The sequence below is a fragment of the Lemur catta genome, chromosome 15 (genome assembly GCF_020740605.2).
Source record: "Lemur catta isolate mLemCat1 chromosome 15, mLemCat1.pri, whole genome shotgun sequence".
NCBI classification, from domain to species: Eukaryota; Metazoa; Chordata; class Mammalia; order Primates; family Lemuridae; genus Lemur; species Lemur catta.
In genome coordinates this window covers 39064169-39132811 of record NC_059142.1, presented here as the reverse complement: position 1 = coordinate 39132811, position 68643 = coordinate 39064169, and the positions used below count along the sequence as shown (strand labels likewise).

Sequence of the window (68643 nt, the reverse complement as noted above, 5' to 3'; positions counted from 1 at the left end):
ATAGTTTTCTTGTCCTGGTAATTTTTCAGAACTGTCACGAGAATTTTAAAATCCCATATCATTAATTTAACTTCTAACTTTTTGCAATTGTCCAAGTGCTTTTACAAACCTTATTTCATTTATTTCCCACACATTCCAGTGAGATAGATATTGCTAATTACCCAGTTTACAGATGAGGAGAAACAGAGTGAAGGGTCAAGTGACTTGCCTGAGATCATAAAGCTACTAAGTGGCAGAACCCAAACCCAAGCCTTTTAATTATAAAAGAAGTATCTTTGGGGGAAAAACTCCCAACCACAGCACAAAGCCTGTGAAGTGCTACACAAATATGTTATTACTACTTTGGGGCAAGGCTGAATAAGTCCAAGGAAGCATCATGCCTGACGACGCTGAGTCGGCTGGCAGGTGAAGGCGTCTGTCCTTTCCCATGGTGGCCCCTGACTCACCTGTTGGACAGGTAGGGGGAAGGGGAGAGTAATGAGTCTTACCTGCTCAGAGCTAGGGTGGGGCAAGACACACCCCATCCCTTCCATTGGTTCTTTCCTTAGTCTTACTGACAGCCCCTTGTCCAATCAGGAGGAAGTAACTTTCCATTTGCCAATGGGTGCAGCGTTAGGATGGGACCTCAAGTTGGAGTCCATCCCCAGAGCCGAATGGCAGTCCCTGGGGCCAATGGCGAGCGGATAAACATAGGCGGCCGTGAAAGGGGACTGGGCGCGAGGCTCCGCCCCTCGATGGGACCGTCAGGCGAGGCAGCCTGTGAGCTCGCATCAGCGGGTGGGAGTCTCCTTCAGGGGCGGAGCTTCAGAGGGGCGAGGGGCGTGGCTTGGCTGTCAGGTCTCTTCGCCTTTTGTTCGGTTACTGAGTTGCTGCCTAGGCCAGAGTCCGGAGCAGCCGCCGCCCGAGCGCGCCGAGCTCAGTTCGCTGCCCGCGCCGGCTCCCACCCGGCCCGACCCCGATCCGGCCCGGCCAGGCTCCACACGTAGGTGCGGACTACCAGGGGCAGGTATCGCGGGGGAGAGGGAGCGGGCGGCGAGCGTCCGCGAGGCCGGTCCCAGCGGTCTCCCGGCAGGTGAGGGCGGGTGCCAGGAAGCACCACCCTGCACCAGCGGCAGGGGGCGCGCTGGGGTCCTGGGCGCGGCGACTAAGGGGGCGCGGGGTTCGGGAGAGCCCGCCTTGGGGCTCCGGGAGCGGGAGATCCGAGCAGGGCTGAGGGCGATCAGGGCAGGTACCTCCCGGGTCGCGCCTCCCCCGGACCCGCGGAGCCCGCCAGACGCCGCGTCCCAGATTCTCTCCCTGAGCTGGCGGGGGAGACTTTGACCTGCTCTGCCTGCGTCCCAGGGCTCACTCTGCAGTCGGGGATTTACCGTTTGGGAAACTTGCTGCCGCTGGTCTCTTTGGGGCCACCCTCGCCCCATCCCACGCGTCATCCTCGCCTTCCCTCCCTCCCTACTCCCCCAGGCCTGGGTGGGGCCCTATTGTCTGCACCCAGCTTGCCCAACTGTGGGGGCTGAGCACACATTTTCCCAGCGACGCTGGCCTCACCTGCTCGGCAGGTGAGCGCACGGAGTCCTGTGGCCGGCTCCCGGAGGCTCGTTGATATTACCTGCGGCGCCTCCCTCGCCTCCCGTGGGTGCCGGGCCAGGGCTCCTTCAGGGGATGTGGGATGGGGTGACAGTGGGGTTGGTGCAGGGCCCGGCTCAGTGCCCAGCTGGTGTCTGGCATCCGTGGCTCGGACTGGGGTCTGGGAGGAGGTGTCTGTGCATGGGTGGAGAATTCAGGGTCACCTGGCCCAGTTTCCAGTAGCTGTGGCTTCCAGAGTGTTGGTGTGGGAACAGGACTACCCTTCTTCCCTAACCTCTTATTGTTGGAAAAATCACCCAAAACAAACTTTGCAGAAGGAAGTACTCACGCCAGTTTTCTCTTGGGGTTTTCCTGTCTCCTAGCCCAGAGCTTCCTCTAGGCTTAGGGGGTCCCGCTTCGTGCAAAGCCCCCTCCCCCAGCCGGCCCCAGGCTCAACCTGGGCCAGAGTCTGCGCTCTGACCCTGTCTCCCTGCCCCCACCTGCATCCCGTTTGCTGGGCCCCTGGGACCTGAGGTGGGGGCCGGGGTTGGGGGGGAGGGCCGAGAGGGGAAGCTGCTTCTTCCGTCTCTTCCTGCCTCCAGGGACCACCACACCCCCTCGGAGGAGGCCTGCCTGCTAGTGGCTCTCTCTCCCAAGCTCTGCCCCCTCCCCAGGAATGGGGGTGGGGCGGGGCTGGGCCAAACTGTGGAAGGTGGAGGGAGTGGTTGTTCTCTTCTCTACCCCACCCCCTCCTTACTTAGCCAGCTGGTAATTGAGGCTGTGGGGCTTGCTTGCCATCTGATTTCTGAATTAGGAAGGTGCGTGCTTTCTGGAGCCTTCCCAGATCTTTCGCCACCCCCTTTCCTGAGAGAATTTGACGGCGAAAGTGGGACAGGAGGATGGCTTTCTGGGGGAAGGTTTTGTCAACAATAGACTCCCTCGGGCAGAGGTGCATCAGGCCCCCCACCTCCTCTGCCCCCAATTTCCTAAGAGCCCTACCCGACCCCTCGCCGGAATTGGGGCTCTTAACCAGGCTTTCTATACCAGCCTGTACAAACCAGAGTGTGGTCTTTTCGCAGGACTTGGAGCGCAGCCCCCTTGGGGGACTGAGAGCTGGGTTCTCTCTCAAGTCCTGGGTGTGGAAGGAAGGTGGGAGGGGCATCTGCGCTGCTTGGGGGGGGCGGGGGCAGGGAGCCTGCCACCTCCTTTGGTTGCTGATGGGAGAGTGGGGGAGCGCCAGACCCACCCCCTTGGAGTGTCCTGAGTAGGGGGTCAGGTTCAGCCCTGGGCTAGGGGGAGGCTGAGGTGGGAACCCAGGCCCTGGGAGGCCGGGGGAGGGGCCTGCACCTCTGGGGAACTACAGGGGCATGGAGTTTGGGCAAAAATAACCTGTTTTCCCCCTTCTTGGAGCCAATGTGGAGGAGGGGAAGGCATTGTAATTACACTGGCTACATGATTAGTTTAGCTAATCTGGTTTGTGGCTGTGATGAAAAGATAATACTGAGGAAGTATTGCTAGGAGGTGCCTGGTGAAACTGGCCACTGGCTGGACTTGAGGGGGAGGGGAAGAAGGTAGGATCCCATTAGTCATTTCTTGCTAAGATCAAGCCCCAGCTTGGGTGGCATGAGCCCTCTTCTCCCCACTCCACCCCTCCCTTGCACCCCAGCTCCACCCCATTCCCTCTGGAGCCTCCATTCAGGCTGTGCAGCCAGGCTCTGAGAATGCAGTGTGTGGGAATGAAGGGCAGGCCAGGGCTGGCAGCTTTTTCCCTTCCTGGAGGCCCATGGGGTGGGTACCGAAGAGCGAGGTCTCTCCCTACCAGGAGCCACCTTAGAATGAGATGGGGAATTGACTGGTCTACACAGGGCTGTTTATCTGGAGAGATGGTATAGGGGGCTGAGCTGGGTTGGAGTCCCAGCTCTGTCTCTCATTGCCTGGGTAGCCTTAACTTAAGATCAAGGAAAGACTTTAGACACCAAACACTTTCATGAACTGTTCTCACTTATTCCTCATGGCTGTCCATGAAGCGGGTATCATTATCTCCATTCTACAGATGAGGAAATTGAAACTCAGGGAAGTTAAGTCACTTGCCCAGGGTTGCACAGCTAGACGCTGAGCAGAGCCAGGACTGGCATTTGGGTCCTCTGGGGCTGCAAGCCCAGAGCCCATCCTGCTGCCCTGCCCCACTGAAGTTCTGGGAAGGACTCTTCTGCCGCCCATTTTTGAGAGCCTCTGCTTGATGGGGGAGAAGAGAATTCGGAAATGCCCATAAAAGTAGGTGTGGGTGGTGAAGGTGGGGGTGACTCATGTCCTCGCAGCCACCCTCTGAGGCCTCCCCAGTGGCTTGGTTTTTAGTTCCTGGTGGAGGAGGCTCTCTCCTGAGGCTAGGGGCTATGGCTGTTGTTTGGGGGAGGTTGGGAGGGAAAGAGGAGGGGAAGGGTCAAAGCCCTGCTGCCTCCTGGCTTGAGCTGGGTAGAACTATGGCTGTTCTGGGCTTGTCCCTATATAGGAAGTGGGAGTTGCCTGCTTTGCTGGGGGCTGGAGCTGTGCCAGGATAGAGGGGGGCTGCTCCCTGGGGAGTGGAGAGAAAGGAGAGTCAGATTTAGGCCTAGACTAATGTCCTGCTGGGTGCCACCAGTCAGTGCTGCCAGGCTGCTCTTGGCGGGGAACTGGCTGTCCCATGCTTTGGAGCCCCGGAGACCAGGGGTAGGTTGCTTGCTGGGAGGGCCTTTCTAGTGACGGGGTGGGGGTCATGGGTGCTGTCTGTCAGCCTGAGCCTTTGCCCTTGAGGGAAGAGCTGGTGTCAGATTGTCCTCTCAGACCTGCCTGGCTCTGGCACCTCTGCCAGCTGGGCAGCTGACACCAGAATGGGCCTGGAAAGGGGGTCTGGGAAATGGCTTCTCCATACGTGATGGTGCAGCCTGAGCCCTGAGCCTGTCACCAAGCTTCCACAGCCCTTGAGGGCAGGAGGAGACCCCAGGCATGGGGACTATTGATCCTGGAGAAAGCTAAGCGGACTCGAGGTCGAGACAGTAGGAAAGAGAATGAGCTCAGTCCCAGCTGACTGCTACAAAGAGGGGGATGGGCTTGCAGTTTTCTGTCACCCTGAAGGACGCAGGATCAATTGGGACTGATGCTCTTATAGAAGGAATGGAGGCTAGACAGGGGGAAGGACTTCCTGTCTGCTAGAGATGAGATCTTGAGTTGAAGAAGAGTAAGAGGGAGGGGTGGGGGTCCAGGATGGGGAGCAGGCAGGACTCACTAATTTTTGGAGTGAGTCTGAGACCTGCTGGGGTCCCTAGGGAAACTTCATCTTGGGTCTTTCGAGAGAAGAGTGACATAGCAGTGAGAGGGAGAGACATCTATGAGCAGGCTGGCCTAGCGACCCCTGTGAAGAGGAAAAGTCGTGTGGTTGGGCAGGTATCGGAGCTTGAGTTACTGTGAGTGACACCATGAGGCCTCTCTCAGGACGTGGTTGGATCTGGTGGCATTCTAGGGACGTGGACTGTCCCATTTTCCAGCCAATTCCTTGGCCAGGCCTGAAGAAAAAGCTCTCTGACCACTCCCCTTTGCTCAGCCTCCTGGCATCTTGGCCTTTGTGGGCCCTCAGGGCAGGAAGTTCAGCTTTCTGTGTCTCCCCACTATGAGGACGGTGGCTGGGAAATCAATAAACTGCTTATCTGTGGGTGACTCTCCCTCTCCCTTGATTGAAAAAGTAATATCTGATCATTGTAAAAAAATTGGGAAGTTTAGGCCAGGTGCAGGGCTCATGCGTGTAATCCTAACACTCTGGGAGGCCGAGGTGGGAGGATCGCTTGAGCTCAGGAGTTTTAGACCAGCCTGAGCAAGAGCAAAACTCCGTCTCTACTAAAAATAGAAAAATTTGAAAAATTAGCCAGGCATGGTGGTGCACACCTGTAGTCCCAGCTACTGGGGAGGCTGAGGCAGGAGGATCGCTTGAGCCCAGGAGTTTGAGGTTGCTGTGAGCTACGATGACATCACTGCACTCTACCCAGGGTGACAGAGCAAGAGTCTGTTTCAAAATAAATAAATAAAATAAAAATAGGCCAGGCGTGGTGGCTCACACCTGTAATCCTAGCACTCTGGGAGACCGAGGCGGGTGGATCATATGAGCTCAGGAGTTTGAGACCAGCCTGAGCAAGAGCGAGACCCCCCTCTCTACTAAAAACAAAATAGAAAGAAATTAGCTGGACAACTAAAAATATATAGAAAAAATTAGCCGGGCATGGTGGCGCATGCCTGTGGTCCCAGCTACTCGGGAGGCTGAGGCAGGAGGATTGCTTGAGCCCAGGAGTTTGAGGTTGCTGTGAGCTAGGCTGACGCCATGGCACTCTAGCCCAGGCAACAGAGCTCTGTCTCAAAAAATAAATAAAATAAAAATAATTTAAACATTTTTAAAAATAAAAAAATAAAAAGTTGGGAAGTTTAGAAAAGTTTGAGAGAAGAAAAAAATTGCTCATCATCCCAACTCTGTTAGGCAATTTCCTCTAAGATTTCTTTCCCTTCTCTTTTATTAGCATCCTTTTGTTCTTTAGCCACGGTCTTGATGAGCTCATGCTCTGTATACAGTAGCAAATTTTAAGCAAATCTTTATTTAAATCGTGATGTTCTCCAGCCTGTGCTGTACAGGGATCTAGTGAAAATAAACAGGCGGGTTTTTCCTGCTCTTCCGAGAGAGGGTCGGGCAAGGATTCGGACACAGCCAGCCCTCTGCTCTTGCTTCCTGATGCGGGGTGAAGCGTTTTTCCATTCCCAAGAGTCCTGGTTGGGGGTCATCTGCTGCTTTGGGATCCGGCCTGCCCAGGGTCACCGGCAGCGAATGGCATTGGAGCCCTCTCCAGGGAGCACAGGGGTTCCCGGGGTGGAGCTACTTGTGCAGGGCATTTCCCTGTCCTACAAACCCCCTTCGTTTTCCCACCCAGGTTTGTTTGCTTTGGGAAGGAGCCCAGGAGGAGGAAAGCAAACACTCTCTGGGGCCACAGGCCTGAGCCTCCCCCAGGCCCAGCCTGTCCTCAGGCCACAGCTCAGCCTGTGCCCCAGACTGGAAGTGAGGGTTTCCTCCGGAAGCTTAAGACCAGCTTCTCTGTCCTGTGTCCTGCTTTGATCTCTGCCCTCTTGGAGTGGCCAGTCTGCCGACGCAGACCACGGTGCCTGCCAGAGAACCTCCAGTCTGCGAGAGGGTCCCTCCGGGGCTGCCAGCCAGAGGAGAGAGACCTGCTGGGAAGCCCCAGCCTGAGGCGTGGACAGGCTCTCAAGGGAATCGGTCATGTCTGTCTCTGTACTTTTCTAGAGCCTGCTTGTGTCTGTGCCTGGGACTGCTGGCCAGATTGCAGCGGGAGCCCCGCTGAGCCCAGCCTCCCCGGGGCTGCTGTGTGGGGAGTGCGCCAACCGCAAGGGGGACAGCTCAGTGTCTCTGCTCCCACCCAGGACCCAAACTTCATTCCTCCCCACCAGCCCTGCCCCTCACCCTCCCCAGGGGCTCTGGCCTGGGGTTGGGAGGCAGCTCCTCACCTAGCCCTCATCTGAGGGGTCAGAGAAAGAAGCCCGGGTCTTGCTCTGGGTCCCCCAAAGCAGGCTGCCAGCCACCTTGCCAGCCACCTGTCTGTGCCAGCCTTCTCCTCTGCCATCTTTTTGTTCTACAATACGAGGGTGCTTGCCTGAGCCTTGCCTGTGGCCAGAGTCCCAGTGAAAACAGTAGCTTGATTGTCTCCATTTTACAGATGAAGAAAATGAGGCTTAAGGAAATCCAGTAACTTGCCCAAGTGGTGGGGCTGGGTGGAACCCCTCTCCCCACTCAGAATCCCACGCACTTCCACCCGTCCTCTGTCACTGTCTGAGCCTCGGGATCTGTGTCTGCACAGGATGCTGGTCTCTGGCCTGGGGAACCTCTGGGGGACCCAGCCCCACCCTGTGCTTCTGTCCTAAGACAGCACGGCTTGTGGGCAGCCTGCCCTCCCTGTGTCTCCAGGTGTCTTATTGACACTTGGCGCCCTGTAGTCCAGCCCAGCTGTGGCGGTTAGTGACTGTTCCCAGCAGGTGCTGGCTGGTGCAGGAGCCAGATGTAGCTCTGCTGGGGTTATTTTTAATGTCAGGGCTGGGCTGCACTCTGCTAGGACAGTCTTGGATTTCGGGTGCCGGGTGCGGAGGAGGAGGCAGGAAGGAGGGGCAGGGTTCACCCCAAGCAGCCTCCCTGCCTGCTTGCAGACTCAGCTGGTGTTGCCTGCGGGGGAAGGGTCCTCCGCACCCCTCGTCTTCTGTCTTCCTGTCCTTGAGCTGTCCCTCACTCCACCCTGTGATCTCAGAGCTGGCTTCTTCCTCCTGTGCTGCCAACAATAGAGCGCACTGCTAAACAAAGGCCCCCCATTCAACTCAGTAACCTGCCCTGTCCCTGTCCCTGTCCCTGTCTGTCCCTGGCTGGGGCGTGTGGGCAGGGCCTGTGTCTGTTTCTCCCGCTTCCGCCCGGATTCTGTCCAGGGGCATTGCGGAAGGTCTGACTCCAGGTCCGGGGTGGAGAGGAACGAGACCAAACTGGGTGCGGCTCCCTCCACCCTGGAAACTGTAAAATCAGCACTTTTGTTTCTTGTGGGAGAATTTCCCTGGTTCTCCTGGGGAGGAGGTAAGGAGAAAGGTGGGGCTGGTTGACAGTCCTGCCTGAGGTCTGACTTCCAGCCTTCCTATTGCAGGAATAGCTCTCCCCATGGTCCTTTCCTCAACAAGAGTCCTGGTATCTGTCCTTTCTCTGAGCCACTTTCCAGCTCTGACCTGGCCCGCCCTCAGCCTTCTGTCTGCCATGGGAATCCTGGTTCCTTATTCCTAGAATCTTAGACATCAACACCTGGGCCACCCTTTCTGTAAATGAACAGGGAAAGTCATTGCCCAAGGACACCCAGCAAGTCTGTGGCAGAGCTGGGACTAGAACCTGGGACTCTTGATTTGCAACTGGGTGCTTTCCCCCCATCTGCGAGCACCCTTGGCCGCATCAGCCCCCTCCTCCCCTTGGCAAGAGGGCTCAGCTCCACACGGTCTTGTCTAGTGGCCTGGGTGCTGGTCCCCCTGGGGGGATGACCTGGATTGGAGCAGGTGCTACCATTTTCTCAGTGTGGAGCCAGCTTCCTTACCTCGAAATTGGGACTAGAAAAATGCCTGCCAGGGTTGCTTTCAGGGAAGAGTGAGATTTGATAATAAAGGCTACTGTCCCCTACCCCCAGTGGTATCCTTTGACCTCTGTATGGCCTCTCTCTGTCCCTGGGCAGCTGTCTAGCACTCAGCATCTCTTGGCTGGAGGCCTGGGCTGGTGGGGGTGGTGAGGGGCCTGCTGAGGAAGCACCTTGCCTGGGGGCCGGCCTTGACCTTGGTGGTCCCTTTCAACATGGGGCTGGCAAGAAGGTGGTCCCTGTGGTTTGGGGTTAGGCCCGCAGCCCTCTGGCTCAGCTGAGAAGGCCTGGGGTTAGTCTCTGTCTCTGGGGAGAAGCCCCAAGGTTAGGCGCCGTCTCGGTTAGGCCCGCAGCCCTCTGGCTCAGCTGAGAAGGCCTGGGGTTAGTCTCTGTCTCTGGGGAGAAGCCCCAAGGTTAGGCGCCGTCTCTGTCTCTTCTCCGGTTGGGATGGGGTGTGTTTATGGACCAGGGCTGGAGACGTCCAGTTAGGCCCGAGCAGAGCTGACTGAGGCTGGGCATCCAGATGTCGGCTCGACTTTCTGCCTAGCAGAGTGACATTCAGAGGGTTGGTGCCACCATATTTCCTGATGTGCGGTGGCACCGTCCTTCTCAAGTGCTTGCATGTCCACTTTTCTCCCTTCTCCCTGGGGGTGGCGTCTGTGTCTCCTCCATTTTCTCTGGGGACCCGCCCTTGGGGCTGGAGGAAGGATGGGGAAGGCAGGAGGAAGCCAGGCAGGATTTTCCTGAGTCTGCCTTCCCCAAGCCCCCCTTTCCTGCCTGTGGCCCGTCCCCTGTGCTGTGGGGGAGGGGCCTGTGGGAGGGGGTGGGGCTCCTCCTGAAATAGCCACCCTGGCCCAGGCCTGGGAAGCAGCTGGGAGCATCTGGCGGCACAGAGCCTGCTGTCTGGCATTCAGGGCCTGCTTCTGTGTATCAGCACGAAACTCTGAGTCACTCAGGATGGCGGGAAGAGAAGGAGGCAGCTGGGAGCGGGTCTGGCCCCTGCCTCTGCCTGTTCCAGGTGTGCTCACGGGCCACCCTGCGTCGCCATAAAAGGCAAGACCTGAAGGGTCATTCGTCATCCTCCTTGAGGGCAGCACTGGGGCTGTCACAGGGAAGACACATCCCTGATGCTCTCTGTTCCTGGGGTGGGGCCAAGTTGCACCAGCCACCCCACCCTCGCCCTCCCCCAGCCCTCCATCACAGTGGGACAACCGGTTTGAGATGCTGGGTGCTGCCCGGCATCATGGGTGGAGCAGCCTGGGGTCTGCCTGCTCTCTGAGGCCACGCTGGGATGTGCAGTGGCCACCTTCTTCATTGTCACTCACTCACGCCTGTGCCTGATCCTGGCTCTGCAACTTCTAGCCTCAGTTTCCACATCTGTGAATGGGGAAACAGAGCATGTGCTATGAAACCCGTCTGTGAACATGGTGGCATTTGTGCGGGCTCTGGCCCATAGCGCCCCTCACTGGATCTCAGTGTCCCTTGCCTGTCCCACAGTCGCTGACCTTGGGAGGTTGGTTCCCAAGACCGTGGAGCCAAACGCAGACCACGTGGGAAGTTCACCTCCCTGGTACAAAGTGGGGCCCAGCTATTCATTAACCTTCAAGTGCCCCTAAGTCTGCAGAGAGAGAGGAGTTCCTGAGAGGCAGTGACCACCCAGAGGCCCGCCCCGCTGCAGATGCCTGGCCTGGGTTTGGGGAGACCAGAGGAGAGAAGGCAGGACTGAGAGGAACAGCCATGGCCCCCAACACTGGGCAGCTGCCATGTGCCAGGCACTGTGCTGGGCCTTTGCAACATGGTTCTCACAACCACCTGTGAGGGAGGTGGTGTAACCCATTTGACGGAAGTGGACACTGAGGCTCAGCAGAGAGGGGAACTGCCCTGGTAGTAAGGAGCTGAGATTTGAACTGGTCTGTGGTTCTCCGAATGCTGCAAGGGGCTTCTGGGGTGCTGGGAGAGACTTAGGGCCACTTGTGATCCTGCCCAACCTGCAGGACAGTGAGATCCTGGAGTCTCCCAGGGAGCCTGGGGCACTCCAGAGAAACCTGTCTGACTGCTTCCCTGCCCCACCCAGTCTCCTGTCCAATGGCTGGGTGTGGCCTCGCCTCTGCAGCCTTTCCCAGGGAGCCCCCGTGGGGCAAGGCTGGGTCCACAGACCCCAGAGGCTGCTGGGGGCTCCTGGGAGTGTTGGGTCGGGACAGCAATTGAGCCTAGGGCTGCTGGGGCATCTAGCTCTTTCCTGCCCCAGCCCCAGGGGTTCATCCCCCACTGGAGGCCAGAGATGCAAGGCCAGCACTCAGACAGCTGGCACCCCTGGGGCTCCTCTGCTCCCAGGGCATCTCATATAGGCAGCCCCTCCCCTTCCCCGGGCCTCGGGCCCTTCTGTACTCCCCTCGCCCCCATCCTGTAGCCCACTGGGGCCCTTGGGGCTGTGGTGGGGTGAGGGGAGACCCCTGGCGGGGCCTGGGGAAGGGCTGAAGCTGGGGGCTGGGCCAGGTGTTGGGGGGCCCCTCCGGGGGCCAGCTGACTTCCTGCTTCCTGACTTCCTTCTTTGTGCCGCCAGCAGCCACGATGGAGGTGATGAACCTGATCGAGCAGCCCATCAAGGTGACCGAGTGGCAGCAGACGTACACCTACGACTCAGGCATCCACTCGGGCGCCAACACCTGCGTGCCCTCAGTCAGTGGCAAGGGCGTCGTGGAGGACGACGAGAGCTGCGGGCGCCAGTACACGATCAAGAAGACCACCACCTACACACAGGGCGTGCCCCCGAGCCAAGGTCAGGACCCCCGGGGACTGTTCCATGGGGCAGAAAACCTGGCTGGGCCCTGCAGACAGGTCCCAGTAGAAGGAGGCAGATTGTAGGGGCCCCGTTCTGAGCAGAGAGGCCCAGTTCCCACTCTTAGGGAGCAGCGCGGTGGAAGCGGGGAGGTACGGCTCGTGCTCGCAGGGGCCCACCCAGTCTGCGGGAGGAGGCACGGGGCTTCAGGGTACCCCGTGTGGGAGGGACCAGACTTCTCTTCCATGAACCCTCAGCATGGAGGGAAGGTGTAGACTCCACCCTTAGCGTGCCCCAGTCTGAAGGAAGAGGCTCAGTCATTGATGGGAAGGTGTCACTGCTGCCCTTAGGGAGCCCCTGGACTTTGGGACACATCCCTTTGGCTCCAGAACCCTCAAGGTCGATGGGAGAGTCAGGGCTGCAGCCCTCAGGAGTCCCCAGGCATCCCCTGTGCTCCTCGTGGCGGGGGTGGAAGGAGGGGGCCCAGGTGTGCTGGGGGAGAGGGGTAGCCCTAGGACTGTTGTCCACAGGTGCCTCCAGGGCCGTGAACGTTACAGCAGGTGAGCTGTGCTCGCTGGGAAGAGGTGCAGGGGGACTGTGGCTGTGGGGGCTCCACCGAGCTCGGCCCCTGCACGCTGGTCTCCCCCCTGACAGCAGGCAGGGGCCTCCCGGGTTGGCAGGGTGAGGAGTTTGTCGGTAGCTAAGAGGACAGCATCCAGGTGGGAAAGCCATGTAGATGTCTTCTCCTTCCTGACTCATCAGAAGGCAGGGCCTCTGCCTCCCTCTCCCCGGAGGCATCCAGATGGTTGCCAGGGCAGGGTCACCTGGGCACTGTTTGTGGGGCTCCCAGGCCCCTCCCCCCCAGGGCCCCAGGGAATGGAAGCTGGAGGGGACCCTACGGTCCCAGCTGAGGACCCAGCTCCTGCTCTCTGAAAGCCAGGCCTGTCGTTGCCGTTGATCTGCTGCATGGTGCTGGGCGGCTCTCTGGGCCTCCACTTGCCTGCCTGTGTAGTGGGACAGTTGCTGCCTTTGGTGATGGTGAGAGTATAGTTAGAATTCTGAGATTGCGGAGTTGAAAAGATGGTTGGGGGAGGAGAACAGAGTAGGGGCATGGGCCCCTGAGTCAGGCTGCTGTGCCCAGTTCTCCCATCTGTAAAGTGGAGGTAATAATTATACTTACCTTGTAGGGTTGTTGTCAGAGTAAATAAGAAAATAAAAGAAGGCCAGGCGCGGTGGCTCACGCTTGTAATCCTAGCACTCTGGGAGGCCCAGGCAGGTGGATCGTTTGAGCTCAGGAGTTCGAGACCAGCCTGAGCAAGAGCAAGACCCAGTCTCTACAAAAAATAGAAACATTAGCCAGGCGTGGTGGCATGTGCCTGTAGTCCCAACTACTTAGGAGGCTGAGACAAGAGGATTGCTTGAGCCCAGGAGATTGAGGCTGCTGTGAGCTATGATGATGCCACTGCACTCTAGCCCAGGTGACAGAGCAAGACCCTGTCTCCAAAAAAAAAAGAAAAAAGAAAAGCACTTAACTCACTGCCAGGCACTGTATAAGTGCTGAAAAAATGTTAGCTATTCTTATTAAAAATAAGTATGACTAACATGTTTATAGTGATAGGTACCAGGCAGATGAATCTTTTCAGAGTAATTTATGACTGTTTTCTCATTTAATCGTCATAAGAATTCCCTGTGGTGGCTAGAACCATTTTACAGATGAGGTGACAGGCAATGGTGACCTCCCCCAGGTCCCCGGTGAGAGGCGGAACAGTGAGTGGCGAGCTGGGGCCTCGTCAGGGTGCGGACAGCCCAGGGAGCCAGGCGGGGCTGTCCGTGCATCCTGCCCTACTCCCTGGGGCTGGCCCCTGCCTGCCTCCTGCACTCAGTCCCTGCCCTGCTGGCCCCCAGGTGACCTGGAGTACCAGATGTCCACGACAGCCAGAGCCAAGCGGGTGCGGGAGGCCATGTGTCCTGGCGTGTCTGGCGAGGACAGCTCTCTGCTGCTGGCCACCCAGGTGGAGGGGCAGACCACCAACCTGCAGCGCCTGGCCGAGCCGTCCCAGCTGCTGAAGTCGGCCATCGTACATCTCATCAACTACCAGGACGATGCCGAGCTGGCCACCCGGGCCCTGCCCGAGCTCACCAAGCTGCTCAACGATGAGGACCCGGTCCGTGAGAGGCCAGGCTGGGGTGGGGGAGGGGAGAGGTCAGGTGTCCGCAGGGGAAGGACATTGTAGAGGTGGAGAGAGATCATGACCCAGACCCCCCATGCGTGTGAGGAGTCTGACTTGGGTCCACCTGAGCTCTGGGGAAGGGGCGTCCTGGCCCCTGCTCACTGCTCACGTCCACCCTCCAGGTGGTGGTGACCAAGGCAGCCATGATTGTGAACCAGCTGTCGAAGAAGGAGGCCTCGCGCCGGGCCCTGATGGGCTCGCCCCAGCTGGTGGCGGCCGTCGTGCGCACCATGCAGAACACCAGCGACCTGGACACGGCCCGCTGCACCACCAGCATCCTGCACAACCTCTCCCACCACCGCGAGGGGCTGCTCGCCATCTTCAAGTCGGGCGGCATCCCTGCTCTGGTTCGCATGCTCAGGTACCGCCCCTGCTCACTGCGGGAGCCCAGGACCCCGGGACACCCCCTCGCTTGGGCTTCCCCCTTCCTCGCCTGGGCTTCCCATAAGCATCTTTTGCACCTACTGTGTGCCAGGTGCAGAGCTACACCCTGTCCTCACACTCAGTGGCTCACAGCCTAACGGAGGAGACGGGCACATAAACAGCAGGTTAATTATTGGGATACCATATAGGCTATGGCGGAAGAGTGTCAAGATTGCTCAGAGGTAGAATTGCTCTAAGGGCTAAGAGAAGGGGGTTGATGGGTGAGTGGAGTTTGGCCAACGGAGAAGGGAAGAACATTCAGGCAGAAGGAATAGCATGTGCAAAGTCTCTTGCAAACTTTCTCTTTCCTGGCCAATGTTGTTTGGCCTCATTCCTTGTACCCGTACTAGGCTAGGTGCTCCCTAAGGGTGGAGATAGTGATGTCACTCCCCTCTGAATGCCACTCAGGGCCTGTCTAGCACGTGGCCTTCCACATGGTCACTCAGTAGGGATAGGTGTCGAGGGGACCTGCTATGTGCTCAGCACCAGGCTGGGGGCTCAGAAGCAGGAGTCACAGCCCCAGTGGGGAGAGGAGAGTGCTGTGGGCTCTGTGCACAAGAGTGGCGCTGGGCTCAAGGGACGGTCAGATTTTAGCAAAGGGGTGTTTTCATGGGGTGTCAGTGTGGGGAAGGCTTCCTGGGGGAGGTGGACACCCATGCCAGGCCCCCATGTATGCCAGGCCCCTGGGACCTGACTGGTGCTAACCCCCTGCCCACCCTCCCAGCTCCCCCGTGGAGTCGGTCCTGTTCTACGCCATCACCACGCTGCACAACCTGCTGCTCTACCAGGAGGGCGCTAAGATGGCAGTGCGCCTGGCGGACGGGCTGCAGAAGATGGTGCCCTTGCTCAACAAGAACAACCCCAAGTTCTTGGCCATCACCACTGACTGCCTGCAGCTCCTGGCCTATGGCAACCAGGAGAGCAAGGTGGGCCCCTCCCTGCCCTCCCATGGCCTGAAGCCCATCCTTCCATCTTGCCCTAGGCCCTGTCCTCTGCCCCCTCACTCTGTGTGTTTATTTATTTAGAGACAGGTCTTGCTCTAAACCCCAGAATTTTTATCTGCGGGGTTAAAGATTTTCAACACTTCTAGGCTTTTACCCAGATGGCCAGACTGCTTTCCAAAAGGACTGGACTAATTTCCAGTGCCATCGGTGGTAATGGGTATGAGTAGAGTTTTACCACATCCTTGCCAGCATTGCGTATTTTCTTTTTTCAGACTTTTGATTTACATAACGGCCACAAATGCTATTTGGGTTTTAGCTGAAACTCGGTAATGACAGTTCTGTCACTTGCCCCCCCTACCTTCCTTGTTCCTTGTCACATTCCCTGTTTATCTCACTCCCCCCTGCCCCCACAGCTGATCATCCTGGCCAATGGAGGACCCCAGGCGCTTGTGCAGATCATGCGTAACTACAGTTACGAGAAGCTGCTCTGGACCACCAGCCGGGTGCTCAAGGTGCTGTCTGTGTGTCCCAGCAATAAGCCTGCCATTGTGGAGGCTGGTGAGTGTTATGGCCTCAAGGGTGGCTGGGCGGGGGCTCTGCCTAGCACCATCCTCCCCTGTGGCTGACGGGACCCCTGTCCCTGACCCCAGGTGGGATGCAGGCCCTGGGCAAGCACCTGACAAGCAACAGCCCCCGCCTCGTGCAGAACTGCCTGTGGACCCTGCGCAACCTCTCAGACGTGGCCACCAAGCAGGTGAGGGAGGTGCCCAGGCCTGGGGTCGACCTCTGCAGCTGCCTCCTCCAGCCTCCTGTCTGGGTGTCGGACCTGAGGTGCTGTGGGAGGACTGTGGCCTCTCAATCCCCCGCCCTCGTGGCTGAAGACTCTCATCCCATCAGCCAAAGGCTCTAATCCCTATTGTGGGTTTGGGAAGGGAAGAGAAGCGGGTGGGGGCTGATGTTTTAAGCTGGGGTTCAGGTGGTGGCAAAGGAATAGTTTTGACCTGGACTCGGGGCAGGGAGCAATAGTGCACCAAGACATAGCTTTGAGTCCGGGCAGCTAAAATTATCATTAAAGAAAAAGTGCATCTCCAGGACAAGCCCCTGGTCCCTCCCTCCAGCGAACCTGCCCTTCCCCAGCACCTCTCCCATTAATGCGCTGTTCACTGAGCACCTGCCTTGCGCTGGGCTCTGCTTGGGCTTGTGGATGTCAGCTCATTTAACCCGTTCGGCATCCTGGAGGTAGAGTGTGGGACCCTGTTGGTTAGATGACGAAACCAAGGCTCAGGGAGTTAAGTAGTGGCCCGTGGTCACAGCTAGTAAATGACAGAGCTGGGATTTGAACCCAGGACTGTCTGTCCCCAAAGCTGGGGTCTTTCTGCCCCCCGTACAAGGCCCACATGGCTCTCCCTGGGAGAAGTGAGACTTCTGAGTTACACATTTATCCTGAAAGTGCATTTGGCTTAGGGCCCCCTCAGGGGCGGCAGGGAAGGCCTAGAAAGGTGAGAAGCATATAAAAGGGGCTCAGCTGGGCCACTGAAACATGTGGCCCCACGGCAGTTGCCTCCTGGCCTAGAGGCTTTACTTGGCCACCAAACCCTCGGTCTGAGTAGGGCTCTGCCTGGGTCTGAGGGCCCGAGGGAGAGGCAGGTGGGGTGGAGGGAAGAGCATGGGCTTAGGGGCTGGCCTGGGTTCCGATCCAGCCACTCGCTGTGTGTCTGTGGGCCAGCTCCTCAGCCTCTCTGAGCCTCACTGCCTCCCTTGCTGCGAGGGACAGTAACACTCTCTCCCAGGGCATCAACGTGTTGTGGGAGTAGAGGTTCCGAGGCACGAACAGGCAGGGCTGACCCCTGCTATCCCGCTGCCCTCGGACATATTTGGGAAGGCTCCCTGGAGCTGGCTGCTCCCTCACTCCCCACTGCCTTCCTCGCCCCAGGAGGGCCTGGAGAGCGTGCTGAAGATTCTGGTTAATCAGCTGAGCGTGGACGACGTCAACGTCCTCACCTGCGCCACGGGCACTCTCTCCAACCTGACGTGCAACAACAGTAAGAACAAGACGCTGGTGACTCAGAACAGTGGCGTGGAGGCCCTCATTCACGCCATCCAGCGTGCCGGCGACAAGGATGACATCACAGAGCCCGCCGTCTGTGCCCTGCGCCACCTCACCAGCCGCCACCCCCGAGGCCGAGATGGCCCAGAACTCTGTGCGTCTCAACTACGGCATCCCAGCTATCGTGAAGCTGCTCAACCAGCCCAACCAGTGGCCACTGGTCAAGGTACTGGGGTTGGGCCAGCAGGAGCTCCCTGCTGCAGGGTCAGGCGCCGTGTCAGTACGGGCGAAGCTGCTGCAACAAAGATGCCCTAAATACAGTGGCTCAAACAAGATAGAGGTTTCTTTCTCTCCCATGTAACAGTTCAGACCTTGACATTGGCTCTGCTCCAGAGATCCAGATTCTTTCCATCTTGTGGCTCCGCCATCCCCTACAGTGGAGCTTCTGAAAGCTTAGTATGCGCATGGGCACCCTGGGCAGTCTCATTAAAATGCAGGTCCCTATTCAGTAGGCCCAAGGGCAGGGTCTGAGATTCCGAGACCAGCGCTCAGGGGATGCCCCTGGTGCATGGGGCACGTTTCTCACGCCGGAGGGTCTAGATGAGTGTTGTCCTGACATGATGGTTGGACTGAACACATGCCCTAGATGGGTTCTGGCCCATGAGAAGTGGGGAGGGCCAGTGGCCACCAGGAAGTGGGACCCATAGCTTCCGCTCACGACCTAGAACTCGGTCATTTGGCCCCATGAAGATGCCAGGAGGTTAGAAAGTGTGATCACCATCCAGAAGGCTGCGTGTGCCCCTAAAACTCAGCAAGGCTACTAAAGAGAGGATTCTGGGGGACACTTAGTTTCTGCCATGGGGAGTCAGGGGTATGAAGGGGGGGCCTTCTCCTCTGGAGGCCACTTGGGTAGGGGAGATGTGCGTCATTTTCCTGTCGGTCAGAGGGTGTGAGGGTGGGCCAGGTGGTGGCAGGCCCAAGGGACAGACGTATCCGAGAGGGTCTGTGTGTCTCTATGTGTAGAAACAAGGAAAAGAGCCAAAGGCAGGGTGACGTCTGCCCCTGGAGCGTGGGAAGCTGCCACTGACTGGGTTTTGTCAACTGGCACAGGAGCCAGCTGGCAGGGGCCTCCACTAGCTAAATTTTAGACAATGTAACAGAAAAGAATGACTCTAAGTGATTATGTACATTGGATTTTTAAAAAAGTTATAGTAAGAAAAAAAAAAGGCAGTGTGTGACCCCTCCTCGGTGCTTGGTCTTGGCTGTAAGCCAAGGTGGGGGGAGCATGTGCACCCTGAGCCAGCAGCTAGGTGACAAGTGACAAGTAACCCAGGCAAGTCATCCAGCCTGTGCTCACGTCCTCACCTCACATGATTTCATCAGCGCTGGCCCAGGCTTCTTGTTTTGAGGATCAAATGAGATGACAAATTGCTTTGCAAGGCCCCGAGGGACTCTGGGAGGCCAGAGTGGCTCCTGTGAGTCGAGGACCCCAGGGAGACCTCTTCTCAGAGCCCTGCTGGGGAGTGACTGCAATGTGAGCGTCACCTGAGCGGGAGGCTTTGGGGTCAACCATAGGAAAGACTTCCTGATAACCAGGGTTGGGAGCTGTCGGAGAAGCAAACAGGGTCACAGTGTCTGTGGGTGGTTTAAGAGAGAGAGGACGGAGTGAAGGTCAGGACATGGTGGAATGTTCTGGAATGGGGTGTTATTTTAGCAGGTGCTATTAGAGGTAGCCATGAAGACCCACGGATCCTATGGAATAAGGGACAGGGGCTAGGGGTCTTCTCATTCTCTGCAGGTCTTCCAGCATGTCTGTATCTGGCCAAGGGGACAGAAAAGGTGACAGGGGAGGGAAGAAATGCCTGAAGCTGGGAAATTGAGATCCTCCAGCTGCCCAAGAAACGTCCCTGATCACTGTCCCTTTTCTTGCCAGGCAACCATTGGCCTGATCAGGAACCTGGCGCTGTGCCCAGCCAACCATGCCCCACTGCAGGAGGCCGCGGTCATTCCCCGCCTCGTGCAGCTGCTGGTCAAGGCGCACCAGGACGCCCAGCGCCACGTGGCTGCAGGCACACAGCAGCCCTACACGGTAAGTGAGCCGGTGGTGCCTGTGACAGCCCTCCCAGGGGGGCCAGGGTGTCCTCCGTGCACACGTGTGAGCATGTGTGTGTGTGTAAATGGGGAGGTGAGTTGCAACTGATGCCAACTCCAAGAGCCACTGATGTTTGTCAGGGTGTCATAGTGCGGGAGGGTTGTGGCCGTGTGTGTCTGAGGGCCACCTGTCCCCGTGCCCCTGCCTCCTCGTGCAGGACGGCGTGAGGATGGAGGAGATCGTGGAGGGCTGCACTGGAGCCCTGCACATCCTCGCCCGGGACCCCATGAACCGCATGGAGATCTTCCGGCTCAACACCATCCCCCTGTTCGTACAGGTGAGTCTGGGGCAGGTGGGCAGGTGAGGCTCTCCCCACCCCCACACTGCTTAAAGGGGAAGGTTGAGAGTGACAGGTTTGAGAGGTCTGGGCCAGACATGGAGAGGTCTTTGGAGCAAGTGGCCACACGAGGAGTGACTCCTTAGCAGACCCCTGATGGAAATGGCTTTCCAAGCTCAAAAGCAAGAGACGAGATCACAGATGGAAAAAAAAAACCATCTTGAGATTCAACCACATAAACATTAAAACCATCTGTGTGTCAGAAACAACCTAAAAAAGCATTAAGAATGTAATCAGCAGACTGGGAAAATACGTGCAGGCGCCATAACAGACGAGAGTTTAATATCCTTCGTGTAGAAGAGCTCATTAATACTCTATCCCAGTAGTTAGATACGGGCGGAGGCAACAAGTAAGTCCCAGGTGGGTCATATGCAAGTGACACTCAGCCCCAGGAGTTTAAAGAAATGACAGCCCCAGCGGGAGCCGTTTTCCACCATTGAATTGGCAAAGGGGAGAGGTGGGTGGGGCTGTGGGTGCGCTGCCCGGCCTGCCTCACCCCCCACCCCGTGTTCCCTCTCCCCAGCTCTTGTACTCGTCAGTGGAGAACATTCAGCGTGTGGCCGCCGGGGTGCTGTGCGAGCTGGCCCAGGACAAGGAGGCGGCTGACGCCATTGATGCTGAGGGGGCCTCTGCGCCCCTCATGGAGCTGCTGCACTCCCGCAACGAGGGCACAGGTGAGGGGCTGTGCGGTGGGCAAGCGGGGAGAGGGTGGTGGAGGCAGACATCTGACTTAGCCTTTCCTTTCCTCTCTGCTCAGCCACCTATGCCGCTGCTGTCCTGTTCCGCATCTCCGAGGACAAGAACCCAGATTACCGGAAGCGTGTGTCCGTGGAGCTCACCAACTCCCTCTTCAAGCATGACCCGGCTGCCTGGGAGGCTGTGAGTGGCCTGGGTTGGACTGCAATGTATGGTTGTGCAAGTTGCACACTGCACGAGGGCAACATGCTGTCAACTTCATAGATTTTTACTTTTATTTTTATTTATTTATTTTTGAGACAGAGTCTCACTCTGTTGCCCAGGCTAGAGTGCCACGGCATCAGCCTAGCTCACAGCAACCTCAAACTCCTGGGCTCAAGCGATCCTCCTGCCTCAGCCTCCCGAGTAGCTGCGACTACAGGCATGCGCCACCATGCCAGGCTAATTTTTCTATTTTTTGTAGAGATGGGGTCTCACACTTGTTCAGGGTGGTCTTGAACTCCTGAGCTCAAGCAGTCTTTCCGCCTCAGCCTCCCAGAGTGCTAGGATTATAGGCGTGAGCTACCGCTCCTGGCCCGTAGATTTTTATTTTATCATTGGATCATTGATGACAATTCCTAGCAGATGAAAGTAGTAGGTTGAACCATATGTCTGTTTTTGACCTACAAAAATGGCAATTTTATTTTGTCCTAATGAATATAAAGTGCTTACAGAAGGAGTGCCCTTTCCTAACTTGCAGGAGGGTGCTGTGTGTCAGCGGCCTGGCCTGGCCGGGGCAGGGCCCTGCACCGTTCTTGAGTCCTCTTCCCTCCACTCCCCTCCCGTGCTGCTCTGGTTCTGTGGGAACCCAGCGCGATTGGTGAGACCCTCCACCCTGGGGAGGTATCGAGGACATGAGCTCATCAGGGCACTGGGTAACCCCATTTCATCACCCTCGGTTCCTCCAAGGGCTCTTTGCTTTCCCCTGGCCCCCTCTTCTAGAAGCATCTCTCCTTGCCCCCAGCTGAGATCCAGCTCAGAGGCTGCATTTTCAGAGGCCCCCCCCCCCAGCAATGTTTCTCTCTCCCTGTGCAGGCCCAGAGCATGATCCCCATCAACGAGCCTTATGCAGATGGTGAGTGTTCAGAGCGCTTTGGGGCCCGGGGAGCTGTGTGGGTGTGTGTGAGGGGACACACTGTGTCTCCAGGACTAAAGGACCCATGGCAACCACTGTGTGGCCTCCACCAGCCCAGCCTAGATCCCCTGATGCGGGAGTCTGCAGAAGGGGTCAGGCCCACTGGGGGGGGTAGGGGCAGGGCTAGAGGAGGGGGCTGAGGGCTGCCCAGAGTGCCCTGCAGGGTGGCCTGCAGACCCCGGACCCAGCCCCCTTCTCGTCCCCAGACATGGATGCCACCTACCGCCCCATGTACTCGAGCGACGTGCCCCTCGATCCCCTGGAGATGCACATGGACATGGACGGGGACTACCCCATCGACACCTACAGCGACGGCCTCAGGCCCCCCTACCCCACTGCCGACCACATGCTGGCCTAGATGCCTCGACCCCTGGTACAGCACCCTCGCTGCGGGCTGCTGGGGCACCGGCTTTTGCGTCTCTCTAGAACCTCCTCCTGCTGGAGGCCATCCCATTTCTCCATTGAAACCCTGGCTCCTTTTCAGGGGTGGGGGTGCGGCGCTGCTGAGCTTCCCCAGGCAAGGCACGCCCTGTCCGGCCTTATTCCCGTCTTTGCTTGGGGCAAGGGGTCCTGCTCCTACCGGCCCTTTCCTTCCAGGGGTGGCGGGCAGGTGACACGGGAGTGGCATGAGCTTCTGGGAACACAGGCCTGCCGAGCCCCTGACCTCTCCGTGTCTCTGCTCACCCCCACCAGGTGCGGTTCCTCATCTGAGAGGCTCTCCGTGCAGGCGATGGGGCAAGACAGAAAAGTGCCTGAGCTGGGGGCCGGGCTGCGACTTCCTGCTGAACCCCGCGCCCCCAGAGGTCCTCCGTAGGGTCTTTCTTGGGATGGTGTTCTGCTCCTTCTTTTCTGTCCTGGGCCTGACACCCCCTCCCCACCCCTGTGGCCCTGGCCACTTAAAGCTTCAGACACAAGCTGCCCACTCTGTTCCCCACCCCAGAACCCCCCCCCCCCCCCAGCCTATCTCCAGCTGCCTGGGCCCTGCAGGGTTTTGGTTCTTTCTCTGAGTCTGATTTTCTCACCAAACTCCACTGACCAACTGCCCTGAATTCCTGGGGTCTCTGGGACTCAAGGTTCAAGGCCTGAACCCCGCAATTCCAAAGCTTCTCTTGAAAAGTTCAGGAACCGTCCAGGGGAGACGGGGCGGAGGTGTGGAGAGTGAGTCCCCGCTCCAGGGGACAGCCCGCTTCTCTCTCCAGGATGCTCAGTTGGCTTTGCTCCTCAGTACCAGGGAGCTTTGGGGACAGCTCCCACACACCCTGTCCCACCCACACAACTGCCCTGGCTGGCCCCCAAGAAGTGCTCTTGGCTGACCCCTCTGGTGTGCGGTGAGGGGCTTTCTCTTACCCTTCCTGTTTCAGACTCCCCCCACCACCTCCTGCACACGCGTGGGGGAATGGGGGGGTCCCAGCAGAGAGTTTTATTATTATCGCTTTATGTTTTTGGTTATTGGTTTTTTTGTATAGACCAAAGCAAAGAGAATAAAAGTTACACAGAGATCCAATGGAGGCTGTTCAGGGGTGTGGGATGGGAGAGGCGGGGGGCTTTCCTAGCAGCCTGGCGTCCTCCTCTGCTGGGTCCTGTATGTCATTGGGTGGCCGTGTCATGGGAGAGACAGGGAAGGGGGAGCTGGGGACAAAGGAGCATTTAAGGAGCTAGAGTCGATTTAATCCAGTACTCGTTTAGGGTGCAGAGGTGACTGGAGTGAGTCCCCCCTTCAGGACACCAGGATGCTCAGGGACACTCGGCCTTACTCTGTCCTCAAATAGGCAACCTCCTTGCTGGTCCCTCAGTTTCCAGCCCTGCTCTGCTCCCGACTGGCCTTAGTGTACATTTGGCAGGTGTCTCTTGTGCGTAACAGCCGTGGTTTATGGCTTGGAGTCCAGGCCCCGTGTTGGTCTGCAGTGGGCCCACCCCTGCCCCTGTCCACCTCCCCTCTGCTGCCCCCCCCCGCCCCCATACTCTGCCCTCAGCAATGCCAGTGACAGCCAGCAACCTCCTCGCTGCCACCTGCCTCCTGATCTTTGTTCATGCTGCCCCCCTGCCTGGAATGACTTCGCTGTTTATCCACTGGGATCTGTCATTTCACCCATCACATTGGTCTGTCCAGCTTATGTGACAGTTCTCCACCTTCAACCCCAAACGCTTTCTGGGCTGGGCTGGTTACGATGCACGTGGCAAACCTGTCCACATGTGGCACCTGTGTACCTGCTCTCGCAGGGTCCGATGCCTGCTCTCCGCGCCTGCCTGGAGCCCAGGGCAGTTGGGGGGGAGGCTGCGGCCTCGGTCATGGAGGGTCAGTGGGATGCGGGGCTGGGGCTGGGGCCGGAGGCAGGTAGCCCAGGTAGGAAGTGGCTGTAAGGCCCAGGCAAGAGGTGACGCCATGCTGAGCAGAGCTGAGCTCAAGGAGGGCTTTTATCCATGCACTTTACATGCGCCTCGTGTTCGGGGCTCTGGCAAGAAACACTCAAGTTGGGTAAATTGAGGAGAATTTTATAGGGGACAATTTACAAAGGTGTGGGCAGGTATAAGAAACAGCAAGGGAGAGGCCTGCTGGGCTAATTACAGTGCCCTGGGCTAATTACAGTGACATCCTGGCGGCTAGCCTGAGGCAGGAAGGGAGCGGATCCTTGGGGGGGAGGTGGGGATGAGGGGAGGCCAGCGGCCATGGCTCACACCTGTAATCCTAGGACTTTGGGAGGTGGAGGTGGGAGGATTGCCCGAGGTCATGAGTTTGAGCAATAGCCTGAGTAACATATGGAGACCCCATCTCTACAAAAAATACAAAAATTAGCTGAGCATGGTGTACACCTGTAGTCCCAGCTAGCTACGTGGGAGGCTGAGGCAGGAGGATCACTTGAGCCCAGGAATTGGAGGTTGCAGTGAACTATGATGATGCCACTGCACTCTAGCCACAGTGACAGAGACCCTGTCTCAAAATAAATAAATACATAGGTAGGAAATAATTAAATGGAATCCTAAATCCTAATCTTTGATCTAAAAACAGAAAATACGGGGACATTCTGCTATACCCAGGACATGTGGGAAAGATTTGAGAAATTCAGTTGATTCCCAAGTTCATAATAAATTACTAGTACAACAAAGCTATGGAGGACAACTCAAAAACACAGTCCCAGTGTATTAGGGTTTATAGAGAAATGGAACCAATAGGATATATGTATATATAAAAGGGGATTTACAATGAGGAATGGGTTCATTTATTACGAATAGTTGATTATGGGCTGGCGAGCTGGCTCATGCGTGTAATCCTGGAGCCCTGGGAGGACGAGGTGGGAGGATCCGCTTGAGCTCAGGCTGCAGGTGTAATTCAGCCCAGGTCCCAAGGCCTGAGACCCACGGGAGCCAATGGTATAAATCCCAGTTTAGGGGCAGGAGGAGATGAGATGAAATGTCCCAGCTCAAGCTGGGAGGCAGGAAAAAAAGGGGTAAATTTCTTCTTCCTCTGCCTTATGTTCCTCTCAGGCCCTCAGCTTCACTGGGGATGCCCGCCCACCTTGGGCAGAGCTACCTGCTTCTCTGAGTCCACGATGCAAACGCTAATCTCACCCCCAAACACCCTCCCAGACACACACAGAAATTGTGTTGAATCTGGGTGCCCCGTGGTCAGTCAATCTGGCGCATAAAATTAACCCTCACACCTACTCTGTAGTGACAGAAGTATGATGACCCCACCCCCCCCCCCAACCCCCAGGAAAGCGACAGCCACTCTACATTGGCTGGATTCCTCGGTCATGCGTTTATTTGTTCACCAAATGTTTCCTAGGGCGGCTGCTCTCTGCCAGACTGTTGAAGGCTCTGGGAGTAGACAGATGCCCAACATTCTTGTCCTCCAGCGGGAGATGGCCAATCCGCCAGCACCAGCAGGGGAGGGTGGGAGCGTCGTCCCCACCCAGGGAGGGGGCGGTGACCTTCCAGGAGCAGCAGGAGGAGGAGGAGTTGTTTGCTGGGCCCCGGGGAGGCACTGGCATTCCTGGCTGCTGAGGCAGCAAAGACACGGAGATCTGACCGGTGGGGAGAGTGTGAGAAATGACAAGGAGTTGATGTGACCGGCCTAGCAGAGGAGTGGGCGAGACAGCCAGAAACAGGGCTGGAAAATGAGGCGAGAGGCGGTAGGGGACGACCTTGTGCGTGTGGCTGCAGCCTGTGGATTTGATCCTGGAGGGGATGGGGTGGGGACCCCCCCAAAGTTCTAATGGAAAGGCAGCAGCGCCCCCTCCTGGAGCGTGAGGGTCTGTCCTGGGTCGCTCTTGGAGAACCAGGACTAGGAAATTACTGACCCAGCTCTTTGCGCCTAACCCTGTGCTAAGCGCTTTCCCCATAACAACTCCGAGGTTGGAGATATTTCGCCTCTCATTTTACTGTGGACGCCGTAAAAGTTCAAGTGACCGGCCTAGTGACTCTATTGTTTTTAATAATAATCTTAAATAATATTAACAATGGCTATTGTCATTTGTTGAACCCTCATGGTGTGCTATGTGATTTACTGTATAATCTTAGTTAATCACAGCCTTGCCAGGTGTGTAAAATAAGGGAACATTATACAAGATGGGGTCCCTGAGACTCAGAGATGTTAGGAAATGTGCCAGAGACAGCACAGACTTTTGTAGAATGCAGGCTGTCTAGAAGTTCGAGGACCACATGACTAAGCTCCCTGTCACCAGAGGTTTTCAGGGAAGGGCTGGAGGGCTGCCTGGCGGGAAGGTCGTGGGAGAGATTCTGCAGCCACTGGTGAAAGGGCCCTTGGACGGTCCTGGATAAAATCACCCTAATCTCCCAGAAGTCATCAGGTCTTCAGACCTCCGGGGACAAGGTGTGGCAATGAGGCACCTGCAATAAGGGGACCTCAGGGGCTACTCCTCAGCCTGGAATGGCTGCAATGCCTGGAATTCTCGCTCAGTGGTCCATGGTGCTAACTAACTAACACCCCTCAGGGGCCAGCTCAGCCCTCTCTCCTCCCCACCCCCAGCCCGTAGGCAGCACTTTGTGGACCCCCTTGCTGGGAGGGCTGTCTGTGCCTGTCTGCTCCACCAATACCAGCCACCACTGTTGATGGAGCACTTGAAATGCAACTTGGCACATGTGATCTCATTAATCTCAGATGAACTCTACCATACAGTTGCTTTCATCCCCATTTCACACTTGGCGAAACCACATCAGCACGGAGTTCCCTGCTGGAGTTAGTGCTAGTGAGCACACGGCAGGCTGGGGGTCCAGCCCAGCCCAGTCCCCGATCTTCCCATGATGCCCAGCTCCAGCTGGCCATAGGGAGCTGAGGGTTGCAGGACAGGCAGGGGAGAGCACCTGCTCCCCAGCACACCTCCTCGGGGTCCCCCTGCCTCGCTGTTCCTGGCTCTGCCCTGGCACCCCGATGGCCAGGGATGGAAGGGACCTCTAGGCTCTGCCTGCTCGGCCTGCCCTGCCTCTGGCTGGCCTCACCCAGAGAGAAGGGGATGAGAATCGCCTGGAGAGAAGGGGATGAGAACCCATTTCCCCTTTGACTCCCCCAGAGGCATCTGGTTCTGTGCCTTTGAGCAGTGACCCTTGCAGCCACTTGCTGAGCACCTGCCATGTAGCAGCTAAGTGCTTTACTTTCCTTATCCCACTTAACGTCCAGAAAATCTCGACTAAGCAGGACCTACGATTCATTATCCCCGTTTTACAGATGAGGGAAACTGAGGTTCAGAGAGATCTTACAAAGATCTCTGCAAAGTCTCTCTATGATATCTTTCAGTGGGAGCTGGGCACTTAGGGCAGGAGTGGACAACACCTCTTACTTTGGAGACCATCTGCAGCCGTGCACACGCCCAGCCAGGCCCTGAGGGCACCCCAGGTACCACCTTGCTCCCACGTGCACCGTGACAGCCCATCATCAGGACTCAGGAGCCCCTGTTAGGTGCATGGTGCCCCAGTGGGGTGGCCACAAGTGTGTGTGCATAGAGCTGCCTGTGCCCTTGGTGTGGTAGCTTTTGGTCAAGCTGAGACCTCTACATGCAAGAAAAGTTAAATAGCCACCCAAGAGGTGACCCAAGGCCCTCCTGTAGCCCAGTGATTGTGACGTGCTTGGAGAAGGCAAGGGATGTTCTGGGCTTCCTGGAGAAGGGTTTGGAGAGAGCTGGGCCTTGAGGAAGAGCCTGGGGTCAGAGTGCTCTGGGGCCTGTCCACTGGCTTGCTTTCCTCATTTACTAAGTTATTCATCAAGCATTTATTGAGTGCTCAAGCACGCTAGCCTGCGCCAGGCTCTGGAATACAGAGACGAAGACAACCAAGCCCTGCCTTGCGTGGGGCCCACAGGTGGGGAAATCAGTGTTTACAACCCGAGTCAGAGGAAACTCAAGACAGAAGCACAGAGGAAAGGAAAGGAAAGGAAAGGAAAGTTTACTTGTGAGGAGTACAGCGGGTGTGTTTTCAGAAGGACCAGCTGGGCAGATAGAGAACACAGTAAGGGTTTAAACCCTGGACAGCAGGCATTCTGTGGGAGGAAGGGTAACTATTCCACGTGCCTTATTCACGAAGGCCATGACTTAGTTCAGGAATAGGCTTGGAGACATTGGGAGCCAGACACAGAGGCCTGTCTTGCTTTTGCACCAGCACGTTGAGGGCAGGGCCCTGGATCTGGCCAGGTTGGATCTGGGAAGGCTCCCCAGAGGAGGTGGCACCTAAGCTAAGGCTTGAAGAAGGAAGAGTGGGCATAGCGTCTGCAAAAGCACAAGGCATTTCTCCTTCACCTCCGGCCAGAGGCAGTGGGGGGAATGCCTGCTGGTGGGGTGGGCCTGTCCCCAGGGACTGATGGGGCTGTCGGGCTTGGGACCTTCCAAGCTGTCAGGGTATGGGGGGTGTGTGTGCTAGGGAGGGCTGAGGCTGTGCCTGGCCTCACACAGTCAGTGTGGATACTCAGAGTGGACACTCCCTCCCACGTGGACCCAGTGGCTCCCCTGCGCCTCCTTCCCCAGGCCTGAGCTGCAGGACTCAGGCGGGGTGGGCATCATCGGGGCTGTTTGGGGTTCTGGCTTTCAGAGGGTGGATGCTTCTGTTGCTAAAAGAGAGAAAAGGAGGTGGACAAATGAACCCACAGGCAAGAACAGTCCTAGAGCTACCTGGAGGGCAGGTGTCTCTGGGACCACGCCCCCTTCTGTGGAGTCTGTGAGGGCAGGGCAGCCGAGGTGTTGTTTACTTATTTACTTATTTATAAACTTACTGTGGGCCCTGAAGTGAGGCTAGAGATCTTCATTTGTCAACATGGGCACATTGACACACATACGACTAACAAAACTAAAGACGACAAAGTACGCTGATATTTGCACCACAAAGTCAATAGTGGTTGCTCTAAGTAACCACAGAATTACAGGTGATTTAAAAGCTTTTATTTGGCCAGGTATGGTGGCTCACGCCTGTAATCCTAGCACTCTGGGAGGCCGAGGTGGGAGGTATTGCTTGAGCTCAGGAGTTCAAGACCAGCCTGAGCAAGAGTGAGACTCCATCTCTACTAAAAATAGAAAAATTGGCTGGGTGCTGTGGGCTATGCCTGTAGTCCCAGCTGCTCGGGAGGCTGAGGCAGGAGAATCACTTGAGCCCAGGAGTTTGAGGTTGCTGTGAGCTAGGCTGATGCCACAGCACTCTAGCTCGGGCAACAGAGTGAGACTCTGTCACAAAAAAAATAAAAAAATCTTTTCCTTATCTGTATTTAAGACAGATTACCTTTTCATATATAACTATTTAAAAACATTTGAAGGAACTTTTTATTAGGAAAAATTTCAAACATAGATAAAAGTAGAGAGAACAAAACAATGGATTCCACGTGCCCATCCCTCACCATCACAGTTATTAACATTCCACCACCTCGTTTCTTCTACCATGTTCAGTTTTGGGTCTGTTTAAGCAAACATCAGGCTTTGTATCATTTTACCCATAAACGCTTCCTTATGTTTCTCTAGCCCAGGGGTCTTTAACCATTTTTGTGCCACAGGCTCCTTTGGCAGTCTGGTGAAGACCACAGACACTTTCTTTCTTTCTTTCTTTCTTTTTTGAGACAGAATCTCACCTGTTGCCCAGGCTAGAGTGAGTGCCGTGGCGTCTGCCTAGCTCACAGCAACCTCAAACTCCTGGGCTCAAGCGATCCTCCTGCCTCAGCCTCCCGAGTAGCTGGGACTACAGGCATGCGCCACCATGCCCGGCTAATTTTTTCTATATATATATTTTTAGTTGTCCATATAATTTCTTTCTATTTTTAGTAGAGACGGGGGTCTTGCTCTTGCTCAGGCTGGTCTCGGCCTCCCAAAGTGCTGGGATTACAGGCGTGAGCCACCGCGCCCGGCCGGCACAGACCCTTTCTTCAAATGTTTTTAAAGGCCTAAGACAAAATACTTAAGATTGTAAAGGAAAACTATTTAGTTAAATATAGTTATCAAAGTATTTTGAAATTTGTGACATAGGGATATTTGAGTGTCTTTGTTAATATCATCAATTATAAGATCTAGCGACAGGACTTGTAACTATCATTTTGTGGAAGGAAGTCCCATGAGCATAGCCAGCCCCAGAGCAGGAGGTACAGGGTCCCTACCCCCCTCCGCAGTCCCCTCCCTGATCTGGGAAGCAGTGGACAGCACATGGGCTCTTGGTGAAGACAAACTTTTGTGATCTTACCTCCCTGATACTTCCTGGCTGTGTGGCCTTGGATAAGTTGCTTGACCTCTCTGGGCCTCAGTTTCTCATCTGTAAAATAATGATATTTTTTCTTTCCAGTGATGATAAAATGAAACACATCCAAATCATGGCACCCATGAATTGTCCCGGGAAGTGTTCAGAGCCTGGACCAGACACAAGGATCAGAGCGAGTTGTTGACTCTGAGAACAGAAGTCAGGGAGTGAAGAGCTCCTTGGTGTTTTCCCTGAGCCTGGAGGCAGCTCAGAGAGGATGAAAGGCCGGAGAATGTCCTCCTAGGCTTGCCACCCACCCTGGCATTGCCCGCCCAGCAGGCTAGACATGGCTGACTGCCTTGCCCTTCCTCACAGGGGTGCTGTGGTCGCCCCACTCCCAGCTGCTTCCCACAGAGCCTCCCAGGTCAGGGCCCAGCTGACCTGCTGGACACAGCTCCTCACCAGGCGAAGCCCAGGCCTCCAGCTCCGGTTCCTGGGGGAGGCAAGCGGGGGCTGGGCTGAGGGGCTCTAGGGAAGAAGTGGGGGATGTGGCTGAGCTCAGGGTCACCCCTGGGGATCTGTGGCTCTCAGCCTTGCCAGGCTTCACCCTCTCCCAACAGGCGCCCCTGGCGGTTTCCTGGTGGGGCTCACCTGTGTCAGGTCACTGATGCTGCGGGATGGGGAGCACTGGTCTGGGAGTCCAGAGTCCTAGGCTCTCACCCTGACTGGGCAAGTCAGTCCCCTCTGGAGCCACCCCCAGGGTGACTGCCCGCCCTGACACCACACCCAGAGAATCCATCAATGTGTTCATTCAACAAATATTTATTGGATGCCTAATTAGAGTCCTAAGAATACAAAAGTGAGCCAAACAGACTCTGCTCTCATTGTTATTAAATAGATCATCTCATAAAGGACATAATCGCACACTGTGACTAGCGAAAGGTGGGAGAGGGTGCCAGGAGAGGGTAGAACACAGAGAGTCCCTGTGTGGGGAGCAGGGAGGCTTCTCAGAGGAGGAGTCAGACCCAAAACCTCAAAGTAGGAGCAAGGGAACCTGCGGGCTGTGCGGGAGTTGGGGGGAGCAGGGCCCACGCCTCCTCCTGCCCTTGCTCTCTGTCCTCTCCTTGCTTCTGTCCTTCTGTCCTGGCCAGCAGGAGCCTTGGAAACTTGAGGACAACAGGAGAGGGGCCCGGGGCCCCAGCGCAGCAGCCCCACCTCCTCGCCCCAGGCCAGAAGGCCAGTGACCCAGGAGTCTGGCCGGGTTGGGTGGGTAGTACAGGAAAGCGGGACCCCGAGGTGGGTGGGGCCTGGGCCCTCAGTCCCCCATTCTCTGTCAGTGATGTGAGGAGGGGTTGTGCCTGGGTGCTGGGGTGGGGGCGGGGACTCTGGTGGCTGCTGCCTGGTTCTGGTGGGGGAGAGGGGCCAGGGGAGGGAGGAGGGCTCCCAAGGCCTGCAGGGGACAGCAGGAATGGGTGAGAAGTCTGCCCCTCCATCCTGCTTCCCTGCCCGATGCAGAAGGCAACCCTGGTGCCTGGCCCTGCCCACATCCCTGCTCCTGCCCTCAGGGCTCCTCCCATGGAGGAGGCAGGGAAGGGGCCTGGTGTGGGCTGCTGGAGGCTGGGCCTCTGAGCGATGTGCCCCAGGTTCATGGGGGGTGCCCTAATTAGGTGGGGGTGTGCCTGGATTTACAGCCTGGCAGGTCTGCCCCCTCCTGTCTTCTCTCTGGTCCAGCAGGGTCAGAGGGTGTGCATTGGGAGGGAGGGCAGGACGCCTAGGGTCTCTGCTCTGCTTGGCTTCTCCGCACAGCAGCAGGGAAGGGGGGCACCAGGCAGGGTACCCCCGAGAGGCCTGGATCAGAGATCCCCCGGGGTCTCCTGGGCAGCCCTGGGCCGTGGAGAGGAGTGACAGGGGTCTGAGTCCTGGTGTCTTCGTCTGCAAAATGGAGTCACCCTCTCCTACTCTGCTCCCTGCTGAGTGCGTCTGCAGGTGAGGAAGCTGGGTGGGGTGGTACGTGGGCTGGCACTGCCCTCTGGTGGCTGCCTCCAGAGTTGCGGGGCGCTGATGCACTGACCTAGAGGGGCGGCCCTGCAACTTCATCGCCCATTCCACTGCTGCCTCTTCTCTTCAGACTTCCCAGGGGCCTCAGGGCTGCTTCCTCTTGGGCCAGAAACAATTCAATTCAGCGATCATCTATTCAGCAGGAATTTAATGGGCTCCTACTGGATGCCGCGTTCTGTGCTTGGTGTTGGGGCTGCAGAGATGTCTAAGACACAGAGACTCCGACTACCCAGGAAGCCGGAGGCTGCTGGGGGAGCCACTGGGCAGAGACCACGGAGCTGCAGCCTACGGCCCTGCAGCCACCTCCTCATGTTCTTTGACCTCGCTGTGATAGCAAATCTTGGGCTTCCGTCTTCTTCAAAGAAACCGTAGAAAACAGGCACACTCTGAACACCAAGGAGAATGGATTTGGTTAGGAGGGTTCCTGCATTCCCAGAATTGTTCCTGGCAGATGAATTCTCTTCTCTGCCTCAGTTTTCTCCTCCCTGCGGGAACATCTCCATCAGTACGTACACGTGGTCCTATCTCCCATCTTTAAAATGCTTTCTCAGCTGGGTGCTGTGGCTCACGCCTGTAATCCTAGTATTTTGGGGAGACCAAGGCGGGAGGATTGCTTGAGGCCAGGAGTTCAAGACCAGCTTAGGCAACAGGAGAAGAGAGAAGAGGAGACAGAAGGTTTGATAAATATTTAAGAGATAAACTCAGCAGGGCTTGGTGCCTGGCTATTGAGGAGAAGGGAATGAAGGCACCAAGAATGGTCCCCAGGCTTGAAGAGAATCAGTACGACAGCTATGTCTTTGTGGCCTGCGGTTTTCCCCAGTCCAAAGGCACAAACAACCACTCGGCTTCTGTGCGGCCCCACAGTCCACTCAGGACCTGCAGCGACCGTCGGAGATACCGGTGCGCTTCGAGGGACGCGGTCCCCCAGCGGAAGGGGCGCGGAGTTGGTCTTGAGACGGACACCTGGTCACTGCAGGCCAGGGGATAAACGGTGCTCTGGGGCCGTGGCGGGGTGAAGTCGGAGGAGTTGTCACAGGTAGACATTTAAGCGAGGTCTTCGCAGAACAGGGGTTTGCAAGAGGCTGGCGAGAGGTGGGCAAAGCGAATTAGGGTTGGAAGTAAAGAACGAGGAGACGCAGTGTAGAATGGGAGTAAAGAATGGGAGTACTAGACCAGAGTCTGTCATGAACCCACTGTGGAAACTAACTCAGTTTCCCCTTATGGAAAAAGAGCAGATCAGACCAGATTGGCTCTGAGAGCTCTTCCAGCCGGAACATCCCACATTTACCCACCTTCCATAAGAGAGAACCCCCGCAGTAAAGAATGGGAGACGTCGAGTGGCCGAGCACGGGCGCGCGAGGCGAGGATCAGGGTATGACACGCCAGGCTGGGCAGCACGTTGGACGTCGTACTGTGGTTTGGATTTATCTCCCCGTCACCCAGGAAAGACACAATACTGCCCTAACTCACGGGTCACCCCGGACCGTACTGACAACGTTGGGTGCGCTGGTGCGACACCAGGGAAGGCAGCCGGAAACGCCCGCGGCGGGAGCGGGGGAGGGGTGCTCCTAGCTGGGGACCCGCTAGTCCCTGCACCGAGTCCGCCGGAGCGCAGGCTTTGGGCAGAACCATTCTCCGGAGATGGAGAGGGGAGGAGAAATCCTTCACTCCGACCCCAAAGCCGAACCACTAGAACCTGCACTCGGCTCTTCTTGCTCTTCTTTTCTTTTTGTGCCCTGTCGCATCACCACTAGCTCCCCTCCCTCGCGGCCCTGAGTCCCGGGCCACTCGCTGCCCCTCGGCCACCCCCGTCTCCACGCGTGGTGCGGCCCGGCGGGCGCCCGCTCGGCGCAGGTTATAAAGGTCCGGCTGCAGCAGCTGACTGCGGAGCCGAGATGCGCCCGAAGGAGCCTGGGCAGAGCTGCGGTGGGGACCCGCCGGGGCCCGGATGCGGACCCGGGGACCCCGCAGCGGTCACCCCTGCTCCCCCGCCCGCAGCCAGTCTGGCTCCAGAGCCCTCGGCCGAGTCCGAACCCGCTCCCGCGCAGGCACCGCGGGTTGGACAGGGAGCAGGATCCGGAGCAGCCTCCGGATCCCAATCCGCCTCGGAAGCCCCCACCAGAGCTCGCCCGGCCTCCGAGGCTGGAGCCAAGCGGAATGCCCGGTCCGTGCCCGACAACTCGGACGCGCCATGGACTCGCTTCGTATTCCAAGGGCCCTTTGGCCCCAGAGCCACTGGCCTGGGGACTGGAAAGGCAGCGGGCATTTGGAAGACGCCAGCCGCCTACATTGGCCGGCGGCCCGGGGTGTCCGGTCCTGAGCGCGCCGCCTTTATTCGGGAGCTGGAGGAAGGTAAACCGAGTCCCAGGGATCCGGGGGCGCGTGGGAGGAGGAAGCTCCAGGGTGGAGGGGGCCCCGTCGGGTCCGGGCGCCCCGCCCGCTCTGGCCCCCAGTGCCACCCCTCCACCACCTCTGCGATGTCACTGTGGTGCCTGTCTGATGGCCCGTTCCCCATCTCCTCCCCCCTCTGCAGTTCCCTGGTTTCTGTAGGTGCGTCAGGTCCAGGGCCCGCGCGCTCCCCGCCCCCTCCGCGCGCCTGTTGCTGCGACAGATCTGCGCGCTCTCGGCGCCCCCCTCCGCGCTCTGCCGCAGTGCCAGGAGAGGGGCGGGGGGGCTGCGGGAGGGCGCTGCCCGCCGCGCTCTGGGCCTGCGCCGGCCCGGCTCGCCGGCGACGGAGCGGTGGGGGTGGGCGGACGGGGAGGTTTTCCTCCCCTTTGGCTGCGGGAGTCAAGGTCCCGCTCCCTCCGCCTCTTCTCTCCCATCCTCTTCTGGGTCGGGGGAGATCTCTGGGTTGGGTCCGGTGCCCCCTAATCCGGTGCTGGAGAAGTCTTCCTGCTGTCCTCTCCACACGCAACAGGTGCAGGGTGGGTGACTGCTTCTGTTTTTATGACCCACGAGGCTCCACTGAGCTGGCTAAGCTGCCCCCTGGGTGAGGGGTGATGAGTCAGTCTGCGGCTGTGCTTACTCCTAGCTGCCTCCGCTCTCCTAGGTGCCAGGGACCCAGGCGTCCTGACAGCCCAGTTCCTGAGTCCGGAGGACTGTGATTCCCTTACTTCACCCAGGCCCCTTCAGGAAAAAAAAAAAAAAAAAAAAGCCCAGTCCCGTTGGCCCTGGGAGCAGGGCAGGGAGTGCTCAGTGCGGGGGGGGGGGGGGGGGGGGGGCGGGGCGGGGGGGTGGTACAGAGGATGTTGGGGGTGGGGAGGGAGCCCTGGCTTCTCTCCTGATGACCCTTGTTGAGGGAGAACTGGGGACAGGGCAGGAAACAGTGGGTTGCCAGGTAGAATATGCTCCCTTTTTCCTGACTTGACTGGGCCTTTTCTCCCCACCTGCCTCCTCCTGCAGCGCTGTGCCCTAACCTACCTTCGCCAGTCAAGAAGATCACTCCAGAAGATATCAAAGTGATGTTATATTTGCTGGAGGAGGTGGGTACTGCCTTCTCAACCTCGGCCAGGCCCTCGTTTTAATTCTGTCCTGTATGGGTAGGTGTCTTGTCTGTTTCCTGCCTGGCTACCTCTCTGGGGGCCAAGCTGGGGTTCTCTCTTATGGAAGGTGGGTAAATGTGGGATGTTCGGGCTGGAAGAGCTCTCAGAGCCAATCTGGTCTGATCTGCTCTTTTTCCATAAGGGGAAACTGAGTTAGTTTCCACAGTGGGTTCGTGACAGACTCTGGTCTAGTACTCTGGACAACTAGGGGTTGGGGAGGGTTTCTCCCAGGGGCCTAGCCTCCCTCTGACCCCTGCGTCCCCCCTAGCTTCTCCCACCTGTCTGGGAGGTCCGGGAACTGGGAAAGTATTACCCATGGGTGGTGGTCCCTCTGCAGAGAGAGCGGGACCTGAACACAGCAGCTCGCATCGGCCAGTCCCTGGTGAAACAGAACAGCATTTTGATGGAGGAGAACAGCAAGCTGGAAGCCATGCTGAAATCGGCCCGGGAGGAGGTAACTGCCAGAGGAGGGGAGGGGAGGGGCGGATCTGCATCGTCCCCCTGGCCACTGCCTGCCATGCTCCTCTCTCTTCCTGCCAGATTATACGCCTCAGACACCAGGTGAACCTGCGCGATGACCTCCTTCTGCTCTACTCAGACTCTGATGAGGAGGATGAGAATGAGGATGACGAAGAGGAGGAGGAGGAAGAAGAAAAAGAGAAGGAACAGGAGAAGCAGGAAAAAAGGCAGGAAAAAGAGCAGGAGGAGGAACAGCAGCGTGATCATGCCTATGATGCCCCTAAGCCGTGAGTGTCCTGCCTTTGCACCTGGCTGGTCCCTTTTCTGAAACAATCCTCAATGTCCCCCTTTGTAAAGAGAGACAGGTGTCGGGGCTGCTGGAGGGTTGCTGGGACTAATTGACCCACCACCCTTAGCCCTGTGGGGAAGCCCACTCCGCACACCCTGACTCCATTATTGCCTCCCCCAGGACTCCCCGGGAGGCACGCCGGCACCGCTGCCCGCAGGTGGACGCCCTGAAGCAGAGGCTGAGGCTGCTGGAGCGGGAGAACCACGAGCTGAGAGAGGAGGTGAGGAAGGGGGAGGAGGGGCACCTGGGAGCAGGGGGTGTTGACTCTCCTGCCCCTTCCTCTCTCCATCCTTCCAGGCCTCTGAACTCGACACCATGGAGGATGAGGAGCAGATGCTCATTCTGGAATGTGTGGAGCAGTTTTGTACGTAATGTTGTAGCTCGGGGTAGAGGGCTGTCCCGAGGAGTGCAGGGAAGAACTCAGGATTTGGAGTCTGGAGGTCTGAGTTCAAGGCCCAGCTCTGGTACTTCCTAGCTGTGTAAGCTTGGACAAGTTCCTTGATCTCTCTGATCCTTCATCTTTAGGACAGAGATGAATGAGCTCAGCCCCACTGATCTCTCCTGGGTTTATTTGGATCAAAAGAGGCAACAGCTGGGGAAGTGTTTTGTGCAAACTGTAAAGAGCTATACAGAAGCCACGGGTCTTCTCTAAGCCTGTCTCGTTATTTGGGGCAGACAGGAGGGAGCCATAAGCTCCCAGAGACCAGGCACCCTGGGCTGGGGCCGTTTAGAGTCATGTCTTGGGCAGTGGCTGTGCCTGGCACCATCCTAGGCACTGTGGGTGGCGAGAGTGATGAGTGAGGCATAGTGATGGTCTCCGAGGAGTTCAAGTCTAGCTGGTGAGTTGCAGACTCAAAGTGGCAACACCTGAACTCATGCTGTTCCCCTCTCCCCACTCCTGACCTTCCTTCCCTCTGGGTTCTGCAGCTCCCTCAATGGCCCTCACGGTTCCCAGGCCACTGGATTAGGAACCAGTCCCCAAGTTCTGTTGCTCCTATCTCCTAGGAATGGCTCAAATCTCTTTCCTCCTCCAGACTCTGGCTGTCTCTAGGCCGGACACTTCTTAACTGGCCTCCCTGCCTCTACTCGTGCCCTTCTAGGCCCTTCTGCACACAGCCCAAATGAGTTTCTAAAAGCAAATCTGGGTGGGTGTGGCAGTATGCACCTGTAGTCTCAGCTACTTGGGAGGCTGAGTTGAGAGGATCACGAGCTCAGGAGTTCTGGGCTGGAGTGTGCTATGTGAATCAGGTGTCCACACTAAGTTTGGCATCAATATGGTGGCCTCCCAGGAGCAAGAGACCACCAGGTTGCCTAAGGAGGGGTGAACTGGCCCAGGTTGGAAATGGAGCAGGTCAAAACTCCCGTGCTGATCAGTAGTGGGATCGTGCCTGTGAATAGCCACTGCACTCCAGCCTGGGCAACATAGCGAGACCCCATCTCCAAAAAAAAATAGTATAAAATAAAATCTGACCATGTTTCTCCTCTGCCTAAAACCTCCAAATAACTTTCTTTTGGTCAAAGGATAAACCCCAACCCTGTACCCAGCCTGTGTGATCTGGGCCTGCCCACTGCCCCAGCCCTTCCCGGTGGTTTAGGTCACCTCTGGGTCTTCCTGCACTCAGCTGGGGCCTGTGTCTTCCCTTCTTTGCCTGGTTTCCCTCACTTGCCCTGTGGTCTTAGTGGGTGGCTCCTTCTTCCAGAACTCCTTCCTAGACCATGCAAGGCTGGGTTGGGTGCCACAGCTGTGGCCCCTTGTCCGCGTATGCCCTTGACACTTGCTCCCTTGTAGCCCATGTTATTCAGTCTTGTACTCTGTCTCCCCATTAGACTGGAGCACAGCGTGGGTGGGACCAGGTCTTGTTGACCACGCACCCCAATGCCCTGCTCAGTGTAGTCAATAAACATTTCTTGAAAAGAATCCCCGAGTGGGGAATGCTAAGTCCTGTGGGGACTGCTGGCATTCACAGCAGCCAAGGATGGGGCAGGCAGAGGCCTCTGGGGATGGCCAGATGGGTCCCCAGAGGCCAGGGGAGCCAGGGCTGACCTCTCCCTCCCGCCCCCAGCGGAGGCCAGCCAGCAGATGGCCGAGCTTTCGGAGGTGCTGGTGCTCAGGCTGGAAAACTATGAACAGCAGCAGAAGGAGGTCTCTCAGCTGCAGGCCCAGGTCATGAAGCTGCAGCAGCGCTGCCAGTCGGTGAGGACGGCGTGGGCAGGACCCTCCCGCCCCCTGGGACCTGAGCCTCCTTCTCCTGCCCCCACCTCACAGCTCCGCCAGGCCCAAGGCCCTTCTCTGTGTCACAGAGTTGGGAGAGATCTCAGAGAACCCCCTATCCTGCCCCCTTGTTGTCCCAAGGAGAGGACCTAGGCCTAGAAAGGGTCCCAGGCTCTTCTAGAACCCAGGCCTTGTGACTCCATGCCTTATTTGCTTCATTCCATGTGACTTCTTACTTCAAGGGCTGCCAAAGCCTCACTGTTGTGCCTGGGGAGACTCACGGGAGGCAGGGGGTGCCTGGGATTGCGGGGGCCTCTGATGGGGGTTCATTGGTTTTGGGTCCTTCCAGTATGGGATGGAGACTGAGAAGTTGCAGCAGCAGCTGGCTTCAGAGAAAGAAATCCAGATGCAACTCCAAGAAGAGGTGAGGCTCCCCCTGGGCTCCTGCCCCACCCTTGTGAGCCCCTAGCTCAGAGCGGGGACCTCAGGCCCTCGGCAGCAGCCTGACTCTCCAGAGAGGACAAGTAGCTTGCAGGCAGGGACTGGGTCTGTCCCTTTCTGCCCCCTCCAAGTCTGGCACGGCCCAGCAGGTGGCGGTTCAGTTGAAGTGAGTGGAGTGGAGTCCAGGGACCTGCCCACATGCCCCTGCATGACACTCTTTGGGTCTAGCGCTGGGGCCTCCTGCACCTTGGCCTGGAGAGGGGGTAGGCAGGAGAGCGGGGCTGGGTGCGCCTGGGTCCCAACAGAGCCTGCGGGTGGGTTCCCAGCTGCAGGACCTGCGGGAGAAGTACACGGATGGTGGGGGCATGCTGATGGAGACCCAGGAGAAGGCGAAGACCCTCCGCCAGAAACCCCCGGTGTCCACTGGGTCTGTCACCCACTACGCGTACGGCGTGCCTCTGGTGAGGACCCTCCCCTGGCCGCCACCTCTCAACGTCTGTGTGCTCGTGTCTCAGCCCTGCTGGCTGATGGGTATCCTCAGTCCCCTTCTGTGCCTGGGACTATGGGTGGGGGTTCTGTGGGGTCCTCTGGTAATGTCCCCCGTCTCCACTGTAGCAGGCGCTTCCTAGTTTCCAGGAGACCCTGGCCGAGGAGCTGCGGATGTCGCTGCGGAGGATTATGTCACACCCTGTGTATTTCATGGAGAGGTGCGTGGCTGGGGCCCTGCCTGCACCTGCGCAGTAGGCGGCAGCCTTGCTATGGGGGAGGGGCATTGCCTCACGCTCTGACCTCCGTGTTTCCATGGTGCCCCCTCCTCTGCTTCCCTACACCCACCTTGGTGGCTGCCCTGGCCCCTTCCACCTGTCACTTTTCTCTGTTTACACAATCTCGGGCCTATCGCTTCTCCTTGAGATTCTTCTGCGTGACCGTGACCGTGACCGGGCGCTAGGGACTCTGTAGTTCCGGCTTCCATCGTCTCGGGACACTGAAGGTCCTTTTCTCTGTTGAAGGAATTATGGGAGGCCCAGAGGGGAGACGTCAAACCTGAGGTAAGCTGGCCAGGGGCTCCCTCATCACCTGTCCTTACCTTCCAGCAGCCATGCAGCCACCTGCGGCTGGTTCTGCCACCCACCCTGCAACCCCGGAGAAGGCCCACTGTCTGCGCTGGCTGGACGGAAAGTTGTTTTGGGAAGGAGTGGTCCCTTTTTCCTTCAGTTCTTGCCCGCTAAGTGGCTGTCTGATTTAAGGCTGCTCCCAGTGGGGACCAAAGCTTTTCCTTCACCTTAGCAGAGGCTGAGAGGCAAATGGGCACTGGCCCAGGACCTGGGAACATCTGGGACCGAGTCCCAGCTTGGTCCCTTAATTGGGTGTGTGTCCTTGGGCAAGTCATTTGACCTGTCTGAGCCTTACTAAAAATGGATTTGTTCCTATGGCAACTAGATGTTGGGTGGGCTGTAAAAGTTAAACAATGAAGGAGGGAGGCAGAGGGACCATTGTCCCTGCTGGACTCTTCTGTGCAGCAGGGTTTGGGGACAGAGGGGTAGGCAGGGCCTATGCAGTGTTGGTGACCATTCTTCCTCCCTCCCACCAGGGGCCTCCCACCCAGCTCACCCTCTCCCCTGGCTGGGACAGAACTGGGAGGAACTGTCAGAGTCTGGGTGCAGACTTGGGGCAGGGCGGGCCTGGTGGTTGGATTTTCCTCCTTAGCCCCATGGGCAGGAGCCGTCCTAGGGGCAGAAGCAGAGGGTGGCTGGGTGCTCCGGCTGGTGTCAGCTCACAGAGGGATGGAAAGGCTTTTCTGTTTTCCTGCCCAGATACGATCTTCGCTACAGTGAGGAGCGAGAGCAGGAGCAGGGGTTCAAGGCCAAGGAGGGGTTGATGCCGGCAAAGGATATCAAGCCGGTGGAAGATTTCGTGCCTGCGGAGGAGCTGGTGCCCGAGGAGGAGCTGGGGGCCACGGAAGAGGTGCTGGCTGAGGAAGGGGTAATGGACGAGGGAGAGCTGGTGTCAGAGGAGACAGAGGCCTGGGAAGAGGTGGAGTCGGAGGTGGATGAGGCCACGCGGATGAACGTGGTGACCTCAGCCCTGGAGGCCAGTGGCTTGGGCCCTTCGCACCTGGACATGAAGTATGTGCTCCAGCAACTGGCCAACTGGCAGGATGCCCATTACAGTCAGCAGCTGAGGCAGAAGATGTTCCAGAAAGGTGAGTGCTCCCGCGGGAGCCTCCCTCCAGCCAGCCAGCCAAGCTGCAGATCATCAAACCAATGAAAGGTGAGGGTGGGTGAGCCCCCTCCCTCACGTGCTCACTTGCCCCAGCCTGGCCCCACCCAGCGTGCTGATTTGCATGAACTTTGCATATCATTTGCATAGGTGCCTCAGGTCCCGGGCAGTGGGAACTGTGGCCCCAATTGCTCAGTTTTGTGGAATTTGCTTAGGATTCCAGATCTCCACCCACTTTTCTCCTGGGGGCTGGGCTGGGGGTCAGGGCCGGGACTCTTCCACCTCCACCATACCCCTGTACTTCAGCTTCCTGTCTCTGCTGCCGCCCTCCCCTGCCCTCCACCCCCACCTCCCCTGTCCCCAAGGCTCCCTGGGGGGGCGGGATCGTGGGGCAGCGGCCCAGGGTGCCAACCAGGACTTTCAGAGGCTGGAGGAGGACAGGGCTGGCCACCCTCCCAGGGCCTGGGAGGAAGAGGGGCCTTCTGGGGCCACCCAGGCCACTGGGGACAAAGGCCTCCTGCCAGCAAGGGCCACAGTCGGACCAGTCCCCTGGGTGAGTCTGAAAGTGGGCTGGGGTCTCCTGCAGGGTGGGGGTGGATCAGGGCTCCTCTCCCCAGCTAGAAACCCCAGTGTTTGTGCACGTCACCTGCTGAGTGCAGGCCTTGTGAGCCCTGCCATTGAGGAGCTCACAGTGACATCAGAGATGATCTAGCGACGCTCGTGCACATCCGGCCCTTTGCACTTGCATTGGCTCCTTTAATCCTCATGCCCTATGGCATGGTATTATCATCCCTGTTTCTTAGTTGAGGAAACAGGTTCAGAGAGCTAAGTGACTTGTGCAAGGTCACACAGCGAGGAGGAGATCTGAGCCTGTCCTCTTCGCTACCGTGTCATATCTGCTTCCTTGGCCCATCTGTCCTCTCTGATGCTGTCCTGGTGCCCCACCTGGCCTGCTGGGTTAGCCTTGAAGTTTGTAACTTGTTGGCACCCTCCATTATATCTGGCCCGTCCCCATTTTGATGGCCCTTTGGTCACCGCTGGGTGGAATAACACTGGCCTCATCAGGGCCGCTGTGTAAGGTTGTGCAGGTTGTAAACTGAGCTTTATGGCAGCGGGCAACCTGCGTAACTGTCAATGGTGGCTTTCTGCCCCCTTCTGATGTGGCTGACCAGACCCCTGCCCGCTGCCCAGGCTGGGCCTGTGATCGTGAGGCTCCTTATTCACGTCCACCCGCTTCTCTTCCAGGCTTTGCTGTTTCCCAGCAGCCTGCAGAGGCCCCACAGACAGCTTGAGGCCCCTCCTTCCGCTGCCCGGCCAAGCCCCGCCCACCCCAGACCCTCCTTCCCTTCCTCTGAAACGGGACCCCATGTCTGTCGCCAGCCCAGCCTCTGTCCTGATGGACCTGGGCCGCAGCTTGAGGGCCCAAGCCTCGACCCTCTTCTGGGACAGGCTGAAGGAGCCCCCGCTCTTGTTCTGCAGCTGCTGCAAAAGCTGTGGCTGCTGGGCCTGGATCACATGGTGGCCCAGGGGGCAGAAGCAGCCTGTAGGGGGGAGGCCTACTGGCTACCAGACCCGGCTCTGAGGTGGGGCCAGCCTGAGCCGGGGTGGGGGCTCCAGTCCCAGCTGTGGGAAGCTGTGAGCCCCCTCCTAGCGACACACTCCTCACACCTTGACCCTACATTAAAGTGGCTCCCGAGTCCTTGTTGACTTTAGGGACCTGGCCCTCTGCCCTGTTCTTCGTCCTTTCTTCTCAGTCCCTGATCACTGTTGTAGCCACAATGTCTCTAGGTGTGGGTGGGTGAGGGGTCCCTCTGCCCAGTGGTGTGTCTCACCTCCTTCCCCACTCCTGGTGGCCTGAGAGTGTCCGGGCTCCCTGCCTGAGGCCCAGCCCCTCCCTCCTGCTGTCCTCCCTCACGCCCCTTGTTTCCTTGTTCTAGACGTTCTGGCCTTTCCCAACGCTTTGCTCATGAATAGCTGAGGTCTGGTGCTCAGGCCTCCCGTTGGTGCGTGGCGCACTCCCCACAGCGCTTCCCAGTCTCCTCTTACTTGTCAACTCGTGTACGTGCCAGCGCGAAATAAAGGATCTGTGCGCTAACGGGCCCGCCTCCAGCGTCTTTCTCAGGGAGTGTGTGCGTGCATGTGCACGTGGGTGCACGCTCTGCCGGGCAACGCGGTGGAGAAAGGATGGACCTTGACACTGAATGACACGCCAAGGACTTGCTCTCAATATGCCATTTCTGCATGTCCACAACCCCTGTGGGGTGGTAAGTGACATGATCAGCATTTGTCAGACAGTGAAACTGAGGCCCGGGCAGGCTAAGTGACCCTGCTACGTACGGGTCTACCAGCTGGCGTGGAGCTGGGATTTGAACGCAAGTCCTCGGGGCTGGTACAGACTCTTTCCTGACCCTGTCTGTCCCTGGGACACTGACCATGGCTGTGAAGGGTAAAGCAGGAGTGAGAGTCACCCACTGTCCCAGGTTGAGGTCCCACAGAAGCAGACCTGGAACAGGGTTTGAGAACATGTACAGTTGGCCCCTGTATCCGAGGGTTCTGCCTCCGTGGATTCAACCAACCACAGATCAAAAGTATTTGGGAAAAAGAAACAATTAAAAAATAACAACGCAACATAATACAGATAAAAACAAGCCAGCATAACAGCTATTTATGTAGCAGGTACATTGTGTCAGGTATTATAAGTAATCCAGGGATGATTTAAAGTGTACAGGAGGATGTGCATAGGTTATATGCAGTCACTGCACCATTTTATTATCAGGGGCTTGAGCGTCCATGGATTTCATTATCTAAGGGGCGTTTTGGAACCCATCTCCTGCGGATACCGGGAGATGACTAGTTTATTTGGAAGGTGATCCCAGGAAGCACTCTTAGGGGGCGTGGAGAAGTGAGAATGGAAGGTAGCTAATGAAAGGGCGTTTTAGGCAACTGAGGCTCAGGCCCGCTGGCAAGCTCTGGGAGAAAAAGTGTAGGTCTTTACAGCTGTAAGTATGGGCTGTGGACCAACTCTGTCACCTCTCCTGGGAGTTTATCAGAAATGCAGACTCTCAGGTCCCAACCCAGACCTATGGAATCAGACTCTGCATGTTAACATAGTGCCCAGGTAACTCACTTGCCTGTTAGAGTTTGAGACACACGTCTCAGTTATCCCACCTGAGTGCGGGGAAGCTCGGGCTCGCATCCTCCAACTCTTACTCGTCAGTGGCTGAGGGCTGCTGGGGGCACTGGCTCATGGGTACTTCTGGCCATTCAGGGACAGAGGAGAAGCCCTTGGGCAGAGAGTAACTGGTGCTCGTAGCAGGACACGGTCAGCACGTACAGCAGTGGTGAGTGCTGAGGACATGGGCAGGCGCTGGCACCGTATGCCACAGTTCTCCCCTTGTGCCATATGAGTGGGACAAGACTTAGACGAACTCAGGTTCCATGTGGAGTTCACTCTGGCCTGGCATTGCTTCTTTAGGATGGTGGCTGGGCTCAGTATCTTAAAAAAAGACAGCTGGAGGGTGAATGTTATAGGTTGTTATAGGTCAGGAGTTCGAGACCAGCCTGAGCAAGTGCGAGACCCCATCTCTACTAGAAAGAGAAATTAGCCAGGCGTGGTGGTTTGCATCTGGAGTTTTAGCTACTCAGGAGGCTAAGGAAGGAGGATCCCCGGAGCCCAGGAGTTCAAGGCTGCAGTGAGCTATGATGATGCCTCTGTACTGTAGCCCAGGCAACAAAGCGAGACCCTATCTCAAAAAAAAAAAAAAAAAAAAAATCCCCCATGCTTTGTGCTCCTTAAAGATCCACCTCTTCCCCAGAAGTCCTTGCCTCTGATTCTCCAACCTTGCTCCTACCAGTGCCCTGAGTGCTCGGGCAAGCCATGTGCCACTGCCCAGGAGTCTGTGTACGTCCTTTCCCCAGGCCACTTTTCCCTCCATACCATGCCGATGACCAGGTATGCTACTCAGAACTTTGGAACTTCGCCCACTGGAAGGATGGCCCCTCGCCACGTTCAGGGTCACCTGTGAGTGAGGCCAGGGTTCAGCAGCAGTCAGTTTTCAGGTTTTACTGACATGTCAAGCCTGCCTGTGTATAGACCAGGACTGGATCTTTCCTCCTCTATGAGCTGGTCATAGGGACCTCCAGTGAGGCCACAGGGGAGCTGAGGGAGAGGCACAGGTGCAGTAGACACAGGTGACATTGGGGTGGGGGTAACCGTGCCCTTTGAACCTTCTCAGGCCCAATCTTAAATGTACCATTTCCACCCTGCCACGGATTGCTGACTGGTTCACCCAACCTTATGATGTGGCGCGTCTGGAATGCCCAGCTCGTGATGAGCGACTCTGGTTGCATAGTAACTGGTCCAGTGGTCAAGTGCTCATTGCCTCCTAGGTCCAGCAGCATGCCAGAAGTGACTTTAAACAGTAAATGATTCTCTTCTTCAGATGGCATGACCTGGCTCTAGAATAATCCAGCCCATCACCTGTTTTAATACAGCATGCAAGCTAGAATTGTTTTTATATTTTTAGATGGTCACATGAGCGCCCACACAACATTCTTGATTTTGTTTCTTTGCCTGCAAAGCCTATAATATTTTCTATCTGGCCCTTTAAGGAAACGTCTGCCAGCTCTAGGGGTCTGAACTACAATTCTTTTATTGGGACTTGCCAGAGACTCCACGTAATATCCTTGTCTACCGATGGTACTTCTAGCACTGTAAGAGTCCACCAGGTCATAGGGTCCCATCAGCAGAGCTGCTTGTCCTACAGCCTGAACCTGCCAGAGAGTTCTCTCTTGATTTGGGCCCCATTGGCAGCCTCCTGACTCACCTGATAAGTGGGTCAGGGCAGTATTTCTAAGTATGGTATTGTTGATTCCAAAACTGAAAGAATCTTACCAAACCCTGGGCCTCATAGCAGTGGAAGGTACAGTTTTGCCCTAGTCTCTAAAATCTTCACCAAGATTCCTGAATATTTGCAGTCTATGTTCTAACTTTTTGGTGCGTAGATATCCTACCAGGGCAGCCAGAGTATTTGCCACTTCCTGCTTCCTAGGTCTGATTAACATGATGGCATCATCAATGAACTGGTGTGATGCAGAATATCTAGATGATTGAAGTCCCTTTGGACTATATTGTGACAGAGAGCAGAAGGGCTAACAGACTTGGGGATGGCCATGAATGTGTATGGCTTCTGATCCTCCTTCCTGATAGGAATTGAAAATAAAGGGTTCATCAGGTCGACAGCAGCATACCAAGGATCAGGGGTTGTGTTTATCTGTTCTAATCAAGACGTCACATCTGGCACAGCTGCTACAAGCAGGGCCCTCAGCTGGCTGCGTTTACAGCAGTTCCTATGATGGCAATGGTCCAGCTCGATTTTCTGGCAGTCATGCCTGTGAATTAAATGGACATGTGATGGAGTCCATCACCCCACATTCTTTAAGTCTTTAAGGACGGTGCTCACCTCTGCCACTTCACTGGGGATGGAGTATTGCCGGGGCGAGGGCAGCTCCAGAAACTTCCACTTGGCCCTTCCCACCGTGACACCTCTTAGTCCAAATGACAGGGAATTAATGTGAGGGTTCTGCTGATGTCAAATATTCCCATCCAAATGATGCACTCACAGCACAGGGAAATGACCACAAGGTGTTTCCAAGGACCCACTGGACCTGCCGTGAGACAGACATAGGACTCCACCTGTCACCTGGCCTTTGAACACTCTCTCTCTGACATGGGTGGAGAAAGGTGGCATTTTGGGTTCTCTGGTGCATCAGCTCAGGCCCTGCATACAAGAGCTTTTGAAATATCTGGATGTATTTCTTCCCCCAGTGTACAATGATGATGATGCGTGGCTGGCTCTGAGAACCGATGCAGATTTGGAAACCAGGCAAGGGATCATGATTTTCCATTCTGGCAGCTGACATCAGCCTTTGGCTCATCTGCTCTTGATCTGTTTCATTTGTGAGGTCGAACAATACTCTCACCGGCCCCCCTCATGTCTCACTCCTAGGAACATGGTGGCGTAAGTCACCACTGCAAATCCTGGGGCTTGAGGCCTCCTGGTTGCCGTTTTGATCTTGCCCACTTTGCCACCGATGGTTAAGTGCTGCCACCTGCCTTCCCGTTCTGTGCTCCTGTCATCCCTACTACCACTAGGTAGCCCAGGTCCACAGTAGCATCAGTGCTGGCCTGGATGTTTGTGGGTTGAATTGTGGCCTCCCCCTCCATTTGTATGTGGAAGTTCTAACCCCCAGTACCTCAGAATGTGGCCTTCTTTGGGACTAGGGTCATTGCAGATGTAATAAGATGAGGTCATTAGGGTGGACTCTAATCCAGTGTGACTGGTGTCCTTATATAAAGGGGAAATTTGGATATAGCCACTCACACAGGGAGAATGCCGTATGAAGAAGAGGGCAGAGATCTACAAGCCAGAGAACACCTCTTTAGACTGCCAGCAAGCCACCAGGACCTGGGGGAGAGACATGAACAGGTTCTCCCTCACGACCCTGAGGAGCAACCAACACTGCCAACACCTTGATCTCAGACTTCTGAACTCCAGAACTGTGGAGACAATACATTTCTGGTTTTTAAGCCACCCAGTTTGTGGCACTTTGTTATGGCAGCCTTAGCAAATTAATACGGAAGACGGTTTCTCAACAAGGCTTTATGTTTCCTGACTAGTACATTCCTTATATCCTCTGGGAAAGGAGTGGGTTTTGGATCCTTCCAGGGAACATAAATCCTCCGGCGGATTCTCTTGTTTTACATAATAATTCCATTCTTCGTGCCCACCTCCCAGGCTTTTGACCCTTTCCTCAGTACTCTGCTGAGGCAATCTGAGCATCTTCAGTGCAATTGCTGCAGACCGTTGTCTTGTCCAAACTTCAAGGAGCCATCCCAGCAAGACATTAGGACTGGCTCCAGGACGTTAAATCCTGAGTCATGGGAGAATGCTCCCCGTATCAATAAACTCTTCCCTGTCCAGCCATTCGACAGTTCTCCAGTCCACCCTCCTTGGTCTGCCAGCCTCAAAATCCACTGCCACATATGCTCTCCTGGCTCCTGCTCGTCCCTATTCCCCAGGTCACTCAGGTCCTGCAGCATTTCCAGGTGAGTAATCCCTTCTCCCCATATGTGGGATAGCGCTTCTCCACCTGCTGAGACGACACTAGTTTTTGGTGTAGAACCCCTGAAGGGAGGCAGAGTCACATCTTGAGGAGAAGCATCATCTTATGGAGCATCTGCCTCGAGGTCTTTGCAGAGTCTCCAGATACAGGGAAGCTGCTCTCTTCTGGCAAGGCAGAGGCTCCTCTTCCAGCCTGGAGGATTCAGAGAAACCTGGGAGTTGAAGATTCCTAAGGGTATCTCCTCAAATGTCCCACCCAAGGTTTCGTGGTCCCACTCCTTTTGTTCTAGGACTGTAACAGAGGAGACTTGCTGCGGTTCTGATTTCAGCGTCTTTTGTTACTCTGCACTCTTACAACAAGATCTGGGGCTTGATTTTCAGCACAGTCGTTCCTTGCTGCAGTGGATGCTGTTTGACGTGGAAGCTGTATCTTGAGTTGATAGTTAACTGGCCTGAGCATAACACTTTTCCTTCAGGGATTCTCTGGTGATGGACAATAGCCAACCAACTCCACAGTCCTTGTAGTCATCATTGCTCTTCTCTCTCAAATGCTGAAGCAATTGCATAACCCTGTGCCTCCTCTTACACCTGCTTCCCATCCTAATTCCCCACCGAACGAACGGAGTCCTAGTAATTGTGCTGCTACAGCACTCCAGGGCTTATCAGCACCCCGGTTATCACCCGCAATGGGGTCTGGCCAGTGAAAGATCAAATTGCAGAATCCCGTCATATGGGTCCGCTTCCTACAACCCCTTCTGGTACCAACTATCTTGAGTTCCCCCAGGGACAGACTTGGAGACAGAATGTTTTTGAGTGCAGGTAGTTTATTTGGGTGGTGACCCCAAGGAATAACAGTGGGAGAGTGAGAATGTGAGGCAGGGAGGGAAAGGGAGCCAGTGAAGATCATCATTAGCTGGGCGTGGCGGCGCACGCCTGTAGTCCCATCCACTTGGGAGACTGAGACAGGAGGATCACCTGAGCCCAGGAGCTCGAGACCGGCCTGGGCTACAAAGCGAGACCTTGTCTCTGAAAAGGAAAAGAAGGAATGTCATGGAGGAGGTTACTGCTGTGGCTGGCTGGGGCTCAGTCCTGCCGGGGAACGCTGGGCGACAGCAGAGTGTATCTTTATGTTTGCCTTCCCACAGTGAGCCACCCTTGGAAGTTTGAAGCTGCTTTTCTTTATCCTGTCCCTTCTCTGCACATTTATTGTTCTTTGCCAAAGATGCTATTATATATGAGCCTGAATTCTAAGCCGCCTCTCTGACTTGCTCATTTCTGGGTACGCCATGTACTAAATGTGCGATATACACATGAATAAACGTGTTTGCTTTTCTCTTGTGATCTGTCTTTTATTACAGAGCCCCACCAAGAAACTGAGGTGGGTAGAGAAAAAATCTTCCTCTCCTACAGCCCCCAGGTGGAGAGTCGCCCGTGGCCGTGCTGTGGGCAGACACAAGAACAACGAGGGAATGTGGGTGAGACGCTCACAGGTGCCCGCGCCAGCCGCTCACCCGTCCATTTGACAAGTCATTTATTGGGTGCCTCCTGTTCTTGTCACTGGGGATATAGCAGGGCAGAGGGACATGCGGTCCCCACTCTCACGGAGTTTCCTGTTTAGCCTGAGAGGCAGGCAATACTGCAAACAAAACAACTACAGATTGTGAAATGTGCTCTGAAGAAAATATTATGCTCTTGTGAGACAAAGTAACAAACGTGTTTGCTCATTTCTGCCTGCCAACACAATCTCACAAAGCCCCCACTCTGTGACAACGTGCAGCTCTCCGGAAAGACGCTTGAAGACAAAACAGGATAGAGCACATGGCCCCCGCGACTCTTGCCTGAGTCACTATATTTCTTAAAAGATAAATGATCCTAGTCCTTGCCTTTTTCTACACATCAGATAACGTCTGCCAGGGTTGGTGATTATGCCCTGTGATTTATAACCAGATGTGCTCTTACACCCACATGTGCTGTGACTCTGCTTTAATGTAACTTCTGAGCAGGTGTGATGTGATCTTCCACGTCCTGAACCTCCACCACCTGTACGCAAGCAGTGGCTGAGATGCTGTCTGACACCTGCCCCCAGCCTGTAGGTCTCGGTCTATAGTTCTCAGCAAGATTTCTGAAGAAAACCAACTTTCGTTCTTTAAGAAACTTGATTTTTTTTCTTTAGTTGACACTGTGACAGAGAATAGTGGGGGCTGGGCGCGGTGGCTCACGCCTGTGATCCTAGCACTCTGGGAGGACGAGGCGGGAGGATCGCTGGAGGTCAGGAGTTCGAGACCAGCCTGGGCAAGAGCGAGACCCCCGTCTCTACTAAAAAATAGAAAAAAAAAATTAGGCGGGCAACTAAAAATAGAAAAAATTAGCTGGTCATGATGGTGCGTGCCTATAGTCCCAGCTATTCTGGAGGCTGAGGCAGGAGGATTGCTTGGGCCCAGGAGTTGGAGGTTGCTGTGAGCTAGGCTGACACCACGGCACCGTAGCCTGGGCAACAGAGCAAGACCCCATCTCAAAAAAAAAAAGAGAATGGTGGGGTTCTGTGTGAGGGGTACAAAGGGCAGGTGTCTCAGGAAGAGGCATTTCAATGAAGACCTGGAGGAGAGGAGGAGAAAAAGGGGAGCCCGCCACACTTGTGCCTGGGGAAGAGCATTCCAGGCACAAGGAACAGTAGGGACAAAGGTTCTGAGCAGGAAAGAACATGGTAAAAAGGAAAGGAAGAGAGGAGGAAGAGGAGGAGGACACAGAGCGGGCTCTTGGAGCTTTGTCAGGGAGTCGGGGTTGCGTTCTAAGTGCAGTGGGGAGCGCTGGAAGGTTAAAACCAAGAGTAACATGATTTGTCTTTTAGAAATCTTGCTCTGTCTGTGGACCCCACCACCTATTCTCCCACCCACGTGTGGGTTCTTGTTCAGTGTGGGGCTCTGGGGACCCCAAGGAGAATTAGCCATGGTCCCTATCTCAACCCCACCCCAACCCAGTCACCCTCCCCTCCCCTGTCCCATGGCACATGACACAATCCATAGATCCATTGGAAACTAGTTTATTTTTATTTGATTTTCACTGGAAAGGGCTGGGGTGGGTGAGAGGTGTCTGGGCTCTGAAGTCCAGTTCTAGGGATGTTGGTCCCCTTCCTCAGCACTGCGGCGGCCAAAGTCCATCCATCCATAAGCTTCCTCTTCTTCCTCCATCCATGGCCCCTGCTTCTTGGACAGGTCTGAGGAGGTGAGAGAGGCGAGAATAGGAACTGAGGTCAGCGCTGGTCTGGGGGGACCTTGGCCAGACCTGGCTGGGCGAGTCCAGCAGGGAGGGCAGTGAGCAGTCCCTACCTGCCACGAGGTGTGGGGGACCCTGGGGCCCCAGCTGCCTCCGGTGGTGAGAAGCTGCACTCAGCTGGTCCGGCCAGTGCTGCTCCAGGTCCCTGTTGGCCACTGGACCCGAGGGCGCACCTGGCAGCTGGGAACGGGGTTTCCAAGAAGCTTCAGAGAAGGCGGCCAGGGCTAGCACAAAGATCAGCACGTACACACACAGTCGCTGCATCTTGTCTGCAAAGGGGACAGGGGCCCAGCTTAAAGGTGGGGTTGTCCCCACGCAGGCCCAGAGGCAGGGGGCTGGACCAGACCTGCTGACAGGTCTGCAGTTCTGCATGGGGTTGTGACTATTTCTTCAGCTTGGGTCGCCGGTTCCTGCCGGCTCCACCATGGCCCCAAGCTGTGCCTCTTTCCTCCTTACTTACCCCGATTACATCCACTTCTCCTCCTGGAGAAATTCAGAACCTAGGGGAGTAATTTCCAAACTCTTCTGCAGAATTTGAGGCCATGTCAGCGGCTCTGTAGCTGTTTAAGCCTTGTAATTTTTTTTTTTGACACAGGGTCTTGCTATGTTGCCCAGGCTGGTCTTGAACTCCTGGCCTCAAAGCGATCCTCCCTCCTCAGCCTCCCATGTAGCTGGGACTACAGGCCACTGTGCCCAGCAAGTCTTGTAATTTACAGTGAACTTTAAACAGTGATACCAAAGGAACATACACACTCAGCTGCTTACAGGCCACATGCTGTCATTTGGGGGACCACTAGCACATTCAACGTGTGGCTGGGTCACACCATGTTGGTGCAGCCCTCAGAGGAAACGTTCTTCTGCCAGTTTTCCTTGACTGAGGAATAGCCTGTGATTGTAATTAAGCAGTTAAGAAAAAATTAAATGGCCACTATTGGCAGCTGTGAACGAGGGTGAATCAAGTTCGGGGAAACTGTACTACAGAAGCGAACTGGATGCTCAAACAAGATTCAAAAACTCATCCGTTCTCTGGATTCACGATTTTTCTGTTCTTTTAGCCTCATCGTTCTGATTGGCTTTGTTATAAGTAAATGATAAAAATTTTCCCTTGTAAGACAATGTTAATAAAATGCTGCTTTTAACCATTTTGCATAATGAGGTTCTCTTTTAGGTTTCCTTTGGGAGGAAAATAATTCTGCTGCTAAGGAAACAGTTGAAAGATCCATGACCCTAGGACTGTGTGGTCCGACACTAACCACAGGTGTTGTCCAATGCAGTAGCCACCAGGCACAGGTGGCTCTTCACATTTAAATTAATTAAAATACAAATTGACTCCCTCACACTAACCACATTTCACGTGCACATGTGGCTAGTGGCTACTGTATTGGACAGTGCAGAGATAGAGCCTTTCCTTCACCATGGAAAGTTCTTTTGGACATCTCTAGTCTGGGAAGCAGCTTGAGATGGGATTCAGGAGTCCCTCGTGGGTTCCAGTTCCAGGCTTGCCCAATAATTTGTGTGGCTTGGGGCAAATCACATCTCCCCTCTGGGCCTCAGTCTTCTCATCTGGGGGAGGGGAGAGGAGCCCTGGTCTTCCCCATCCCCCAGGGCTGGGATGAGCATAGAGGGAGAGGGTCAGGGCAGGGCCCTGGCTGGGCAGAAGGGCAGGGGCTGGGAACGCCTGGAGCCCAGCCTGGTGCCACCCCGGACTGAGGGAAGGGTCTCAGCCCTGGACACAGCAAGACGTGAGCCTCAGACTCTGGCCCGTGGCCTGGTGCCTTGATGGGGGCAGGGAGCCTGTCCACCCTCCCTCCTGAGTTTCTCACCTGCAGAGCTGGGAGGTAGGTAGGGGCTTGTCCACCCTCCCCCCTGGGTTTCTCACCTGCAGAGCTGGGAGGTAGGTAGCGGCTTGTCCACCCTCCCCCCTGGGTTTCTCACCTGCAGAGCTGGGAGGTAGGTAGGGGCTTGTCCACCCTCCCCCCTGGGTTTCTCACCTGCAGAGCTGGGAGGTAGGTAGCGGCTTGTCCACCCTCCCCCCTGGGTTTCTCACCTGCAGAGCTGGGAGGTAGGTAGGGGCTTGTCCACCCTCCCCCCTGGGTTTCTCACCTGCAGAGCTGGGAGGTAGGGGATATGGTGGCCTGGTGCTTCTCAGGTCTCTGCTCTGCTCAGTGTGCCAGGCCTGCCTTATAAAGCCCTTGAAGTCCCCCCCAACTCCTCCCATGAGGCCAGCTCTCCCCAGGGACAGGGGGTGGGGCGCATGTACAGCCCATCACCCCTACCACACCCTGTGACCCAGGATGTTGGGGAGGGAAGGGAGTTGGCCTCCATGGTGAGGGGCTAGAGCAGGGGTGGGGACAGCTCTTCAGCTGGGCATGAGGGGCCAGGAGGAGACAAGCCCCCTGCGTGAGGAACTGTGTGCCCCTTCCCCATCCTTGGGGTCCTTCGCCTGGTGCTCAGCTCTCAGACCATGTCCCATTGGCGGGGGGAAGGTGAGGGGAATGAACTCAACGACTTTAGATTCAGAGGAAGCATATTTCATCATACGCTGATGTTTGATGAGCAGGGAGTGTGTGTGTGGGGGTGATGTATTGATCCCTGGTCCCCTCTGCCGGGCTCTGCAAACATGACGTGCTATAGTTATCAGGGGCAATGGACCATGGGCTGATGGCCATGCTCTCTCTGCCTAGTGGCTCATGTCCTGGTCACCTCCAAACCCCCTCACCCTCCCCTTACCTGGACAACCCTTGGTATCTCTGTGCTGGCTTGTGGCTCCCTTGCCATCTCCCTAGGTGGCTGCCCGTCCCCAACCACCTGCAACCCCCTCCCCAGAGCCAATTCCTTGAGGGTCCTGAGTTTCAAGGCTCCCTCATTTTGCTTTCAAGGGGAGCTAATAATCTGCATAAAGAATTCACAGCTTTTCTCCATAAAAATGCATCTTAAAATGGTTAGCAAACAGATGAAAGCATTTGCCAAAGATGTACCGGAAAACAAAATGCCTGTTGACTTAGTTTTTAAATTGCTGCCTCGACGTAGTCTGGATGGATGTAATGAGCTCTAGGCTGTTTTTGATTTTTCCACAGTTGAGACTAGAGAGTCTGCTGCTGTTCATGCGTCATCAGGGCCCCCTCCTTGTCTGGGGGAGCTGTGATGCCCCTTGGGTCTTGGATGAGGGCAGTGGTACCCACGCTCTCAGCCAGCCTTGCTGAGAATTAACAGGTGATGAAGGAAGTAGGCTGCGCGGTGTCCATGGCAACCAGTGGCCAAATGTTCTGGTGAATAACCACTCTCATCCAGAGCAGGACACGGTGACTCAGCAGACAGAATAAATTGAAAACAACAGAAACAGCGCAGGCGTTGGCAATAATAAATTGAATCACAGACTCTCAGAGATGGAAGGACTTTGAGGGGGCTTGGGAGAAAGGATGGGGTGGGAGCAGCTTTGCTCACACCCCAGGGGAATGGAGGTGTTAGTGTTGCTATGGTAACCGGAAAAGATAAGCTTTCAGCAGAGCCCTGGTTGTACCAGAGCCCGAGACTTGGTTTGTGCCCGTGGAAGGGGTTCAGTCCCCCTAAGTCTTCTTCCCTGGGGTGGTTGCGAGAGGGATGGCAATTTCACCAAAGAAAAGCGTGTCTCCCACTCTCCAGGCGATGGTGGAGGTCACTGTTTGCAGGCACTGCCAGGCAGGCAGAAGAGGGGTCTGTTCAGAGATGGGAGAGACAGCCTTGGCCCCAAGGGGCTCGTAGTCACGGAAACTGCAGTTCTCCTCACAAGAGGACGTTGTCTGCTGGAAAGGGAAAGTTTTCCTGGTCCTTTCCTGGCTGTTGAGCTTTGGGCAAATCTCTCCCCCTCTCTGAGCTATTTTCTCCTCCAGGAAATAAGGGAAATAACTTGGTGGTTGGGGGGAGTTTGGTCCTGTGAAGGTATGTACATAAAGCATTCCATAGAGGGCCTAGAACATCACCGGTATTTAATTCGTCTTGCACCTTCTCCCCCTTGTCCTCTCTGGGCCTCAGTTAGCCTCGTCTGCGAAATGGGAATCCTTCATTCCTACCTCATAGGGCTGCAGCGAAGGGAAATGTGACAAGGTCTGTGCACACGGTTTGTATACTTGGGGAGCTTTTTCTCCCGCCAAGGCTTAAAAAAGGGCAATTCTCTAAAAATCATTGCTCTGTGAGTCCAAGGTTTTTCCTCTCACCAGCCATGACTCAGAGGGACACCTGCCCACTTGCTACTGAAAGAGGCGGTAGCAATGGAGTCGATGGAGGCTGGACCTATTGGTGTGCGTGGGGTTTGGAACTGGTGAGACCAGGGTTTGAATCTTGGCTCTAACACTGACTAGTCAGGTGACGCAGAAAATCTAATTTCTGGGCCTACCAAGTTGGAGACCAGATCCTAGACCCTGGGACCCAACCCTATACTCCTTCAGGGGGCGGGTGTGTGGACCCTGCCCCGTCATCACAATGATGATGATGCCGTGTGCCAGGCACTGAGAAGCCCTTTGCATGAATGAAGGCAGTTACTCTCCGCGATCTGAGGACGTAAGTGCTGTTATGAACCCATTCTTCAGATGAAGAAACTGAGCTTTAGACAGGTAAAGCAGTTTCTGTCCTGGGTCCACACACCAAAAACTAGAGCTGGGTCTGAAACTTAGGTCTCTGTCCTCCCAGGAGGGGTATGGTAGGCAGAATGATGGTGCTCCTGAAGATGTCCCTGACCCAATCCCTGGAACCTGTAAATATATGATGTTATTTGGCAAAAGGGGCTCTGGGGATGTGATTAAATTTATAGACTGTCAAATATGGAGCTTATGCTGGATTATCTGACTGGTCCCAATTTCATCATACAGCCCTTAACAGCAGAAAACTTTCTTCAGCTAGATGTGACTGAAGGACAGATTAGAGATCTGGAGTTACGAGAGGGACTCCACGGCAGTTACTGGCCTGAAGTTGGTGGGGGGAGGGCCACAGGATGAGGAATGCAGGTGGCCTTAAGGAGCTGAGAGGGGCCCTCTGCGGACAGGCAGGGAACAGGGACATCAGCCCAACAACCACAAAGAACTAAATTTAGCCAGCGACCTGGATGAACTTGGACGTGGATTTATCCCCAGAGCCTCCAGAAAGGAGCACAGCCCTGCTGATACCTGGATTTCGGCCTTGTGAGACCCTAGCAGAGGACTCAGTGAGCCCCTCTGTACCTGGATTTCTGACCTACAGAAGCATGAGGGGATAAATTGGTGTTGTTTTAAGCTTCTAACTTGTGGTAATTTATTATGGCAACAATAGAAAACTAATACAAGGGATTACAGCCGTGTGAAGGTTTCTGTTTAGTAAAAACTGGCCCTGCATGAATTTGCCTGTAATTTGTCAAATACAATTAAGGGAAATGTTCTTTAGGGTATCTGACCTTTCAAATATTCCAAATTCATTGCAGTTACTGAGCCAGGGTCTGACGGGGGCCACTCAGGGATAACAGGTGAATATGATAGGTTCTTTCATTGCTTTGATGGAGTTTAGATTCTAGGTGGACAAACAAATTAAGCACATTAACAAGGGTACCCTGTGGAGGGGAGAACGGTCCCTGGGGAGGGAGGGGCTCCAGTGGGAACTCTGCACACCTGAGTGCACTCCTGCCTGCCGGCCGGCTTTGAAAGATAGGTCAGTGTTGATGAGCTGCAAACGGCTGTCAGGGAGGCAGCGCCTCAGCTTTCTAATTGGTTATTGATAGAAAGGGAGAGGTTGATGATGATGCAGCCACCCTGGCCCAGGCAACCAGGATCTTGGAGGGTGTGGTGGTACTGGGGACAAACAGTGACGCCTGGGGGCTGGGTAGGGGTAATTGCATTCACGGGTTGTGGCCTCACTGTAGTTGGGGAGGGATAAGGTAGCAGGACCAAGAGGGCAGCCTGCACACTGCTCCCGGACAGAGCTGGAGAGGCCGCCCGCCACCATCAGGGGTCCAGGCGCAGGCCTCCCACTGCCTAGGGGAGAGAGCAAGGGCGCCCCCCATTCTGGCTTCTTCTCTCCTGACCTTCCCCCGCCCCTTCCCATCTGAGGCCCATCTGTGCCTTTGAAGCGGTGGTTGATTCTCAGCCGGGCTTTGCATTCGGATCACCAGGGAGCTCTAACCATCCCCAACCCCAGGTTGCACCCCAGTCCTCTCAAATCAGAATCTGGGGGTGAGACCCAGGCGTCAGCTGGAGTTAGTGTGCAGGACAGGCATCTGTGCCTATGAAAGGGCAGGGCAGGGCAAGGCGGCTTCAGAATCCTGGGTTTGAATCCTGACTGTGCAATGGAAAGCAAGTCACACGTTCTGGGTCTGGGTTTCTTTATCTGTAAAATGAGGATGATACTTGTACTTACTTCGGGGGTTAAATGAGGTGCCTGCAGCATTCACGTGGTCTCTGAAACATGGTAAGTTCTAAGGAAGGGTCTGCTATGATTATCGGTATTTTCATAGCCCTCCCTGCACCTTATCCACGCTGCTGCAGCCTACTGCCTTCCAGAATATTCTCCCGTTTTCCTTGATTATTTTCCTCTCTGCTCTTCCACCTTCCCCTGTGGGTGAATGCCCCCTCCTCTTTGCAGGCCTTGTATTACCTCCTTGGGCCTGTCCACCTTCTGTCACATTCTGGTCACCACCCTTGGGACTGTTTTGTCCCCATACCCTAACAATAAGACCTTTCACTGTTGAATGAGTCCTCATGGAGTTAATTACCTCACTTAACACTCAACACCAAGCCCAGAACGCTGGCTGCAGACGGTTAAACCCACTGAACGCACATTTAGGATTTACGCATCCTGTTAAATATACTTTTTTTTTTGAGACAAAGTCTTGCTCTGTTGCCTGGGCTAGGGTGCAGTGGTGTCATCATAGCTCACAGCAACCTCAAACTCCTGGGCTTAAGCGATCCTCCTGCCTCAGCCTCTCAAGTAGCTGGCACTACAGGTGCACGCCAGCATGACCGGCTAATTTTAGTTGCCTGGCTAATTTTTTTTCCTATTTTTAATAGAGATGGGATCTCCCTCTTGCTTATGCTGGTCTCGAACTCTTGACCTCAAGCAATCCTCCCGCCTCAGCCTCCCAGAGTGTTATAATTACAGGCATGAGCCACCACACCTGGCCCTATATATACATTTTTATCCCAGAACAGAACTGTAAACAATTGCTAAGCTCTAGTTAATGAAGTGTTTAGGGCAAAGTGTTCTGTGCCTACAATTTATTTTGTTTTTTGGTTTTTTTTTAAGGCCAGTCAAGTGAAGCAGTGGGAGTGGAGGAGGAACAAAGAAAGCCATAACAGGTTGTGATCAATTAGTTGTAAACACCACTGCCCTGGGACCAGCTTGCAGCTCATTTTGAAATGCATAAAAAAGTAAGATGGACGGATGGATATAAGATCAAGAATCATAAAATGTACATTACAGAATCTAGGTAGTGGGTATGAGTGTTCACATTAAAATTTTTTCAGCTTTTTTGTGTTTTAATATATTTGAAAAGATTTTGTTTAGTAATTTATTTATTTATTTTTTTGAGGCAGAGTCTCGCTTTGTTGCCCAGGCTAAAGTGAGTCCCGTGGTGTCAGCCTGGCTTACAGCAACCTCAAACTCCCGGGCTCAAGTGATCCTCCTGCCTCAGCCTCCCGAGTAGCTGGGACTACAGGCATGTGCCACAATGCCCAGCTAATTTTTTCTATATATAATTTTAGTTGTCCAGATAATTTCTTTTTATTTTTAGTAGAGACAGGGTCTCGCTCTTGCTCAGGCTGGTCTTGAACTCCTGATCACGAGCGATCCACCCGCCTCGGCCTCCCAGAGTGCTAGGATTACAGGCGTGAGCCACCGCGCCCAGCCTAGTAATTTAAAACAGTGGTTTTAATTGGAGAAAAGCACCTCTGTGGGAGGAGGAGTGGCCTTCCCCTGCCCTGGGTTGGAGGTGAGGGGGCTGAGCTGGGACTGGTGGGGCTTGGACACCCGCACTGCTGCCTGTCCTCGGCCCCAGCCTCCTGTCCCAGAAGCGCAGCTCCTGCTGAATCTATCTTTGCTGTGACCGCAGCTCCTCCCTCTGCTGGCTGCTCACAGCCCACCTACCCCTCCTGGTCTCACTTCTCCCCTCCCCTGCCTGGGCCTCAAGATTTGTCATTTCAGTTGTGTGTGATGCACCTAGATTGCTGCCCCTGTCCTGCTTCGGAGCCTGCCAGGTGGTCCCCAGTTCCCAGCAGACACCACTGCAACCCTACCCCAGCTCCTGTCTCCCACTCCCTGCAAAAATGAACAGGAAAGTTCTCGAAAAGTGGCCAGTTGATTCAATTGCGAATTAATATTCTGCAGCTGGATTGTTGCCTGGCAACCCTGGTGAATCATCTCTCCTTCCCTCCCAAGGTCATCTGACGTCAGCCACCTTTTCCTCACCGTGAACACAGTTGCCTGAGTCCACCTTCTGTCCTTTTCTCCTTTCCTCCATCACTGGAAGGTCTGTTCAAGGTCAGCCCCTCCACCCGGGCCCTTCATCCCAGACCCTCCTGCCTGCTTAGAGACCACCACGTGCCTTCACTTTTTCATTCATTCATTCATTCATCTATTTATTGAGCACAAATTTTCTAAGTGTCTGCTTTGTGCTAGGCACTGTGCTGACCCTGGGGACACAATGTTGATAAGAGGGTCTTTGTTTCTCTTCTCCTGGAGGGGAGACAGTATGATATGAGCTCAGGGTGCTGTGGATGGTGGCAGGGAAGTAAGCAGGGAAGCCTTCTCCTTCCACTTGGACTGTGAACCTCTCTCTCTCCTTCAAGCAAGCCTTCCCGTGACTATCGCAGATCTTCCCCTCTCCCTCTGCACAATCATGGTGATGAAAATTTAGGGATCACTGTCACGGTCAGGTCCCCATACCAAGCACTCTACACGCATTATGTCCTCGAATACTCACCGCAATCCCCTGAGGAGGTTAATAGTATGGACCCAGGTTGACAGCTGAGGAAACTGAGGCACAGAGGGGTTGGTGAGTGTTGGGAGAAGCAATGAAGCGGTCTGCCACGGGTCCTGAGCATCCCTGGACATTCTTGCTAAGTCTGCCAAGAATGCAAGGTCATGACTGCCCTTTACCTGAATCATTTCTCAGGGTGGTATTTGAAGTGAGCCACCTTGAGGGATGAAGTAATTAGGGGGCTAAGGGACAAAGGGCAGGCTTGCTTACTGCTTCCTATGAAAGCTGTGGATTCCCCGCGGTCTGTATTCCTTGGCTTTGACGTGTCTACTGCCTGCATGGTACCCATCTGCGTCCATGCTGGGGGGCAGGGGGACTTGATGCCCGTCATGCTGCTGGCTGTGTTGCGAGTAATAAAGTTACTTGTCTCTGACCCAGGAGTCTTGTACCTTCTGTCAGCTTTGGTGGAACAGTAACAGGCTGACTTATCAGCTTGCAAGTAGGGTAAAGTCAAATCCTCAATTCAACCCAGTGATTTGCCCAGAACACAGAGCACATCAGATGCACAGTTGGGACTTGAACCCAGACAGTTTGATTCCAGAGGCAGCTTCATAGGTTTTTTTGTTTGTTTGTTTTTGTTTTTTTCTTTTTTGGGGGCTTGGCTGCTCCCCACCGGCACTGCTCTCCTGGCAACCATGGCAACCACCCATAGGTTTTTAAAAAAGTCTTTCCTTGTTGCTTTCCTGCTTTTTCTACCATGATCTTTCTCTTTGCTTCACTTTGTTATCTATTGAGCCGTGGTGGGAGTGACATTTCTGTTCACCAACCAAAGTGATGCTGCCATGTGAGGGCAAAAATCCTGCTCGTAAGTTGCCCACCCAGCCAGCTTTGAAATGATATAATTATTATTATTTTTAAATTATAACTTATTTATTGAGATATCATTCACACACCATACCATTCACTCTTTTAAAGTAAACAATTCAGTGGCTTTTAGTATGTTCACAAATTTGTGCACTCAACACAATAATCTAGTTCAGAACACTTTCATTACCCTAAAAGGAAACCCTACACCCATTTGCAGTCACTCTTCACTTCCTCTTTCCCCTGGTAACCACTAATCTACTTTCTCTCTCTGTGGATTTTTCTAGACTGGGCCTTTCATATAAATGGAATCATACAATATATGGCCTATTGTGTATGGCTTCTTTTACCTACTTGGTAGACTGAGGCAGGAGGATTGCTTGAGCCCAGGAGTTTGAGGTTGCAGTGAGCTCTGACGACACCACTGTGCTCCAGCCTGGGTGACAGAGCAAGCCTCTGTCTCAAAAAAAAAAAAGTGATATTGTATCATGTTTGGTTGAGAACAAATATATATTAAAATGCAGATAAAATGCAGATTTAAATTTCATTATGTGTGGTTTTTAAAAGGAAATTTCATTGGGATGCCCTTATGTTTGTTATATTAAAATTTCAGTGCACTGTCTAGGGGATGGACACGCTTGAAGCTCTGATCTGGGGAGAGGGGCACAAGGGCAATATATGTAACCTAAACTTTTGTACCCCCATAATATGCTGAAATAAAAAAAAATAAAGCAGTAAGCTTTTCAAAAAAATTTTTTTTAATTTACAACCAAAATGATATGAGAGTTTCTGGATACTTATAGGCAAGCAGTTTGCAAATAGTACGTGAAAGATGTAGGCCGTCTCTGCTCCCAATAAATGAAAAGCCAAATTAAAAACAACTGTCACTAGATTTGCTCTGTCCACATTGTTTTTGACCTCTTAATTGGTCAACCTTCAGGTTTGGTGAGGCTGGAGGGGGTGGGGATGGGTAGATCACCACCACTCCTGGGGTACCCCCCGCAGTTTTGGCCCGAGGCTCTCAGGCCTGAGCCCAGGCTTGGTACCACTGACTCCTCTACTGAATGTGGCCAGGTATCCACATTTCTCACTTAATGCAACAGTGCTCAATCCATGCCTAGTTCTTAACTGTGGCTTTCCATGTTTCAGCTGTCTATTTTTGTGTGTTTCAACGCAGATCTAAAACTGCAATGGAACATACATTTATAAAAGCTAAACAATGTCATGATCTCTTTTTATTTAATAACCAGTTCGCAGATTACACTATGAGATCTGCTGATTTTATGGTCTAAACCGGTGGATCTCAAAGTTTGTTAAACAAAGGTTGTTAAAATGAACATCGATTCAGTAGATCTGGGCTGGGGCTTGAAATTTTGCACGTCTATCTGTCAAGCTCCCAGGTGATGCTGAACAGCAAAAGTCTCTAGTTCCGTCTCTGAGATGGACCACGGAACCTACGTAAGTCATAATCTCTGCACCGGACTTTCTCTTGTGATTGTTTCCTCCTATTTCACAGAAATGGAGTGAGAATCAATAACTTGACACATACAGAGTGACTCTCATGTTTATGCTCCACGTTACCTTATTTTTCAACCTCTGTTGAAAAGCTCCCTGTGCTTCCTGTTTTTAACCAATTGTCCATTATCGGTATAAATTAACCATAAAGGACTATGATTAAAGACAATTTGAAAGTGCAATCATCTGGGCTGCTGTAGCGGGTGACGGCTGGTGACAGTGGCTGTGGAGGAGGAAGTCAGTGCACAGCCCCTGAGTGTGGGGTCCCAGCTGCTGCACGTGTGCCTCCTGCCCAGCACACACTGTTTAAAGGAGAGATTTTAAAACATTTTAAATACTCATTAATTTTAACAATGGATATTGAAATAGGCACTGTTACGACTTGTAATGATGTACCTGGAAAACCTTACTTAATCCTGAGGGTTTGATAAACCACTGGATAGGAAACATGGACAAGTGATGGACTGTTTTGGGTTGTGGGCTCCTTTTTTTTTTTTTTTGAGACAGAGTCTCACTCTGTTGCCTGGGCTAGAGTGCCGTGGCATCAGCCTAGCTCACAGCAACCTCAAACTCCTGGGCTCAAGCGATCCTCCTGCCTCAGCCTCCCAAGTAGCTGGGACTACAGGCATGCACCACCATGCCCGGCTAATTTTTTCTATATGTATTTTTAGTTGTCCATATAATTTCTTTCTTTTTTTTAGTAGAGACGGGATCTTGCTCTTGCTCAGGCTGGTCTTGAACTCCTGAGCTCAAACGATCCACCCGCCTCGGCCTTCCAGAGTGCTAGGATTACAGGTGTGAGCCATCGTGCTCTGCTGGTTGTGGGCTCTTTTAAGAATTTGATGAAAGCTATGGATAGTCTCCCAAGAAAATGCACACATGTGCATTACACACAAGCTCTCAGGGGTTGGTTTCTCAGATGCTGGTAACCAAGTTCTGACCCTGGCCACTCCCTATTCAAACTACCTTAAATAGAATATCCTGATTACTTTTCCTGAAGTTGAGCTCGAAGGCTACTTCCCTCCTGTCTAAGTGTTCTCAATAGCTCCCCATTGGCCAAAGCAGTGTTTCCCCAAGTGTGGGTTATGGCCCCCCAGGAATTGGCCGATGCTGGTTAAAAATGCAGATTCCTGGACTTCACATCAGAGCTTCTGAATCAGAAACTATGGCTGTAAGGGGAGTCATTTCCTAGATCTTTTTAGTTCAGGCATTCTAACCTCAGAAGCCTCATCACACCTGATGCCAAGTGAATAAAACGAACCCACGGGGCCAGGTCCAGTGGCTCACACCTGTAATCCTGGCATTCTGGGAGGCCAAGGCGGAAGGATCGCTTAAGGTCAGGAGTTTGAGACTGGCCTGAGCATTAGCTGGGTGTGGTGGTGTGTGTCTGTATTCCCAGATATTTGGGAGGCTGAGGCAGGAGGATCCCTTGAGCCCATCAACCAGTTCGAGGTTGCAGTGAGCTATGATGACATCACTGCAGTGCACTCTAGCCTGGACAACAGAGTGAGACCTTGTCTCCAAAAAAATAGAACCCATAGGCCAAATAAGCATCGATTTTCTGTAACTTTTTTCAAAGGATGTTTATAAATTCTACATGTCTGAGTTTTGCTAAAAAAAATAATTTTCTCTAGAACTTTTACTATGTTTGCTTATAGCGATATAAGAATTATATTGCAGTTATTGCCAGTGTTACAGTTTGTAGTGTTAAACATTTATTCATTGATTTTGGATTTTGCAGTTTTGGGTCAAATTTTGGAAATGAAAGTTCAAGTTCTGAAACATTTTCATAGACCCTCAAAAGGTATGTGGGACCTGGGCATTGTTCAGCTAATACCCAATAGAGTCAAACTGTTGTGAGTGGGGCCTAAACTCTGAATTTTTAACAAAAGCCTCAAGAACAGTGCATTTTACAAATATTTGAAATTGGAAGAATTAAGAGCATACAAGAAAAGAAATTACTAAAGCTTCACATTATGTGCTAACTTTGAAATTATGTATATCTCCTAAAAATTTAAAAATTAGTCAAGGAGCTCTTAATTGCAAAGCCTTGTGAATAGTAACCTGTGTTTCTTCGGCCAGGTGTGGTGGCTCACACCTGTAATCCTAGTACTCTGGGAGGCTGAGGCGGGAAGATCACTCAAGGTCAGGAGTTCAAGACCAGCCTGAGCAAGAGTGAGACCCCCCCCCCCATCTCTACTACAAATAGAAAAAAATTAGCTGGACAGCTAAAAATATATAGAAAAAATTAGCCGGGCATGGTGGCACATGCCTGTAGTCCCAGCTACTAAGGAGGCTGGAGCAGAAGGATCACTTGAGCCCAGGAGCTTGAGGTTGCTGTGAGCTAGGCTGATGCCACGGCACTCTAGCCCAGGCAACACAGCAAGACTGTTTCAAAAAAAACCCAAAACCTGTGTTTCTATATCAGTGCCACAAGGGGGCACCAGCGAGGCTGGTAAACAAGGAAGGAGATCAATGTTCTTCAAGCTACTTGATTGCATGCTCAGTTCTCCAAATACACGGCGTGTTTTCTTTGGCCTATTCCTAGAGTTTACAGCAATTTGAACAGATTTTCAAGTTGTTTTTGTAGATTCTTGTGCAGTTGTGGCCGACCAGTTTTCATAACACAACTTTAAGAAGCAGTTTGTTCCTACGTTTTGCTGTTGCATGGGGTGTGGGTGGGGGTAGGAGGGTGGGTGTCCGGGGTTGGGAGGGGGCCTAAGGAGCAGAGCTGGGAGATGTCCTTCACCATAATCAATCCTTCCCTGTGATTCTTTTGCATTTTAACATCTAAATGTCTTAGCTTGTGGCTCAGTCCTCTCCCACCTCACGCTGACTTTCCAGCCCTCACTGTCCTCTCCTCCCTTCTCTCCTCCTACTTGCTGGTGAAGTTACATCACCTCGCTGTATCTGTTCTCCCAAGGGACTAATGCTTCCCTACTGTTAAACAAATGAGTTGATGTATAGTTAAGCGCTTAGCATAGGCCCGTATACAGTAGTGAGACCGTACTGTATTATTTCTGCTCTATAACGGGGCCTTTGTTCCAGCCAAATAGACCTGCTTTGGGTTCCTTATACCCCCTAAGTGTCCTTTCACCTCTGGGTCTGACTCCTTTTCCCTGCCTGAAATGTCCTGCTTCAGGTGGCACCTCCTTTAAGGGGCCTTCCTGGCCCAGCTGAGGATGACAGTGGGGAGATTTCCCGATCCTTGGAGATCCTGCAGCTCTTTGGCCAAGGCAGTGGCAGCGTGGGCCCCTGTCCTGTGTCAAGGCTGTGTGCTAGTCTGACACCCCTAAAAGGCCGTCCGTATCCTGAGCACAGGGTGTCTGCCTGGCTCGCCTGGGCGTGCCCCTTGGTTCCCAGCACGGTGCACTACATAACCAAGCACCCAACAATCTCTGTAAAATGAATTCTTTAAATTGTGAATGTACAGGTCATCCGGTGGAAAGAGCAGTACACAGGGAGTCCTGGGTTCTAGATGAGGCTCTACCTCTTATTAACCTTGGACACTTCCATCATCAAATGGATACGATTTTTTTTTTTTTTGAGACAGAGTCTTGTTCTATCACATGGGCTACAGTGCAGTGCAGTGGTGTCACCATAGCTCACAGCAACCTCAAACTCCTGGGATCAAGCAATCCTCCTGCCTCAGCCTCCTTAGTAGCTGGGACTACAGGCATGCGCCACCACACCCTGCTAATTTTTGTATTTTTTGTAGAGATGGGGTCTTGCTCTTACTCAGGCTGGTCTTGAACTCCTGGCCTCAAGCAATCCTCCCTCCTTGGCCTTCTAGGATTACAGACAGGAGCCATAATTATACCTTCTTAATTCAGTCCTGAAATACACCCAAGTCACATCATTTGGATTAGGGTGTTCAAAACTTTCTCAGTCATACTTTCAGATATTTGTTTTGGTTAGCTCCACAGACAGCTGATTTAATGCAGATGTTGACAGTTTAACTTAGAATAATCCCATCCTAGAGAATGGAGAGCCTTAAAAAGCATAACAAGTAACAGCCTAGCACAGGACCTGGCCACATAGTTTTTTTCCTCTTGCTGTTTCATCCCATCTCTGTGGCCTTCCTTGGGCTTGGCCTCCAGGCTTGCTCTAACAGTTCCTCTAAGAAAAGCCTTTTTGCTTTACAGTCAAATCTTAATGATTTAACCTGGGCGCGGTGCCTCACACCTGTAATCCTAGCACTCTGGGAGGCCGAGGCGGGAGGATTGCTTGAGCTCAGGAGTTCAAGACCGGCCTGAGTAAGAGTGAGACCCCGTCTCTACTAAAAATAGAAAAATTAGCTGGGTGCCGTGGGTTACACCTGTAGCGCCACCTACTTGGGAGGCTGAGGCAGTATTGCTTGAGCCCAGGAGTTTGAGGTTGCTGTGAGCTAGGCTGACGCCACGGCACTCTAGGCCAAGGCATTGTAGCCCAGGGAAACAGAGACTCTGTCTCCAAAAAAAAAAAAAACAAACCATATATATATATATATATATATATATATATATATATATATATATATATAAAAGTATCACCCAGGTGGGGCACTGTGGCTTCATGCTGACGAATGGGCTCCTGATAAAAGTTTGGCCCCATTTGCTCTCTACCCTCCCACCATGTAATGACACAGCAAAAGGTTGTGAGATGCAGGAGACAGCCTTTGGACTTCTGGGTCTCCAGAACCACAAACCCATTCTCTTTTCTTGATAAAGTATGCTCTGTGGTGCCCTGACGGTAGAAAATAGATTAGCACAATCTCCCAGTTCCAGGGCAGTTGCCACTGGCTCAGCTTTCCACCAGCCCTCCACACCCCTCACCTGGCCTCCATCCCGACTCACCTGCCCGACTGGTAGTAAATTTAGTAATTTTGTGTTGCTTCACGATGGGGTACATTCTGAGAAATGCGGTCACTAGGCGATGTTGTTGTGCAATATTGAGTATACTCAGACAAACCTAGATATAACCTACTCACACATCCAAGCTATATGGTACAGCCTGTTGCTCTGCTGAATGCCACAGGCAACCATAACACAGTAACCATTCTTGTCTCTGAAACAGTTATCCATTGTCCTCTGTCAGGGATGGCTTCCCAACATTTAATACCAGTTCCTCAAATACTTTATAGTCACTACAACTTTCAATACTACAACCCCATTGCCTAGGAAACTACCCTTTTGTATACCAGCTCTAGGAATTTGTGGATCTTAGATTAAGCCCTATACCATGACTGTCCTTTTCTGACAGGTCTTTTCTCCACTGTCCTTAAGCCAAACCATCACTGAGGGTGCTCAGAGGATTATCAACCAACCTGCTGTCATCTCGAGGCAAGTTCCTCCTCCACAACTACTAAGAGTGAAAATCCAGTGACCACTACATTCCCTGGGATTGGGATGCTGGCCAAGTATCTCAGCCATGCAGCACTTCTTCCAGGACTCTGACTCTGATTAATGGGACAGCATGACTCTGGCTAAATGCTTGCAAAACAGTTGACTTGGGAGG

The 68643-nt window shown here is 54.6% G+C and overlaps 3 protein-coding genes across 7 annotated transcripts; 2 read left to right on the top strand and 1 right to left on the bottom strand.

Annotated features, from left to right (window-relative positions):
* The first annotated feature begins 899 nt into the window (after window positions 1-899).
* LOC123620935 (junction plakoglobin) lies at window positions 900-23025 on the top strand. Its single transcript, XM_045526523.1, is given in 16 exon segments — window positions 900-982; window positions 11302-11517; window positions 13423-13682; window positions 13871-14109; window positions 14896-15097; window positions 15529-15673; window positions 15766-15869; window positions 17049-17288; window positions 17290-17388; window positions 19096-19251; window positions 19472-19591; window positions 20175-20325; window positions 20409-20530; window positions 21422-21461; window positions 21728-21894; window positions 22215-23025. Coding segments are annotated over 14 exon segments (2238 nt in total). The 5' UTR covers window positions 900-982; window positions 11302-11309; the 3' UTR covers window positions 21880-21894; window positions 22215-23025.
* An 11080-nt stretch (window positions 23026-34105) lies between these two features.
* On the top strand, window positions 34106-43552 carry HAP1 (huntingtin associated protein 1). Of its 5 annotated transcripts, none has more exons than XR_006728983.1 (13): window positions 34106-34586; window positions 35637-35716; window positions 36114-36230; window positions 36317-36522; window positions 36705-36804; window positions 36882-36948; window positions 38648-38778; window positions 39146-39220; window positions 39564-39698; window positions 39853-39944; window positions 40248-40286; window positions 41052-42010; window positions 42703-43552. XR_006728983.1 is itself a non-coding variant. In XM_045526521.1 (13 exons), the coding sequence occupies exons 1-12, from the start codon at window positions 34130-34132 to the stop codon at window positions 41503-41505; spliced, it is 1953 nt and encodes a 650-aa protein (XP_045382477.1). In that variant the 5' UTR covers window positions 34106-34129; the 3' UTR covers window positions 41506-41508; window positions 42703-43552. The 5 variants fall into 5 exon arrangements, 3 of the variants coding, with proteins under 3 accessions (XP_045382477.1, XP_045382478.1, XP_045382475.1); XM_045526521.1 differs by having other exon boundaries at window positions 41052-41508; XR_006728984.1 differs by lacking the exons at window positions 40248-40286; window positions 42703-43552 and adding an exon at window positions 40335-40604 and having other exon boundaries at window positions 41052-41134.
* An 8053-nt stretch (window positions 43553-51605) lies between these two features.
* Window positions 51606-53993, bottom strand: GAST (gastrin). Its single transcript, XM_045526518.1, has 3 exons — window positions 53958-53993; window positions 51908-52123; window positions 51606-51795 (listed from the first exon to the last, which is right to left on the bottom strand). The coding sequence occupies exons 2-3, from the start codon at window positions 52116-52118 to the stop codon at window positions 51692-51694; spliced, it is 315 nt and encodes a 104-aa protein (XP_045382474.1). The 5' UTR covers window positions 52119-52123; window positions 53958-53993; the 3' UTR covers window positions 51606-51691.
* Between the last annotated feature and the right edge of the window lie 14650 nt (window positions 53994-68643).

Bases quoted from the DNA above. Each gene is read 5' to 3' on its own strand.
- GAST (XM_045526518.1), bottom strand. From the start codon at position 52,118: ATGCAGCGACTGTGTGTGTACGTGCTGATCTTTGTGCTAGCCCTGGCC. The intron at 51,796-51,907 runs GTAGGGACTGCT...TCACCTCCTCAG, and splicing joins TCCCCCACACCTCGTGGCAG to ACCTGTCCAAGAAGCAGGGG.
- HAP1 (XM_045526521.1), top strand. From the start codon at position 34,130: ATGCGCCCGAAGGAGCCTGGGCAGAGCTGCGGTGGGGACCCGCCGGGG. The intron at 35,717-36,113 runs GTGGGTACTGCC...GTCCCTCTGCAG, and splicing joins TGTTATATTTGCTGGAGGAG to AGAGAGCGGGACCTGAACAC. The intron at 36,231-36,316 runs GTAACTGCCAGA...TCTTCCTGCCAG, and splicing joins TGAAATCGGCCCGGGAGGAG to ATTATACGCCTCAGACACCA.